This window comes from Bufo gargarizans, chromosome 2 (genome assembly GCF_014858855.1).
Source record: "Bufo gargarizans isolate SCDJY-AF-19 chromosome 2, ASM1485885v1, whole genome shotgun sequence".
Taxonomy (NCBI): Eukaryota; Metazoa; Chordata; class Amphibia; order Anura; family Bufonidae; genus Bufo; species Bufo gargarizans.
Window position 1 is genome coordinate 134,116,177 of NC_058081.1, and position 72,089 is coordinate 134,188,265.

The 72,089-nt window shown below is 45.3% G+C and overlaps 2 protein-coding genes across 2 annotated transcripts; one reads left to right on the plus strand and one right to left on the minus strand.

Moving 5' to 3' along the window:
• The first annotated feature begins 2,391 nt into the window (after window positions 1-2,391).
• ABHD2 (abhydrolase domain containing 2, acylglycerol lipase) lies at window positions 2,392-57,147 on the plus strand. The gene is made up of 11 exons (XM_044283209.1): window positions 2,392-2,517; window positions 21,576-21,638; window positions 23,321-23,519; window positions 24,484-24,659; window positions 36,512-36,679; window positions 50,147-50,330; window positions 52,309-52,401; window positions 54,295-54,396; window positions 56,561-56,630; window positions 56,718-56,802; window positions 56,936-57,147. Exons 3-11 carry the CDS (start codon window positions 23,326-23,328, stop codon window positions 57,130-57,132), a joined length of 1,269 nt encoding a protein of 422 aa, XP_044139144.1. The 5' UTR covers window positions 2,392-2,517; window positions 21,576-21,638; window positions 23,321-23,325; the 3' UTR covers window positions 57,133-57,147.
• LOC122925695 (DNA damage-regulated autophagy modulator protein 1-like) lies at window positions 14,515-18,223 on the minus strand. The gene is made up of 6 exons (XM_044277042.1): window positions 18,097-18,223; window positions 17,791-17,933; window positions 17,420-17,591; window positions 15,277-15,332; window positions 15,027-15,113; window positions 14,515-14,918 (listed from the first exon to the last, which is right to left on the minus strand). The coding sequence occupies exons 1-6, from the start codon at window positions 18,221-18,223 to the stop codon at window positions 14,838-14,840; spliced, it is 666 nt and encodes a 221-aa protein (XP_044132977.1). The 3' UTR covers window positions 14,515-14,837.
• Window positions 57,148-72,089: the final 14,942 nt, after the last annotated feature.

The following is a 72,089-nucleotide window of genomic DNA, read 5'->3' on the forward strand; positions in this document are numbered from 1 at the left end:
CCCCGTTTCCAATCACTGTGGTCTGAGGCGAGAGTCACCGATACCCATGGTAGGAGTAACCCTAATAGAATAGCCTTGCTCAGGGAGGAAACTGGAATCCTGGGAACCTGAGACCGAAGGGCCAGCAGTAGGGGTGGCCGCCACTGCGGTGGAAGGGGGGGAGCCAACCCCACTGAATGCAATGGTGGGAGACGTGGAGGATTTGCCTCCGGGTCCGGAGTTGGCAGACCTTAACGTATCCAGAGACAATTTTGGTACAGTACAGCACCAGGACCGACTCTATCTGGAGCTTGGGAAAGTGTGGTAGTAGTTGAGGGTGAGCAGCAACAATCGGGGGCCAAGTCTATGTTCCCCCGTTTTGTGGTTCAACAGGAGATGCTGTAATGGGTAAATCAAGTACGGGGTGAGCATATTGAACAGTTGGTGGTGCCCATGGCGTATCGCAAGCTCGTGTTGAAGTTTGCCCACCAGGTTCTTGGGGGACACCTGGACCAGCAGAAAACGCAGGACCGGATTCTACAGCGGTTTTACTGGCCCAGTGTGTTCAGAGAGGTGGAAGTGTATTGCAAGTCTTGCCCAACCTACCAGATAACCAGCCTCCAGCCACATTTCCGTAGTCCCCTGGTCCCTCTCCCGATTATTGAGGTTCCATTCAAGCGGATCGCTATGAATCTCATAGGTCCAGTACGGAAGTCCGCTAGAGGGCACCAACACATCTTGGTAGTCCTGGACTATGCCACTCGATACCCGTAGGCGGTGCTGCTGCGACATACCTCTGCCAATCTTATAGCCAAAGAGTTAATGGAGATGTTTTTCCGAGTGGGCCTACCTAAATAGATTCTGACCGACCAGGGGACCCCTTTTATGTCAAAAGTCATGAGGGAACTCAGTAAACTACTACAGATCAAACAGTTGTGGGCGTCCGTCTATCACCCGCACACGGACGGCCTGGTAGAGAGGTTTAATTAAACCTTGAAAAAAATGTTAAAGCGGGTGGTGTGTAAAGATGGGACGGATTGGGATCTTCTACTGCTCTATCTGCATTTTTTTATGCACGGGAAGCTACATTTTCTGCTCAAGTTAGCTGAAGGTCTATGGGAAACATAGAATGCAGGTCACAAAAGTTTTTTTTTTGCTACTGACGTTTTTCTTAATCAGGGAATGTTTTTGTCATCCCTAATTCTTATAAAAAATGCAGTTTTGGTGTATAACAGGCAGTGTTCATGATCACCTTCTCTAGAGGAGAAAAATGGCATGAAGAAAATGTTAGCAGTAAAACATGCTGGGGGTCATTTATCAATGGAGCTATGCCTGTTTTGGTTTAAAAAAAAAAGTTGCAAGGGTCTTTTTGAGACATTTTAAAAGCCCGTCACACGAGCGTTTCTGTGCGGCAATTGACACTTGGGAGCGTCAAGGAAGTGGTAAAGACTAGTACATCTGGCACAACAGATTTACCAACACTTAGTTTTAACTCATGGAGCACGGACTGCCGAGACCTATTGGGGGTCATTCACAAAGAACTGCTTCTTACGCCAGTCTTTGCTTCCCCTTTGCGCTGACGGAGGAAGCACCTAATTCATAACAAGGTGTGCGTCTGCGGCAGTCCCTGCGCCAGGAGTTAAATCTACTCCAGTCCCTGACTGTTGTAGTTTTTCACCAACATTTACACCTGTTTCCAGGAATAAATGTTAGTTAGGCCTCATGCACACGACCGCTGTTTTGTTCCGTTCCGCAAAATGGGGTTCCGTGATCCGTTTTTGTTTCCGTGTGTCTTCCTTTATTTTTGGAGGATCACCAGACATAAAGGAAAGTAAATTAAAAGTCTAAGACAGGTTTGCCATACAAATGATAGGAAAAAAACGGGCACGTTTTTTAGAGGTCCAATTGACTTGAATAGGTCCGCAAACCGTTTTCCGCGAAAATAATAGGACAGGTTATATTTTTTTTTACAGACTGGAACCACGGATGTGAACATGGCCTGTGTTGGGAATGAGGATTAGGTTGCGTAGCCCTATTATAGCAGCTATGGCCCTTGCCTACAGCATGTCTGACCATATGAATAAAATAATGAGGCTGGAAAGTTGTCTCATGTAATAAGAAAGCACCAGCCTCAAGGGCAGCGCTGGCCACACTCTTCACGTGCTTAGCGCCCAGCAGGGTTTACGTAAAGAGGTGACTGACAGCTCCGACAGCCAATCAGAGACCAGCGCTGGGTCTTACTCCTAATGACTCACGTGTAGCCGGCTCAGGAGCAGTGAGAAGAGCTCAGCCAATAGAAAGCGTCGCATCTATTGACCAACCACAGCCAGAAGCAAGTGATTGACGGGGATTTCCTCAAATCACGTGAAAGAGATAGCGGCAGCTGCGTTGTTAGGGAAGTAACTGTTGTCAGGGGACTGTGAGGTAGAAGGTGCTAGAGGGCTGTGGCAGCGGTAGCATCCGGGCCGTTGTGGATGTCATTTCCAGCTGAGCTGAGGTGCTTTGGGACTGCTCCTTATTGACTACGACACTCGTGAGGTGAGAGGCTCCTGCAGGGGACAGGCCTGGTATTTTGGGGACTGGCCTGACTGGATGTGATGTGTGTTATAAATAGCGTCTTTACTGTGACATGGATGTGACTCAACAGTTGCAGGACTGTGTAGTGCTCCAGTGCTGGTGGAGGGGCAGGCTGTACAGTGGAGATATGCATGGAGGAAGTGGCCTTACAGGGCCCTCTGTCTGCGGATGTGCTGAGTGCACTGGCTGGGTGCACTACAGCTCTGCACCCATGTATGTGACCCTCTGACATTGGGGGACGCCGGTGGTAACTGTCCACTACAGCTCAGCGCCCATGTATGTGACCCTCAGACATTGGGGGACGCCAGTGGTAACCGTCCACTACAGCTCTGCGCCTATGTATGTGACCCTCAGACATTGGGGGAACACCGGTGGTAACTGTCCACTACAGCTCAGCGCCCATGTATGTGCCCCTCAGACATTGGGGGACGCCAGTGGTAACCGTCCACTACAGCTCTGCGCCTATGTATGTGACCCTCAGACATTGGGGGACGCCAGTGGTAACCGTCCACTACAGCTCTGCGCCTATGTATGTGACCCTCAGACATTGGGGGAACACCGGTGGTAACCGTCCACTACAGCTCTGCGCCTATGTATGTGACCCTCAGACATTGGGGGGACGCCGGTGGTAACTGTCCACTACAGCTCAGCGCCCATGTATGTGACTCTCAGACATTGGGGGGACGCCGGTGGTAACTGTCCACTACAGCTATGCACCAGTGATGAGCGAACTTCTGTTTTAAGTTCGGCGTCTAAAGTTCGGCTTCCGGTTAGCGGAGAATCCCGATATGGTTCCCGATATGGATTCCGACTTCCGTTGTGGTCCGTGGTAGCGGAATCAATAATCGGCCATTATTGATTCCGCTACCACGGACCACAACGGTATTCGGAATCCATATCGGGATTCTCCGCTAACCGGAAGCCGAACTTTAGACGCCGAACTTAAAACAGAAGTTCGCTCATCACTACTCTGCACCCATGTATGTGACCATCAGACATTGGGGGACGCCAGTGGTAACTGTCCACTACAGCTCTGCACCCATGTATGTGACCCTCTGACATTGGGGGACGCCGGTGGTAACTGTCCACTACAGCTCTGCGCCCATGTATGTGACCCTCAGACATTGGGGGGACACCGGTGGTAACTGTCCACTACAGCTCTGCGCCCATGTATGTGACCCTCAGACATTGGGGGACGCCGGTGGTAACTGTCCACTACAGCTCAGCGCCCATGTATGTGACCCTCAGACATTGGGGATACACCGGTGGTAAACGTCCATCAAAGCTCAGCTCCCTGTATGTGACCATCAGACATTGGGGGACGCTGGTGGTAACTGTCCACTATAGCTCTGTAGTACCCATGTATGTGACCCTCAGACGTTGGGGGGACGCCGATGGTAACTGTCCAGATACCAGTGTGGAGAATGGCGTTTTTTTTTTTTGTGGCGATGATCTAACATCTAAGAAACAAAGAGTTAATCGGATTCTGCATCGTTCCTTATTGTGGACCATTCCAGAAACCTTAAAGGGGTTGTCCCCATGACAATGCCTTTAATAAGAGAGCAGCTGGCAAACCTCTGAAAGCAGCAGGTACAGCTGGTCCTGGCCCGTGTCCACCACAGCCGGCTGGTTGCCGTGGCTCATAGTAGGGTCGGCTTGTACTGATCTTATAGACGGGTTGCTCTAGGGAAGTCAGTGGAGGTTATGGATGGCCCCGCACTGATAGCGGCCAGGATTGCAGAGTAGCGGGGATCCAGTAGAAATTAATGGGATCGCAGGGCAAGTCGCAGAGAATCCAGCAGTTTGCTACTCGCCCTCCAACCCCATTCATGTTTATGAGGTCGCCGCTCCTGTGATCGTGGTCGGACCAGTGTCACTGTGTAGCCCTAGCCTAAAAGGAGCAATCAGGTTATATGTTCTGTAGTCTTTGCTTCAATTTTGATTTATTCATATTTATTTTTCTGGTTGTTTAAATGTAGCAAATGGTGTAGTGATTAGGATTTTATGAAGTCCTTCAGATGGTCTTCTGGGAATATATATGTGTATGTTTTGCTGATCTTAATGGACCCCAGCGGGAAGGGTCTGATGTTATATCTGCTCTTCTGTACCCACATGATGGATCTATAGGGATCTCCATTCCTTGTGGGTAGCGGTAGAGCAGGAATCCTCAGAGTCCATTTCTAAGGCCATAGGAAACTCCTCTGTCTTCTGAATGATGAGACAGGACATCCGTGGGCAGACCAGTTGTCCTCTAGGCTCCTTGGGTGTGGTTTACAAAGCCGGTTCCCCCCCCCCCGCGCTGGCTAAGGCCTCGTCATAAATTAGGTGCACCTCTGGCAGTCTGTGCACCTGGAGTAAGAACCACTCCAGTCTCTGTTTCCAGGTGTAAAAGATAGTGGGGGAGAGAGTGTTATCAGAACTGGCTTAGTTGCCCATAGCAACCAGTCAGAGTCCACCTTTCATGTTTTGCAGCTCCCTTGGAAAATGAAAGGTGGAATCTGATTGGTTGCTATGGGCAACTAAGTCAATTCTACTTTACTCCAGTTTGATAAATCTCCCCCAGTAAGGCTAGGGCGACACGGCGACGTGTCACGCGGCCAAAAGGGCACAACTACACCCCGACATTCATTGTAATAATAGTCTGTGGTGTCGCATTGCGATGCGACAGTCACACAGAAATCCAACTTGGGTGGATTTTTTACGACTGTCGTGTCGCAGTGTGACATCATTGACTATCATTATAAAAAAAAAATTGGCTTCACACCTGTCGCCGTGTTGACCCGGCCCCTGTCTCTCCCTCGCCAATCTCAAGTGGCGAGGACGACGCAACAACACCCATACAACAAAAAATGGTCTTGTGACAATTTCTACGCCTGGCATAAAAATATTCGTATATGGCATCTAAATACATGATTCTTGCATGGATCAGTGTTCAGTCCAGGTGCCATCCATTCTAAACTCGCACAGCACCCATGGAACATACGCCAAAAGTAGAGATGAGCGAACTTCTGTTTTAAGTTCGGCGTCTAAAGTTCGGCTTCCGGTTAGCGGAGAATCCCGATCTGGAACCGGATATGGATTCCGACTTCCGTTGTGGTCCGTGGTAGCGGAATCAATAATCGGCCATTATTGATTCCGCTACCACGGACCACAACGGAAGTCGGAATCCATATCCGGTTCCAGATCGGGATTCTCCGCTAACCCGCCCCCGAACTTTAGACGCCGAACTTAAAACAGAAGTTCGCTCATCTCTACTCAGGATGCGTGCTGTAATCAAGGGCAAGATGGCTGCCAGATATCAGCCCCGACTCTACGGTAATGTCTCCGGGTGGTTGAACTGACTTCTAGGTACACACAGCAGTGTTGGTTTTCTCTGTGAGTCATGTTTACCACGCCCGCGGCTCAGCCCTTCCCTCTACAGCCACAAAATAACCCCAAGTGCTGCACCTACGTGTTTACAAGGCCAGTACGCTGTACGTCAGGCGGGGTCTTCAGGATTGTAGACTCTGTGCTGCCCATGACAGATGTGGCAGATCTGCTATGCTCCTTTATTTTCTCCCCTTGACTCGTAACTAAGGCCTCTTGCACATGGCCGTTGTTTTGGTCCGCATCCGAGCCGCAGTTTTTGCGTCTTGGATGCGGACCCATTCACTTCAGTGGGGCTGCAAAAGATGCGGACAGCACTCCGTGTGCTGTCCGCATCCGTTGCTCCGTTCGGTGGTCTGCAAAAAAATAATAATATAACCTGTCCTATTCTTGTCCGTTTTGCGGCCAAGAATAGGCAGTTATATTAATGGCTGTCCGTGCTGTTCCGCAAATTGTGTAACGCACACGGATGCCATCCGTGTTTTGCGGGCCCGGTCGTGAACATATAGCCTAACTCAAATGTGACCAGTAGTGTGGAGACGTGTGGCAGAAGGGGATACTGGGACGCCCAGTCTGACATGAAGCTCCGGGCACGTTGTCTCAGGAGCTGTAGGGCCACGCCTGATGTCAGATTGGGCAGATGTACGGTACATGTTTATCAGCTACTATTGCATACACTTAACACCAGAAATTAAAAAAATAACTGTTGTAAAGAGGTTTTCTGGTTAAAACATTCGTGGGGCAAGTGCGAACAAGTCTCAGATGAGTTCACTGCAAGGAACGCACTAGTTTTGATAGGTCTCTTCACATCTGCAATTGCCTTTTCAAAGAACGCAAAGGACAGTTTCATCACATAACTGAGCCGAATGGAGCCTACAGACTATAATGGGACCCGTTAGGTTTCCATTCAGGGGATCAATTTTGGAGCAGAGACAAATGTCCTGCATGCAGATGTGGACTTAGCCTTAGTTGCCCATAGCAAGCAATCGGATTCAATTAAAAAAAAAAAAATTTTTTAGCTCTGAAAAATAAAAGGGGGATTCTGATTGGTTGCTATGGGCAACTTAGCCAGTTTTCCTTTACACCCATTTTGATAAATCTCCCCCGCCATGTGTGTGATCTCTCGTTCTGAACTCCGCTCCTCCTAATGACCTATACTGATGTGTAGAGAAGTATTGTGGAATCGCACACACCAGAACTTGTGGTCATCCGGAATGCAACAGCCTGCCTGGAGTCCAAGATCCATCAGGGCTCCTATATATGCAGTCCAATGAATAGAAATGGAGGCAGCATGTCCCTTTATTGGGAGCCACTTCAGTGAACAAACACGTGCAGAGGGTAGTTGCGTTTCGGCTGACCCACAGCCTTTATCAAACACTGATGTGTGTCACTGCCAGACCTGGGATCTACTGAATTAGGCCTCATGCATTCCGCCAAAACGGCGGCTCGGATGCGGACCCATTAATTTCAATGGAGCCGCAAAACATGTGGACAGCTATGAAAAATGAAAGCTGGAATCTGATTGGTTGCTAAGAGCACCTAAGGCTACTTTCACACTAGCGTTTTTTGCGGATCTGTCATGGATCAGCAAAAGTGATTCCGTGACAATAATACAACCACATGAACGGATCCAGTTTTATTATGTCTTCTATAGCGGGGACGGATCCGTTTTCTATCCATTCACTTACATTGTGTGCCAGGACGGATCCGTTTGGCTCAGTTTCATCAGACGGACACCAAAACGCTGCAGGCAGTGTTTTGGTGTCCGCCTCCATAGTGGAATGGAGACTGAACGGAGGCAAACTGATGCATTCTGAGCGGATCCTTTTCCATTCAGAATGCATTAGGGCAAAATTGATCCGTTTTGGACCGCTTGTGAGAGCCTTGAACGGATCTCGTAAACGGAAAGCCAAAACACCAGTGTGAAAGTAGCCTAATCCAGTTTTCCATTACACAATTTTAATAAATCCCCCCCCCCCCCCCCTCATGTATGGGGACAGCTGTAGCTACTGCCTAATTGGGGGAAAAAAAAAAAAACTATTTGAAATTAAAACACTGAAAAGTTCAATGTGCATCGTAATGAGCAATCGTCATCTCCTACAGAGGTCAAAGTCCGGTGTATCGTCATTTTCCTCAGATCCAGTGTGGGGTGTTGTGATTACTGTACCTAACGAACCATCCGTTACACGTATAATACTTAGGCTCCATAGACTTGTATGATGCCCTCTGTCTGCCTCTGATTTCACCCATGTGCCTGGTGAGGGTCCCCCGGGCTCTGCTCCCTATATTTAGCCCAGTACCTGCCCTGGTAAGACGTGTAATCAGCTTCTTGGCATGACTCTAGCGATGCACAATCCCATGACGTGTCCTCGAGGGATCTGGCAGCTTGTCCTGTCATTTGTTCCACAGGTGTAAAACGGAGACGCGAGAACGCGCATACCTTCCATCTGACTCCTCACAGCTCGTCCTGGTCGTTTTTAGGACAGCCACCCTCTACAGAATCTCCGGCTGCCCATTGTTAGCACTGCTTGCATTTCAGAGAGGTTTAATAAAGGGGTATTTTGGTATTAAAGAGAACGTGTTATCAGAAAATGACCTATTGTTTAAATCACATTTGTATGTCTAACATATTTTTGAAGAATTTCTGGTGATGTTATTTTTTAATTTTCCATGTCAACATCTATAGTTACACAAAAACATAAAATCCTGCAGTTTTCGCGCTGGCCACTAGGCCTGATAATTGGCACCACTTCTCTGTCTGTACAGATCACTTTACTGCAGTTATATATTATTCTAATCCTGCCTGTTATGGTATCACCTGTGGGTAAGGATAAGACAGGATCCTCCATTCACAATAGGTGATGGTCAGACATTATCTATTCTTTCCTTGTAAAATGACCCCTGCACAGGGCACACAGCATGCCCAGAAAACTCTCCCATAGAAGTCAGTGGGGTCCTCTCCTGACCATTGTGTCTATGTTCTACGGGGCTGCCGTAAAGCTTTTTTTTTTTTTTTTTTTTTTTAATGCTCTTAAGACAGATGAGCTCAGGCTCAAGATGGCCGCCCCCATAATCATGTTCAGAAAATAGAATAAAAAATCTGTGATCAGAAAATAAAATCAGATTAGAAAAAAAGGAGATGTGTTCCTGGTTTTAACTGGCAGATGACATTTTTGGTGACACATTTCTTTTAATGAGTACATTTTTTATTAGAATAGGATGTTGAACGAATTTCCAATATACATCCATTTAAATATTTGCTTGCAGACCTTTATGATATCCATACGGTAGCCTCTCCCTAAAGGAAAAAAAGCAGTACTGCTCATTTTGGTCCTGTAAAATGCATCTTTAGGAGAGCTAGATAGGACTAAACATGGTGTCAGTCATGTGACCTGTCTTTCAGTTAAAGGGGTTGTCTCATCATGGACAATTGGGGCATATCGCTAGGATATGCCCTCATTGTCTGATAGGTGTGGGTCCCTATATCGAGAACGGAGCCCCGCAAGGCGGTGGCTGGAGGACTCCGGTTCGGCCACCACCAAGCCGGCTCCCCATAGAAGTGAATGGGAGCATACCGCGCATGCATGGCCCCCGTTCCCATTCATTTCTACGGGGCCAACGGAAATAGCCGAGCCAGCGCTCGGCTATTTTAGCTGGCCCCATAGAAAATGAACGGAGGGCAGCTGCACATGCGCTTCAGGGGCTCCGTTCTTGAATAGGTGTGGGTCCCAGCGGTGTGACCTGCACCTATAAGACAATAGGGGCATTTTCTAGCGATATGCCCCCATTGTCCATGATGAGACAACCCCTTTAACTCCCCAGGTATCTAACATGTGAATAGTACTATATCAAGCAGAATTTTAAGATCACGTATATTAGAAAGTGTATGATTCCTATTTCATAAACAAATAAATAAAAATGAAATACCGTATTTTTCGCCCCATAAGTGGTCTTATGGGGCGAATACTAATGAGCGCTTCCATTATGGAAGCGCTCATTAGTACCGGAGGACCAGGAAGCGGTGAATGCGTTGTACTCGCCGCTTCCTGGTCCTCATCTGTCGGCTGTGCAGTGGCTGCGCACAGTGTGAGGGCGCTCTGTGACCTCACGCTGTGCGCGCCAGTTCACAGCACAGCCGACAGCAGGACGAAGAAGATCGTGGGTGGTGAGGAGCGGCGTCCAGGAGCAGGAGAGGTAATTTTTTTTTTTTTTTTTTTTTTATAATTTTATTTTATAAAGCTTGGGGTGATGACAGGCATGGGGCTCTGAGGTCTGATTGGGGGGTCATTTACATTGGGGTGTGATCTGAGGTCTTATTGGGGTTTTATTAACATTTTAGGGGTCTTATTGGGGCTGTCAGCTGAGGTCTGATTAAAATTGGGGGTCTGATTGGTGGTCTGACCTGAGGTGTAATGAAAAATACTTTTTTTCTTATTGTCTTTAAAACCTAGGTGCGTCTTATAGGGCGAAAAATACGGTACCCCTTTAAAGTTACTTGCACACCACAGTCCCCTGACTTATGTGGCAAACCTGTCTGAGGCTATAATGGGCCTGACTAATACCAGAAGAGTGTCCTAGCATACATTTAGACAACCTCCATCAGCAGACATTTTAGGTCACAGAACAGGAGAATATTTTCTTTCCACAAGGAATGTGTCCTACCTGCGAGCTATGCAATTATGACGTATGTCAATGCAATACGCCTAGAAATGTTTCCACCAATATACACCCAGGACACACAGTGGCATGGACGAAGCCTTACAAGAGTTTTCTAGGATTTTACTACTGAGCACCTGTCCTCTGTATAGGTCATCAGTATCTGATCAGTGGGGGGCTGGCACCTGAGTCCCACGCCGATCAGCTGTTTGAGAAGGCACCAGCGCTCACAGTAGCGTTGTAGCCTTCTCGCTGCTTTTCCTAGGCCGTGTTATGTCATATTCATCGGTCACATGGCCTAGGTGCAGGTCGGCCTCATTGAAGTGAATGGGGCTGACCTGCTATACCAAGCATTGCCGCTATACAATGTACGGCGCTGTGCTTGGTTAGCAGAGAGAAGGCTGCTGTGCCAGGTGTTGTCCAGAGGATAGGTCAACAGTTAAAAAAAAAATAATCGCAGAAATCCCCTTTGGTGCCCATAAACATCGGTAAAGTCGGCCAAACTCGCAGTAGTGTTAGTGGGACTGGTTGACTCTCTTAAAGGGGTTGTCCCATTGCAAAAACTCATCCTCTATCCACGTACGGCATAAGTGTACGACTACTGGGAGCTCATGTTTCCCAATTGACAGGACCAACACACACGCGTGCTTGTCTGCTGCTCCATTCTACTCTACACTCAAACTACATTTGCCACTCCAGTTGAATGAGGCACTTGTTCTCCTACCAATCAGACACTTGTTGTAATGGGACATCCCTTAAATTGTATGCTGTGTAAATCACGAGGGCACCAGAAAGTCCGGGCTGAAGAGCCTCCGGTGTAAATAGGAGCTAAGTAGCTGGTGGTGTGATAACGTGTTAGGAGCTGTGATCACACAACGTCTCACCTTCCAGACACAGATCGGAGGTTTCACTGTTACAGCCGGGGATACTGTGTCGCTCATTCCGGATGTGTTTTCCTCCTGATCCTTATCATGTACAGACATTAAGTAGTTGCTGGATTTTTTTTTTTTTTTTTTTTTTTTTTTTTTTTTTTTTTTTACATTTAAAAAAATGTTAGCTAATGGAGAGGAGATGTAAATTAAAGACCCTTGAAAAGCACTTTTTAGTGTGCCACTAAGTGTTTTGGAGTTGAAGCCACCATATACTGTACTCTGAAACACTAAACTTCCTCATGCTCGTTTGCATGGCTGTAGTATGAATCTATACTACCTCCAGGTTGTACAAAGCAGTATTATGACCCACATAGACTTCAATGGGATACTAACAGAAAATTCATTAGGAAGCTCCCCTCTGAGCCACATCTCACACACCTGATTCACCAGCCAGTGTCCTGCTCTGTGGTCATGAGGGGCAGGATCCACAAAAGGCTACTGTCAAAAGATAGGTTTTTGGTTTGGGTGATATGTGTTAATGAGGTTGTTTGGTTTCAGACAGTTACTTACCTAGCAGATCCCTCACCTCCGCTCCGGGCTTCGCTGCCGGGCTGTGTGGACCTGGCTGCAGTGGGGACATCACATTGACAACACATGAAGAAAAAACACAATCCAACAGCACTCTGCAAGCATAAATAACGTACAATAATGCCATAGAGAGAGAGAGAAAATATTTTGGTGCTAATGCTATGCTTATTTTGTAAATTTGAGGTTCCTAGCAAATACATTTTGTACAAAATTATTTGGGCCCGTCTGCCAAACATCAAGGCGATCTCTATAAGACGGGAAACTAACACTAACTACTACCTGGTGTTTTGTGCCATAATGGCATCCATAAAATTCAGAGAGTGCAGGTTCAACATGCATGCCGGGTCCACTCTGCCTTTTACCATTTTTGGTGCCATAATGGCCCCCATTATATCCATGGAATGCAAGTACCAACATGCATGCTGAGCACACTCTATACCTCCCCTGGTGCCAGACCTGCCTCCAATGAAGGTAAGGAGGACAGGCTACAGCTTTATAGTTGCACTAAGTAAAGTCAGCCTGTGGGGCAGACAGACTAGTCAGGGGTGCAAGACTAACAGGAATCAGCCACACCTCCAGCTCCAGTACAACTGATCACCCCCCCCCCACCTTTTTTTTTCCTTTCTCAATTGACAACACATGACCACTGCGACAATCACTGGCCTCTGCAGCACACTGCTTGAATGTGGTAAAAATAATACTTGTAATTAGGGGTGGGCGATATGGCCTAAAATCTATATTGCGATAGAATTTTAAGCATGTGCGATATATATCGCGATATATTGTTTTCTATGTTGGGGGGGGGGGGTTAAACTTTTTTTTTTTTTTTTTTTTTTTTTTTACTTTTTATTTAATAACTATTAGCCTCCTTAAGGGCTAGAACCCTTGTCATATTCACTCAGCAGGGAGCTGACCATGGCAGCCAGCCTCTGATCCGCCCCCCAGCCTCTCCCTCTTATCAGCCCCCTCCGGTAACTCAAACCCCCCCCCTCCCCAGTATTAATCATTGGTGGCAGTGGCCACAGGGTTCCCTTCCTCCCCCCATATCGGTTCCGATATCTGAGTCCCAGCAGTGTAATGGCGCTACTGAAGTCCTGGCTGCCATGCTATGTTAGTGAGCAGCATTATACTCACTTGCGCCATGGCCGCCGGGCACTCCTTCTCATAGGTCTGTGCGTGAGTATAATGCTGCTCACTAACATACCATGGCAGCCAGGACTTCAGTAGCGTGACTCCTGGCTGCCATGTTAACTGATCGGAGCCCCAGCATTACACTGCTGGGACTCCGATCGGAACTGCCCACTGCCACCAATGCAGAGACTGAAGAACATTCCTGGCACCCGACCTCTGACAGGACGCTGTGATCCGCGCGATTAACCCCTCAACTGAGGGCTTAATTGCGGCGGATCGCAGCGTGCAGTCATAGGGGCCGGGATATGGCCGACACATGAACGCTACGTTGGTATTCAGGCATTCATTGGTGGCGCAGTGGCCACAGTCCCTCCCCTCCTCCTCCTACTCTGTTCTTATTGGTGGCTAGTGGCAGCCGCGCACAGTGGGAAGGGAGGGACTCCCTCCTTCTCCACTGTGCCGGCTCAGGAGAACTTGGTGCTGGCCGAGAGCGCGATCATTCACTACTGCTCCATGGTCATATCGTGGTCCGGCGATATATGCACAAAATTCATATTGTGGCACAAATTTATATCGCATATCGCCCACCCCTAATATACACTGTGGCTAATTGACACCCTTTTAAATTCTTTCTAGTATCTGTGCCTGAGAGAACGTGGATTGTGAGCCTCCCTTAGGAAATTGACCATGGTCCGTGATATGTTCTGTGCACAGCACCGAGGATTAGTTTAGTCTAGATCTGCACCAGTTTGTTTCTCCTGTACACTCCAAAGGGCAAAACAGATCATTGGGGGTCTGACCTCTGGGACCACAACCAGTCACAAGAACAGGGCAGCCCGTATCCCCCGTTTGAAAGGAGAACTGGTTGAGTATATATGCACCACTGTTCCATTTATTGTCTTTAGGACATCCGGAGATGGAGTGCAGCACAGTTTTCTCTGGCAATTCTATAGAGTGAATGGAGCAGAGGTGCGCATGCTCGACCTGTGCATTCATTGTTCTCCTGACAGATGGGGGGGAAATTGTTCTAAGCAGAATGCCGCCTTTAGTGAATCACTTTTTATAATGCCCATAAAATGCCAACTACTATAGACATATGTGTCTATGGAAAATTCCAGCCCTGCCATTACCACCTTCCTCTGGTCCCTTCCAGAGCTTGGGTTTTGTGACCATGAAGTTCCCCAGTCTTTTAGGTAATATTAGTTACATTCCCTACAACCAAGAGGCTCAGACACATTGTTAGCTACCTCATTTATGGACTTATTTATTAACAGGCCAGTGGTTTTGAAATGGCCCTGATGATGGTGAACCCCCAACTCATCCTTCAACACTCAGGAGAGGAAAAACCCCCTAGTGGAGGAAACCTCCAGGGAACCATGGCTGAAGGACTGCCCTTCCCCTGGGCAAGGGGGGTAAAACCATCATTTGAGATGAGGTAGCTTAGGAAAGTCCGGGTAATTTGTCACATCCAGTATTCGGAAAGTCTGCTAGATGTTGAATCCAGAAAATCCGGTAATTGTCAAATCCAGTATTAGGAAAGTCCGGTAAAATGTCACATCCAGTATTGAGGACAGAGACCAAGCCTGGAATCTGCCTCTTGATACAGAAGATCATTGTCCAGCAATGTCATGATGGTTTCAGTTGTCTTGGCGCTCCACCCCTTGAATCTTATTGGGGGTTTTCAGGGTCCTGGGTCTTTTCTCTCAGGCCAATGGAGACACCTTCTCTGGACAACGTTAAAGACAAACGCTGAGAAAAAATGGAGAAAGACCATTAATCATAAACGACTCTATATAATATATTACTTCTCTGAAATGTTTCTGGAGCACATTAGACCTTCACACGGCATCTACTCACCTGGAAATCTGTATAGTTCATTAGTTGGTATATTATCAGGCCAACAAATCCAGTCCACTCGACCACCATGCCTGTCCTGGTGTAGATCTGCAGAAGACAGAGGGACAGAATGGAGGATTAGTGCCTTGCTCACCAGCAGCTATGGTATGGAGTGAGATGGGAGCATGACATGTCCCCCCCCAAGAGCTTCTATATTAATGTCACACAGGACATGGGTTACAGAAGATGGTGAAAAGTGATATGAACTCACCTGTTCACATCGGCCAGTACATAGCTGGAAGAAGCCAATGGTCATACACACAGAAACTGTAAAGATGTGTTAAGGACAAGTAACAGAATTCTATTACTATAATGTGTCCTATACTGTCATGTCTCATCTGTCCTACAAAAGAGTCAGAGATAGGGTTGTTGCGGGTATCGAAATTTCAATACCCAATCAATACTTTTGTCCCGGTATCGATACGATACCGGGATTTCCATTTTTTTCGATACAGGGCTGCGCTGCTGTGCAGTCTAGTATCACAGAACATGAGCACGCTGCTCTCAGCGTGCTCATGTTCCCTCATCAGCACAGGGGAGAAGGAAGCAGTGTCTCCCTCCCCCTGTGCTGCTGCTGCCACCAGTGAATGGATAGAGTAGCGCAGGATGGGCGGGCGCACTGCGCCACTAATGATAGGACTTTCTACACAGAGCGGCGCCCAGAGATGTCACAGCAGTTACTATTATTCCTGGTTCGCCCGCAGAGCCCCCATTACGGTCTCCTCTCCTGCTCTATATGCCAATTACTATCGGAGCAATGGGGAGGAGACATCAGCTTCCCTCAGCAGCACAGGGGAGAAGGAAGCAGTGTCTCCCTCACATGTGCTGCTGCTGCCACCAGTGAAAGGAGAGAGTGGTGGAGGAGGGGCGGGCACACTGCGCCACCAATGATAGGACTTTTTCTACACAGAGCGGCGCCCAGAGATGTCCCAGCACTTACTATTATTCCTGGTTCGCCCGCAGTGCCCCCATTACTGTCTCCTCTCCTGATCCATATGCTGTAGCAATGGGGAGGAGACATCAGCTTCTCTAGTGGGCGTTCCTTCTCCCTGGCTGTAGCGCTGTCCAATCGCAGCGCGGGGAGAAGGAACGCCCACTAGAGAAGCTGATGTCTCCTCCCCATTGCTCCGATAGTAATTGGCATATGGAGCAGGAGAGGAGACAGTAATGGGGGCACTGCGGGCGAACGGAGCGGCGCCCAGGAATAATGGTAAGTGCTGGGAAATCTCTGGGCGCCGCTCTATGTAGCCTAATACTTAGTCTGGACTCATAAAGAAGTATTTAACACATAATACAGGAGGGGGATGCCGGCAGCAGAATCGCATTGCCGGCACCCTGCCCCTGACAGCGGCACCTGAGGGGTTAACTGCAGCTGATCTGCTAGTACCCGCCTCCTGTATTAAGGATACTTAGCATTGGTGGCGCAGTGCGCCCCCCCCCCCACCCCTTTAAAATAATTGGCACAGTGCCCCCACCCCCCAGTATTAAAATCGGGGTCCTCTCCCCTCCTCCTCATTGGTGGTGCAGTGGCAGCTTCTGATCGGAGCCCCAGTAGTGTAAGCCTGGGCAGCCAGGACGCTACTGGTTACCATGGCAGCCAGGATGCTACTGAAGCCCTGGCTGCCATGGTAACATCCCTGATGCTGTGTGCACAGAGCAGCAGGGACAGTGTGAGGTCCTATTCACCCTAATAGAGATCTATCAGGGTGAATAGGACAAGGGATGAAAAAAATCCCAGTTTCTGGCCCCTAAGGGGGGAAATAGTTAGTTATTTAAATAAAAAGTGTAAAAAACTAAACAAAAAAAAAATAAGTATGAATCACCCCCTTTCCCAGTTTCACATATAAAATGTATAAACAATAAATAAGCATATTACATATCACCACGTCAGAAAAGTCCAAACTATTAAAATATATTTTAAAAAATATATGCGGTGAACGCCGGAACAGAAGAAATAAATAAAAACTGTGCGATTCGCCATTTTTTAAAATGCAGAATGCACGTGGCTTTTTTTTTGTTTATTTTTTTCGCATGATATCAAGTATCGCAATTCTTTTTTATTGTATCGAAACTGAATCAAAAATTTGGTATCACAACAACTCTAGTCAGAGGGAGCCGATATTCTCCTAGATGTCATAGACCAGAATTTGCCAGAATTGTCTTGAATTTTCAGACACTATGATGGCAAATTCAGGTTGTCCCAGGTCTCAAATAGATGGCTTAGGTATATCCTACCGGTATATGGGAGTCACTTGAATGTCCCAAATTTACCCACAGCAGTGTTGGTAAGTGTGTTATGTCCAGTGTATCCAGCAAACAACATGGCACTATACCAGTCAGCTATAAGAGGATACAGGTCAGCAGGGCCACAATGGTCACCAAGGTTAATGCCATTCTAATGTGGCATAGGCGGCGACTGCTGAAGGATTTCTTGTACAGGCATACAGCTTGACCTAGGTTGTTAATGGCACACAAGAAAAATGCCGGTCCTGCGGCGATCCTGTGGACTGTAGGACTGATCCTCATCTAGAAAAAAAAGCAGAGGAATAAAGGTCATCAATATGGACGTCATGAAGATCTGAGAATACAGGTGGTGTAATTATACAGGGGCAGTAATACATAAGAATAGTCACCAGGGCGCGTCATTGTATTTATACACATCTCTTGACTTCAAGCGATGTCCCCTCTGTATTACTAGTCCTGAGACCTCTGTATATAAACTTACCGAAACTATGGCGGTCACAACGGTCTCAATGCAGCCAATCCATGCAAAGGCATAGAGGATTCTCTGGCAGATGATATGTCGCCTCTCTGATTGTTCAGACCGGATGATCATGAACCGGTACATGATGGAAGCGTTGCCAGCTCCTGAAATGGACAATACATGGGATAACCTCCATGACTCAGTGATGATTATAATCTCCAGTGATGGCGGGCGCTCAGCAGTGAATAGTGATTAGGGAGATAACGTCATCCCTGAGCGCTGGAGCCGCTGATCTCCTCATGATGTTATCTCTCTAAATCCACTTACCTAGAATGGCAGATATTATGAAGACCACTGTAAAGACCACCGATTCGGGGAATATTGCTCCCGTGTCACTGAGAAAGAAAGCAAAATATTGGGAGTTATTTGGACGCAAACCAGAGAATTGTGTCATGTCTTCTAATAGCAGAGGAGACTTTATTTCCTTCCATTGTAATCATCCTCCATAATAATATGATCTAATGTCCAGACACCGTCCAGTGCATGAAATCTCAGTCTTGATAAAGTCCCCCCAATGTGATGTTTTCTGTGCTAACAATTAAGAGATGGCACTTATTAATAATCTACTAACAAAAATCATAACATTCCAGGAATGAACTGATAATACCATAATAACAGTAACGATACTACAGAGGAATCCCGCCCCGTCCCCTCTTACCTGATGTAAGGATATTTTACATGGCCTGGGATGACAGTCAAGGCAATCAGGGCACAGAGGCCCGATAGCGTCCATATGACCCAGAGGAAAGGCAAGAATGCCAAACCCCGGATCTCCATGGCGCAAAGTCAAATATTCGCTAAGCGAAAGCAAGGATTTGCTGAGCAAAAACACAAGCCTATCTGTCTCTCTCTATATCCAGAGATATTCTGACCAAGGTAATGTCAGGCAGTGGTTTTCCAAGTCTCAGAACTCGGTGATGTCACTGTCTTCTGTGACATCACACCTGCCGCAATCTGATTGGTCCTCGCAAGATTCTGTAATTTCATTGGTCCTCACCTCATTGTTAAATTATCACACATACTTGAATCTGATTGGTTCTTAGTAGCTTCTGTGATGTCATTGGTGTGCCCATCACCACACATGCCTGGATCTGATTGGTCCTCAGTATTTTCAATTGTTATACATATATTTCCAAGATGTTTTTGTCTTTTCAAGTCTTCTGAATAAATAAAAACTCTGCTTTATACACGTGCCACCACATGACAACAGAATGAGCAAAGCTGAGTGATGGACCCTGCTCCCATATCAGCCCCTACCCTCTATACAAGGAATGAAGGCGCCATGAAAGTTGTCTCTATTCTGCTGACAGTGCCAGGAGGGAAGGTGTCCCCTCTCGCTGCTCTGCGCCCCTATCTAAATTATTTCTGTTTGGGATTATGGTTATAGACCTTTCTTGGACAATTACCGATAACGCAATTCCATCTGGCTATGTATAAAGATGCAGTTGGCTTTCCCATAGCTGGAGCACCTGACGTGCATTATCTCCTTTTTTTTTTTTCCCCCCCTCTCTTGGTTTCTCCCAGTCATATTCTCCCTTTCTACTCAGCTTTAACCGAATATGAAGTTACGACTGCAGCCTGGTTTAGCTGAAGGTTTTTGCCTTCCGCCAGCAGTGATTGTCCCGACACTTAATGCCGTGTGTTCCTGTAACTTCAGACAAGGGGCAGCATCTAATGGAGATGGGAGAATTGGTTTGCCCATCACTAGTTGTTAAGGATACCAGTGCAGGCAATCCTCTCTGCTCGAACACCGCTATAGAGGGTACTAGGGGTGGGCGATATGGCCTAAAATCTATATTGCGATATAATTTTAAGCATGTGCGATATATATCGCAATAGATTGTTTTCTATATTTGGGGGGGGGGGGGGGGGGGGCGTGTTTAAACTTATTATTTTTTTCTTTTTTCTTTTTATTTAATAACTATTAGCGTCCTTAAGGGCTAGAACCCTTGTCATATTCACCCTAATAGAGCTCTATTCCTTTGTGCACACAACAGCAGGAAGCTGACCATGGCAGCAAGCTTCTGATCAGCCCCCCCCCCCCCCCCTCCCCAGTATTAATCATTGGTGGCAGTGGCCACAGGGTCCACCCCCCCCCCCCCCCAGCGTGACTCCTGGCTGCCATGGTAACCGATCGAAGCCCCAGCATTACACTGCTGGGACTCCCATCGGAACTGCCCACTGCCACCAATGCAGAGACTGAAGAACATTCCTGGCACCTGACCTCTGACAGGACGCTGTGATCCATGCGATTAATCCCTCAACTGAGGGGTTAATTGAGGCGGATCGCAGCGTGCAGTCATAGGGGCCGGGATATGTCCGGCACATGAACGCTACATTGGTATTCAGGCATTCATTGGTGGCGCAGTGGCAACAGTCCCTCCCCTCCTACTGTGTTCTTATTGGTGGCCAGCGGCAGCCGCGTACAGTGGGGAGGGAGGGACTCCCTCCTTCTCCACTGTGCCGGCTCAGGAGAACATGGTGCTGGCCGAGAGCGCGATCATTTACTACCGCTCCGTGGTCATATCGCCCACCCCTACTTGTAATAAATACTAGTAATGATAATTCTGCAGAAAATATTGTCAACAAAGGAATCCCATTACCATATCCATTCATATAAATCCTAGGGCTTGCTTCCTTCAGTAAGCTGATAACTAATGGGAATTGCCTAAAATTAAAAGGGCTCTTTGTTTTAGCTAAACTGTGGAAGGAAGAGATTTTCAGCAGGACTTACCCTTCGTTGTACTGCCACGATGTCGCCTGTGATCACATGACCGCCCCACTAGCTGCAGGCTCTTCTGATGAAGTCTGACCAAATGTGCTCCAGTTTTCTTCCTGTTCAGCTGCAGCTACATTATGTACCTGAACAGGAAGATACAGGAGCACATCTGCTTGGGTCCTCAGAGAAAGAGCCTGCAGCCCGTCTTAAGTTTTGTGTGTGTGTGTGTGTGTGTGTGTGTGTGTATATATTCTGCTTCACAGATCCTACTATATTATATAATCTGTGTAGTAATCTGACCATATTTATCTAGAATGCACACACTATTGTGTAATATTATGTTTGGGGCAATCATCTGTATATGGTATATACCAGCGTTGGTGAAGCTTTTAGAGGCCAAGTGCCCAAACTGCAACCCAGAACCCACTTATTTATCGCAAAGTGCCAACGGGCAATGTAACCTAAATACTACAGCCCAGTATAGTACATCTTCCATGTACTTTATCACTCAGCTATAACTGCCTGCCTACATTCAGTACACTGCCTGTGCTGTTCATAGTCCTCCCTGCACGGATGAATGGCAGGAAAAGTCTAAGGCAGGCATGCTCAACCTGCGACTCCCAGCATCCTCGGACAGCCTACAGCTATCAACCTACAGCAGGGCATGCTGGGAGTCGTAGTTTTACAACAGCTGGAGGGCCGCAGGTTGAGCATCCCTCGTCTAAGGCATATTGGTACACCATAGACTTTCTCCAGGGCATGGGTGCCCACAGAGAGGCCTCTGAGTGCTACCTCTGGCACCCGTGCCATCTGTTCGCCACCACTGGTCTATACCAACTGTCGCTGGGTAGCTCCTAAGTAAAGGAATGCATTAAGTCAACAGCATCTTAAAGCCAATGAAAGGTAAAGCTTCATTTTAATCCAAGATTTGTGTGTCCTGGTTGGACCTATTTGCTTAGTGCTTTGGGTCTACAGTTGTTCATAGTTTTATATGTTCTGATGTTTGTATCTTTTTCTTCTCTTATAGATTTAGATTGACCGCATCACTGTACGCATCTTAATTCTTACCGTAGAAGATCTTCCAAAATTGGTGAGATTGTCTCCTAGAATTATTATTATTATTATACATTTTTTATTTTTAAAGAAAGACAGCTCTAGAATGAAAAAAAAAAAACGTTGATGCACCTACTTCTGAGAGTGAGGCGTGTCCTGTCATAAATATTTCATTGATACATATTCATATCTGCATTGGATATTTGACTATTGGGTGGGTTGTGTACTGCGGTAATTTCAGGGTAAAAGAGCTATTGGTGCCTGCACCATTAGTAATGTAATGGAGCAGTAATTCTCAACCTGTGGCAGGTTAAGGGGGCACGCGGGAGGATTTCTTAACATTCAACTATTGGGCCACTATGCGGGGGGGGGGGGGGGGAGGGGTCATTATTATAAATTAGGTTGCACTTTGGGGACATTATTAATATTGGCTGCAGTATAAACTAAACATTTGTTTTCCTTATGGCACATATTGTAAGGGTCAATATTGTCTTATGGCACATATTAAAAGGGGGCATTAGTTCTACTGGGGGCATTGTTTTCTACTGGCAGTATTATAAGGAGGCATAAGTACTACTCAAGGCACTCTATGGGGTCATTTTATTTTGGTTTTCTACTGGGGGCAATAGTACTGCAGGTATCAGTCCCCCAGTGCCATCACCCCCCATGCCATCAATCATCTGTGACATCAGCTCCCCCAGGCCATCAGCTCTATGTGCTATCAGTCCCCCAGTGCCATCAACCCCCCCCCCCCCCCTCGTGTTATCAGTCCTCTGTGCCATCATCCCCTCCGACGCCAGCGTGCCCTCAGCTCTCCCAGTGCCACCATCTCCGCTCAGTCTCCAGCAGCCCTTTAATACTTACCTCTCCTGTAGTGGTGCCACTGCACAACTCCTCTGACTTCTTCTCCGCGTGCTGCACTGACGTCACGCAGCGTCAGGTCATAGCGCACGTGTGCGTGCGCTGTGTCCTGATGATGTGTCAGGATCCAGTGCAGCGCACGGGCCGGCGGGTGACCACTGAGCGGTGAGTAATAGCAAGCTCTTCTCTCCTGATCCGTGGTCACATGACACAAACAAATCCTTGATGCCAAAAATTTGCATCAAGGGTTTTTTTGTGTCGAATTACTCTATTCGATTGAGTAATCGTTTCAGCCCTAGCGGTCCGGTCCTAGATGAGGAAAGAACATAGATAATATCAGAGTCTGTCATTTTGACAGGAAGATTAGTGCTTCAGGCCAGGCTATTCTTTGTCAGATCTGAAGGAACTGCTGACAGGGCTTTAAAACAGAGCTATGACAGCGGAGTGCTACCTTTCATCACTGTTCTCTTCCTCGGGGGTACTCTGTTGCAAGGGTCACTTGGCACGAAAAGGTTGAGAGCCACTGTTCTAGAGGACCCTTCTGCAATTTCACAGTGTACGGTTGGTGTTTGTTACTTGACTGAAAGCAGCTGTAAAGCTCTGTACGAACTGCGTCTGAGTTCTGCATTTAGGGCATTTTTATTTATTTTAATTCTACAATTGAAGTCAGTGGGTGACACATGCCACAGTACACCTACAGTGGCATACGTCAGGGGTAAGTCGGGGAAGTCTTCCTGACGTATACCTCTGACAAAGGGTCTTAGATTAGTATTTTGTGACCAATCAAAATAGTAAAAATATTCATTGACTTGTGTTGGGAAAGTCTTAACGCAGTGGTGATTTTCTTTTTCTTTGCAGTCAAGATGAGTGTGATGTTGGAAACCCCAGAGATGCCCGCCGTCTTCGACGGGATGAAGCTGGCGGCTGTGGCCGCTGCCCTCTATGTCATTGTACGCTGCTTAAACTTAAAGAGTCCAACTGCTCAACCAGATCTCCTCTACCAAGACACGGCATTGAACCGCTTCCTATTAAAATCCTGCTCCTTGCTGACCAAAGAGTGAGTAACCAGCCATGCAGTCCCAGCTTTTCCTGTGCAGTGTTTGTACAGTTCCTGCCATTGTTAAAGGTTAATCATTTGCTTGGCAGAAACTAAGCATCAAGTAGAGTTAACCTATGTGGTGCTTGCCATTTCTTTGCATAGTGCATAAATTTCTAGAGGTTGTCCACTTTGCCATTTTGATAGAAGCGCCACCAGTAACTAGCAGGATTGGTGATAAATGGGATTATGGGACCTGCCACCGATTATGAGATCAGGGGTTCCATGTCTGCACACATCCCCCTCCTCTGCATGGAAGAGCTTGATCTGCCGCTCCATTCTGCGCTATGGGACTGACGCAGGTAGTCAGGCGCTGTATTTGGCTAATTTTGGCAGTCCCTTAGGCCATGAATGGATCAACAGAGTGCATGACTAACCACCACTTCATTCATGCTGCTCCCCACTGCAATGAGGAGGAAAGGGAGCACAGGATCCCTGATCTTGTGATAAATGTCAATAAAATATATATAATTTTATGAATTCAGAATTACCTGAAGGTCTTAGCCAGCCTCACCTATTGAATTTTTCATACTGACCTGCTCTATGCCATTCCTGTCCTACGAGCTGGCTGCAGTGTCATCTTCTGGTCCCCGGCTTTTTTATATCTGTGCGGGGCATGGACGTGGTCACTGGCACCACTAAAGCCGTTTAGCAGTGAGGCGTCACTTAGTGAAACAAAGTGACAGTTTCCTGAGAATTTAAAGATTGGAATCAGTATGGCTAAATGTGTCACTTCTGCAAAATTAGCTCCTTCAACTGAGTAAAAAATTTCTATGTTCTTAAAACATAATAACCAAACTTAGGCGACCGCTCTAACTTTGATTTGCTATTAGAAATCCACTTTAAATCACTGCTGAAACTTGGTGTGTTTTAATTACGTTGGCTGCCTAGTCCAGCAATTCATCTAATATTGACATTTTGTTAGGTACATTCCGCCACTAATCTGGGGAAAAAGTGGACATATCCAAACTGCACTATATGGAAAGATGGGACGAGTCAGCTCTCCGAATCCATACGGATTGCGCAAGTATCTAACAATGCCTGATGGAGCTACTTCAACATTTGATCTCTTTGAGCCTCTTGCTGAACATTGCACTGGAGGTAAGTGACGATATAATGGCTTTAAACAGACTGTAAGAGAGATTCATGTCTAGGCTATCCGGTATTGTAATACATTTGTGAGACTGATCCGCATCCGGATCAGTCTATAAATGCCATCTGTTTGCATGCAGATTGCCATATTGCGACGGAACTGCCTGCTGGAATCCAGTGACTCTAGTGTGAAAATAGCCTTAACCAGTCAGATGTTACCTATCCTTTTCTGAGGTCCAGTTTACCACATACAACCCCCCACCCTGTTTTCTCCAAGCCTCCTTCACTGGAGTGATTGGTTAATATAATGAAGCTGCCTGATTTCCGTTGCCATCTCTCATGCTTTCTGTTGCCTTAGTGGGACCTTAGGAGCATAACACCTTGTGGGATGGCAAGGCGATAAAACTTCCCACATCCCCTAGTAGTTGTAGGTCTGGTCATGTACCTTTTAGTTAAAAGGCTTCTTTACCTTTTTCTTACTGATAATCTATCCATTGGATAGGTCATCAGCATCTGATCGGTGGGGGTCCCGGGTGTAAAAGTTAAAGAACTCCTTTTAAGCTTGTGCAAGACCAAGCTCCACCTTTAGCGATTGACTGAATGTAATATAATATCTAATATTGCCCCTGCAGTCATTCCGACTGGGCTGTTTAATGTATCCCCTCTTATGCCACAATGGAAAACTTCCTCTGGTATGTTCACATTGACAACTATGCAGTATTATGATCTCCATGCTGGTGGTTTCAGAGGTGATTGTGATAGAGAAGGGCTTGTTGATTATGGACACCCCCTGCAACGTACTACCATGTATGGAGGTGCATTTTTTTTGGTAGAGCCTCCTTTTTGCAGTAGTTTTCCCTCTGGTTCATAGGACTCAACTCGGCACTAGTGGACTTAAAGGGGTTCTCCAGGATTTTGATCCTCAGGATAGGTCATCAGTATCAGATCAGTGGGGTCTGACTCCCGGCACCCCCGCAGAGCAGCTATATGAAGAGGCCACTGCACTCTGAACACTTAGGCCTCCTCCTAGACCTGTGTCGTCGCCATACATCGGTCACATGGCCTAGGCGCAGCGCGGTACCATTCGAGTGAATGGGCTGAGCTGTGATACCAAGCACAGCTATTTGAAAAAAACAAACCGGCGCTCACGTGCAGCCAATGACTTAAGAAGCGCGGACACAGTCTGGACTCTGCTGTTTGAACTGTAGAAGAAAAGGTTGTAGTCCAGCTTGAAAAAAAGTTGTCCTTTATTTCATGTGGTAAAAACTTCCAAACACAAGACTGGTATGCGGGCTACGTGTTTCGGACCTATGAATGACTGTCCTTACTCATGACAATGCTACTATAGACTCGTGGACCTTATGAGTCCCCATCCCGCCAATCCATCTGGAGTACGGAGTCATGTGACTCATGAGGAACAGGAGAAAACCTGGGATCAAATTCCCTTAAAATTAACACCTCATGTACCAAAAAAAATACAAAACTTTGGGATATCTGCCCATTATAAAAACAGTAAACTATAAAGACATGAAGCACATATCTCAAACCTTTTGAACATATCAATGGTATTCCAAGATTAGATCATACTTTTTATTGACTTCCTAGCTCAAACATCTAGTAAGCGTCTCGACTGAGAAGCTTACGTCTGTGATCGCCCCTTCTGACAAGTAGAGACACCCTTTCGATTCCCTGTACAGGAAGCGAAGAAGTGTTCCCTTGGTGCACTACGGCAAAGTGCAAACTCGCCGCAGAAACATTACAGGTTAGATGATGCGGCACATCCGATAGATGTTTCCGAACTCTGGTTTTAATAGAGTTTGTTGTGCAACCTTCATATTGCAAATGACAAGTGCAGGTGATCAGATATACTGCATGATTGGTATTGCAATTTAAATATTTCTTAATATTATAGTCTCTGTCATTTGCAAAAGAATGAAAGGTTTTACTGACTACCATGTGATTACAGCAGATACACTTCGTATGGCCACATTTATAGCTGCCTTTACATGTAATGCAAGAAAATTTAGACTAGAACGTTCAGAATCACAGGTGCATATCCATGAAGCAAACATAATCACAAAAAACAAAATGGCTGCACACAGTTATATATACAAACTATAGAACTAAGAAATGGGGGTCATTCTAGATAAGTGGTACAATACCGACTATAAATGAGTAATGGAAGCTCTTAGCGCACATACATGTCGGGCCCATCTACCAGGCGTCAAGGTGGCTTCCGCATATGGGTCCCTAACGCTAAATATACTGCCTCACTTTGGACTCATTTAAAGGGACACTGACAGGCCCAATAATCATATTTAGGTATATATATGACAGTACAGGTCTTCTAAAGTGTATTAAAATAATCTAAGTATCCCCCCTGTCCACCCTATAAATACAGTAAACTGAGGTTTTATAACCTGGTAGAAGTGTCTTCATTCATTCTGCCCAAGGGGCGGCGTTTCATCTCCACTTGCGCCCAGCCAGCCTCGCCCCAACTGCCGTTTTGAAGGGCCGCCCAGCTCATCAATATTCACTTCGCTGGGCGGCTACTACTGTCCCCGACTACACAAGATCCGGCACATGCCCAATACAATCCTATGGGCATCGGCCTCTAGTATTAACCCATTCTGAGGTGTAAGAGAGCAGCTCTCTGAAGCGCTGCTCTGAACAGTGCCCGGCACGTGCGGATACTGATGAGGCTGAAGCGGCCTCGAAGATGCTGACTGAACGCAGGCGCGATGTGATCCCGGCCAGTGAGGGTGCCGGGCGCATGCGCTGAAGATAAGACGGAGGTCGATGCCCATAGGATTGTATTGGGCATGTGCTGGATCTTGTGCAGTCGGGGACAGTAGTAGCCGCCCAGCGAAGTGAATATTGATGAGCTGGGCGGCGCTTCAAAAAGGCAGTTGGGGCGAGGCTGGCTGGGCGCAAGTGGAGATGAAACAACGCCCCTTGGGCAGAATGAAGACGCTTCTACCAGGTTATAAAACTTCAGTTTACTGTATTTATAGGGTGGACAGGGGGGATACTTGTATGATTTTAATACACTTTAGAAGACCTGTACTGTTATATATCTAAATATGATAATTGGGCCTGTCAGTGCCTACAATATTCAGGGCAGTGTAGGAACCAGCTACAAACGTACTTTGCTCAGAAGTATATGGAGGGTAGCACCTCTTTTAGACTGAACACGCCCATCTACCTGGGACTTCTGAGCAGAGTACATTTGTAGCTGGTTCCTACACTACCCTGAATATTGTAGGCTTAAGTAAGTCCAGAGTGAGGCAGTATATTTAGTGTTAGGGACTAGGGCTGCACGATATATCGAAAAAATAATCGAATCGCGATAATCGCCAAATGGGATATGCGATTTGGCCGATCCGAAAATGCCGCGATTATAATATGAAGGGCCCCGCGCACATAACTGGCTTTTTGTGTAAAGTATTTTACTACTGTGTGAAACAAGCTCTCTCTGACTCCTATTCATAAAATAGCCAGCCTCTGTACTCACTATTACGATGAATGCACTGCAGCGAACGGCAGCGAGGTGGGAGGAGCGTTACTAAGTGACGTCAGTCACGCGCCGGCCGGCCACCTCGCTGCAGTGCATTCATAGTACTGTGACAGTGAGTACAGATACAGACTACAGAGGCTGGCCATTTTATCAATAGGAGAGAGCTTGTTTCACACAGTAGTAAAATACTTCACACACAAAGCCAGTTATGTTTATTGCAGTTTAGGAAACATAGGGCAATGAGGGGGACCAGCATAAGACGCTATATGTGTGTCTTATGCTGGCCCCCCTCATGGAACTATGTGTCATAGCACACATCCCCTATAACAGTGCCATCCACAAGTCCCCCATAAGTGTCCCCCACAGATTCCCCCCCCCCCCCATCCCATAACGGCGTCCCCCACAGATCCCCCCCCCCCCCATAACAGCGTCCCCCACAGATTCCCCCCATAACGGCGCTCCTTCTTCTCATAGTCTGTGTGGCGCATTGCTAATGCTATAAGCATTAGCAATGCGCCGCACAGACAGAAGAAGGAGCGTTCGGTGGCCACGGCGCACGTGAGTATGATGCTGCTCACTAACATACCATGGCAGCCAGGACTTCAGTAGCGTGACTCCTGGCTGCTATGGTAACCAATCGGAGCCCCAGCATTAAACTGCTGGGACTATGATCGGAACTGCCCACTGCCACCAGTGCAGAGACTGAAGAACATTCCCAGCACCCGACCTCTGACAGGATGCTGTGATCCGCACGATTAACCCCTCAACTGAGGGGTTAATTGTGGCGGATCGCAGCGTGCAGTCATAGGGGCCGGGACATGGCCGGCACATGAACGCTACGTTGGTATTCAGGCATTCATTGGTGACGCAGTGGCCACAGTCCCTCCCCTCCTCTTCCTACTGTGTTCTTATTGGTGGCCAGCGGCAGCCGCGCACAGTGGGGAGGGAGGGAACATGGTGCTGGCCGAGAGCACGATCATTCACTACCGCTCCGTGGTCATATCGGGGTCGGCGATATATAGCCGATAGGCACAAAATTGTTTCTAGTATCTGTGCCTGAGAGAACGTGGATTGTGAGCCTCCCTTAGGAACTTTACCATGGTCCGTGATAAGTTCTGTGCACAGCGCCGAGGAATAGTTTGGTCTAGATCTCCACCAGTTTGTTTCTCCTGTTCACTCCAAAGGGCAAAACAGATCATTGGGGGTCTGACCTCTGGGACCACAACCAGTCACAAGAACAGGGCAGCCCATATCCCCAGTTTGAAAGGAGAACTGGTTGATATGCACCATTGTTCCATTTATTGTCTTTGGGACATCCAGAGATGCAGAGCAGCACAGTTTTCCCTGGCATCTGAGTGAATGGAGCAGAGGTGTGCATGCTCGACCTGTGCATTCATTGTTCTCCTGACAGATGGGGGGGAAATTGTTCTAAGCAGAATGCCGCCTTTAGTGAATCACTTTTTATAATGCCCATAAAATGCTAACTACTATAGACATGTGTCTATGGGAAATTCCAGCCCTGCCATTACCACCTTCCTCTGGTCCCTTCTAGAGCTTGGGTTTTGTGACCATGAAGTTCCCCGGTCTTTATTAGTTACATTCCCTACAACCAAGAGGCTCAGACACAATGTTAGCTACCTCATTTATGGACTTATTTATTAACAGGCCAGTGGTTTTGAAATGGCCCTGATGATGGTGAACCCCCAACTCATCCTTCAACACTCAGGAGAGGAAAAACCCCCTAGTGGAGGAAACCTCCAGGGAACCATGGCTGAAGGACTGCCCTTCCCCTGGGCAAGGGGGTAAAACCATCATTTGAGATGAGGTAGCTTAGGAAAGTCCGGGTAATTTGTCACATCCAGTATTCGGAAAGTCTGCTAGATGTTGAATCCAGAAAATCCGGTAATTGTCAAATCCAGTATTAGGAAAGTCCGGTAAAATGTCACATCCAGTATTGAGGACAGAGACCAAGCCTGGAATCTGCCTCTTGATACAGAAGATCATTGTCCAGCAATGTCATGATGGTTTCAGTTGTCTTGGCGCTCCACCCCTTGAATCTTATTGGGGATTTTCAGGGTCCTGGGTCTTTTCTCTCAGGCCAATGGAGACACCTTCTCTGGACAATGTTAAAGACAAACGCTGAGAATAAATGGAGAAAGACCATTAATCATAAACGGCTCTATATAATATATTACTTCTCTGAAATGTTTCTGGAGCACATTAGACCTTCACACTGCATCTACTCACCTGGAAATCTGTATAGTTCATTAGTTGGTATATTATAAGGCCAACAAATCCAGTCCACTCGACCACCATGCCTGTCCTGGTGTAGATCTGCAGAAGACAGAGGGACAGAATGGAGGATTAGTGCCTGGCTCACCAGCAGCTATGGTATGGAGTGAGATGGGAGCATGACATGTCCCCCAAGAGCTTCTATATTAATGTCACACAGGACATGGGTTACAGAAGATGGTGAAAAGTGATATGAACTCACCTGTTCACATCGGCCAGTACATAGCTGGAAGAAGCCAATGGTCATACACACAGAAACTGTAAAGATGTGTTAAGGACAAGTAACAGAATTCTATTACTATAATGTGTCCTATACTGTCATGTCTCATCTGTCCTACAAAGGAGTCAGAGGTAGGGTTGTTGTGGGTATCGAAATTTCGATACCCAATCGATAGTTTTGTCCCGGTATTGATTTCCATTTTTTCGATACTGGGCTGCGCAGTCTAGTATCACACAACATGAGCGCGCTTCACTCAGCGTGCTCATGTTCCCTCAACAGCACAGGGGAGAAGGAAGCAGTGTCTCCCTCACCATGTGCTGCTGCTGCCACCAGTGAAAGGATAGAGTGGCGCAGGAGGGGCGGGCTCACTGCGCCACCAATGATAGGACTTTTTCTACACAGAGCGGCACCCAGAGATGTCCCAGCACTTACTATTATTCCTGGTTCGCCCGCAGTGCCCCCATTAGTCTCCTCTCCTGATCCATATGCTGTAGTAATGGGGAGGAGACATCAGCTTCTCTAGTGGGCGTTCCTTCTCCCTGGCTGTAGCGCTGTCCAATCGCAGCGCAGGGAGAAGGAACGCCCACTAGAGAAGCTGATGTCTCCTCCCCATTGCTCCGATAGTAATTGGCATATGGAGCAGGAGAGGAGACCGTAATGGGGGCACTGCGGGCGAACGGAGCGGCGCCCAGGAATAATGGTAAGTGCTGGGACATCTCTGGGCGCTGCTCTATGCAGTCTAATACTTAGTCTGGACTCATAAAGAAGTATTTAACACATAATACAGGAGGGGGATGCCGGCAGCAGAATCGCATTGCCGGCACCCTGCCCCTGACGGGGAGCTGCGATCAGCTGCACCTGAGGGGTTAACTGCAGCTGATCTGCTAGTACCCGCCTCCTGTATTAAGGGTACTTGGCATTGGTGGCGCAGTGCGCCCTCCCCCCACCCCCCAGTATTAAAATCGGGGTCCTCTCCCCTCCTCCTCATTGGTGGTGCAGTGGCAGCTTCTGATCGGAGCCCCAGTAGTGTAAGCCTGGGGCTCCGATCGGTTACCATGGCAGCCAGGACGCTACTGAAGCCCTGGCTGCCATGGTAACATCCCTGATGCTGTGTGCACAGAGCAGCAGGGACAGTGTGAGGTTCTATTCACCCTAATAGAGATCTATCAGGGTGAATAGGACAAGGGATGAAAAAAAATCCCAGTTTCTGGCCCCTAAGGGGGGAAATAGTTATTTAACTAAAAAGTGTAAAGAGAAAAAAAAAAAAACCCGACCAAAATATTAAGTATGAATCGCCCCCTTTACCAATTTCACATATAAAATGTATAAACAATAATTAAACATATTACATATTGCCACGTCAGAAAAGTCTAAACTATTAAAATATATTTTAAAAAAATCTATGCGGTGAACGCCGGAACAGAAGAAAAAATAAAAACGTGCGATTCGCCATTTTTTTAAATGCGGAATGCACGTGGCTTTTTGTTTATTTTTTCGCATGGTATCGAGTATCGCAATGCTTTTTTATTGTATTGAAACTGAATCAAAAAAAATTGGTATCGCAACAACGCTAGTCAGAGGGAGCTGATATTCTCCTAGATGCCATAGACCAGAATTGTCTTGAATTTTCGGACACTATGATGGCAAATTCAGGTTGTCCCAGGTCTCAAATAGATGGCTTAGGTATATCCTACCAGTATATGGGAGTCACTTGAATGTCCCAAATTTACCCACAGCAGTGTTGGTAAGTGTGTTATGTCCAGTGTATCCAGCAAACAACATGGCACTATACCAGTCAGCTATAAGAGGATACAGGTCAGCAGGGCCACAATGGTCACCAAGGTTAATGCCATTCTAATGTGGCATAGGCGGCGACTGCTGAAGGATTTCTTGTACAGGCATACAGCTTGACCTAGGTTGTTAATGGCACACAAGAAAAATGCCGGTCCTGCGGCGATCCTGTGGACTGTAGGACTGATCCTCATCTAAAAAAAAAAGCAGAGGAATAAAGGTCATCAATATGGACGTCATGAAGATCTGAGAATACAGGTGGTGTAATTATACAGGGGCAGTAATACATAAGAATAGTCACCAGGGCGCGTCATTGTATTTATACACATCTCTTGACTTCAAGCGATGTCCCCTCTGTATTACTAGTCCTGAGACCTCTGTATATAAACTTACCGAAACTATGGCGGTCACAACGGTCTCAATGCAGCCAATCCATGCAAAGGCATAGAGGATTCTCTGGCAGATGATATGTCGCCTCTCTGATTGTTCAGACCGGATGATCATGAACCGGTACATGATGGAAGCGTTGCCAGCTCCTGAAATGGACAATACATGGGATAACCTCCAGGACTCAGTGATGATTATAATCTCCAGTGATGGCGGGCGCTCAGCAGTGAATAGTGATTAGGGAGATAACGTCATCCCTGAGCGCTGGAGCCGCTGATCTCCTCATGATGTTATCTCTCTAAATCCACTTACCTAGAATGGCAGATATTATGAAGACCACTGTAAAGACCACCGATTCGGGGAATATTGCTCCCGTGTCACTGAGAAAGAAAGCAAAATATTGGGAGTTATTTGGACGCAAACCAGAGAATTGTGTCATGTCTTCTAATAGCAGAGGAGACTTTATTTCCTTCCATTGTAATCATCCTCCATAATAATATGATCTAATGTCCAGACACCGTCCAGTGCATGAAATCTCAGTCTTGATAAAGTCCCCCCAATGTGATGTTTTCTGTGCTAACAATTAAGAGATGGCACTTATTAATAATCTACTAACAAAAATCATAACATTCCAGGAATGAACTGATAATACCATAATAACAGTAACGATACTACAGAGGAATCCCGCCCCGTCCCCTCTTACCTGATGTAAGGATATTTTACATGGCCTGGGATGACAGTCAAGGCAATCAGGGCACAGAGGCCCGATAGCGTCCATATGACCCAGAGGAAAGGCAAGAATGCCAAACCCCGGATCTCCATGGCGCAAAGTCAAATATTCGCTAAGCGAAAGCAAGGATTTGCTGAGCAAAAACACAAGCCTATCTGTCTCTCTCTATATCCAGAGATATTCTGACCAAGGTAATGTCAGGCAGTGGTTTTCCAAGTCTCAGAACTCGGTGATGTCACTATCTTCTGTGACATCACACCTGCCGCAATCTGATTGGTCCTCGCAAGATTCTGTAATTTCATTGGTCCTCACCTCATTGTTAAATGATCACACATACTTGAATCTGATTGGTTCTTAGTAGCTTCTGTGATGTCATTGGTGTGCCCATCACCACACATGCCTGGATCTGATTGGTCCTCAGTATTTTCAATTGTTATACATATATTTCCAAGATGTTTTTGTCTTTTCAAGTCTTCTGAATAAATAAAAACTCTGCTTTATACACGTGCCACCACATGACAACAGAATGAGCAAAGCTGAGTGATGGACCCTGCTCCCATATCAGCCCCTACCCTCTATACAAGGAATGAAGGCGCCATGAAAGTTGTCTCTATTCTGCTGACAGTACCAGGAGGGAAGGTGTCCCCTCTCGCTGCTCTGCGCCCCTATCTAAATTATTTCTGTTTGGGATTATGGTTATAGACCTTTCTTGGACAATTACCGATAACGCAATTCCATCTGGCTATGTATAAAGATGCAGTTGGCTTTCCCATAGCTGGAGCACCTGAGGTGCATTATCATTTTTTTTTTTTTTTTTTTTTTTTTTTCCTCTTGGTTTCTCCCAGTCATATTCTCCCTTTCTACTCAGCTTTAACCGAATATGAAGTTACGACTGCAGCCTGGTTTAGCTGAAGGTTTTTGCCTTCCGCCAGCAGTGATTGTCCCGACACTTAATGCCGTGTGTTCCTGTAACTTCAGACAAGGGGCAGCATCTAATGGAGATGGGAGAATTGGTTTGCCCATCACTAGTTGTTAAGGATACCAGTGCAGGCAATCCTCTCTGCTCGAACACCGCTATAGAGGGTACTAGGGGTGGGCGATATGGCCTAAAATCTATATTGCGATATAATTTTAAGCATGTGATTATATATTGTTTTCTATATTGGCATGTGCCCCCCAGCCTCTCCCTCTTATCAGCCCCCTCTGGTAACTCAAACCCCCCCCCCCCCTCCCTCCCCAGTATTAATCATTGGTGGCAGTGGCCACAGGGTCCCCCTCCTCCCCCCCCCCCCCCCCCCATAATTGGTGGCAGTGGGCAGTTCCAATAGGAGTCCCAGCAGTGTAATGCTGGGGCTCCGATCGGTTACCATGGCAGACAGGACACTACTGAAGTCCTGGCTGCCATGGTATGTTAGTGAGCAGCATTATACTCGCGCCATGGCGCCGGGCGCTCCTTCTCATAGGTCTGTGCGGCGCATTGCTAATGCTATAAGCATTAGCAATGCACCGCACAGACAGAAGAAGGAGCGATCGGCGGCCACGGCGCACGTGAGTATAATGCTGCTCACTAACATACCATGGCAGCCAGGACTTCAGTAGTGTCCTGTCTGCCATGGTAACCGATCGATCGGAACTGCCCACTGCCACCAATGCAGAGACTGAAGAACATTCCCGGCACCCGACCTCTGACGGGACGCTGTGATCTGCGCGATTAACCCCTCAATTGAGGGGTTAATTGTGGCGGATCGCAGTGTGCAGCCATAGGGGCCGGGATATGGCCGGCACATGAACGCTACGTTGGTATTCAGGCATTCATTGTGGCCACAGTCCCTCCCCTCCTCCTCCTACTCTGTTCTTTTTGGTGGCCAGCAGCAGCCGCGCACAGTGGGGAGGGAGGGACTCCTTCCTTCTCCACTGTGCCGGCTCAGGAGAACATGGTGTGCGCCGAGAGCGCGATCATTCAATACCGCTCTGTGGTCATATCGTGGTCCGGCGATATGCACAAAATTCATATTGTGGCACAAATTTATATTGCATATCACCTATATCTCCCACCCCTAAGGCAAATGGCGCTTTACTATTTTACAAATCTCTTGATATTCTACACTATATCTTGTAGTAAAGGTAACCTGCTTGCGTTTAGGTCTGACCGCTATGGCTTTCTTGTGTTTTAAACAAAACTTATCGGGGAATACTAAGGATTTCCTGTCTAGGGAGCAAGCCCATTTCTTAGCACCCTGTGCACACTGTGCAGCATAAGGTCTCGGGTGTAATCTGCTGCTAATTTGTTCTGATTCCTGCATGAAAGCTTCCATGCTGGAGCAGTTGCGTCTGGCTCTTACTAGTTCCCCTTTGGGTACATTATGAATAACATGTGACAGATGGCATGAAGTTGCCAATAATATGGTGTTCCCTGCTGTTTCTTTCATGTGCGTAGAGGTACACACTTGAGAAGCTAGCATGTCTCCCTCTAGCCTTAAATAAGAAAATAAATTAAAAAAAGATGGACCGCATATCGTGATGTAAGCTCCTTCAGCGGCAAATACAGTGTACGGTGCTGTGCCTGGTAAGCTGTAAGAAGGCCGAACTTCCTCAAACAGATGATTTTAGGGTTACTAAGAGTCGGACCCCCACAGACCTTATGTTGATGACCTATACTGAGGATAGGCCACCCATATGAAAATCCCGTATAACCCCTATTAAAGTGACCATAATTAAGAAAAAGTTGTGCATTCGTTAGGGCAGAGTGACTTAATACTGCACTTGTGGCTGCAGCCGGTTTCTCCCAGTGTAATCGCTAATAACTGGAGGTTGCAGAATCTGCCCCTACAGTGAGCAGGGGTTATCCACATGGGGCCTGCTATAGCTGAAAGTTGTGTACCTAACATATGCCACAAAAGATTATTTTCTTTATTCCTAAACAGAGATTGTTACCATGGTCATATGCCCGGGGATAGCCAATCACAGCGAAAAGCAGTATATTCGGACTTTTGTGGACTACGCCCAGAAAAATGGCTATAGATGTGCCGTGCTGAATCACCTTGGAGCTTTGCCAAACATTGAGTTAACGTCTCCACGCATGTTCACTTATGGTATGTACCTTTTCACTGTCTAGTGTCTATCTGTTATCTCTTTCATGTCTGATCCGTTTTAGACGCAGGTTTTAATAAATCCCATAGCTGGTGAAGGATCTGCTAAAGTTATGAAGAGGCGCTGGCCTCTCCATAACTTCTGCGTATCCAGCGCCAGTTCAAAATGTAAGACCGCTTCTGAGCGGTCTTACATTTTAGACCTTTTTTTCTTCGCCTAACAGGCATAGAAAATGGTGAATGAGACGGGCATGTCAGCCTGTTCGTTTCCCCACCCACAATTTTAGAACTGGCATGAACGGGGCGAAGACGCAGATAGCGGCGCAACGAACTGCCATCTGCGCCTGAAATACGCCTAATTTAGGCACATTTCGGCTTAGTAAATGACCCTCTAAATCTTTCATTTCAAGTAGCCCAGCGTTTAATTTTCTGTCGTGTATTCTAGGTTTAAAAGGGTTTTCCAGGATTTCATTTTTTTTTTTTTTTCTACTGACCTAGGATAGGTCCTCAGTATTTTTGATTGGTGGGGGGCCGACCCCTCCCCGGTGCTCCTGTGAGCGGCGTGGCCTTCTCCCTGCTATACATTGTATAACAGATATGCTTGGTATCACAGCTCAGCTCCATTCACTTCAATGGGGACTGAGCTGCTCCTAGGCCGCGTGATACAGAAACGTGACATCACTGGCCTAGGGAAAGCAGAGAGAAGGCCTGATAGTTCATCAGTAGAAAAAAAGAAAAGAAAACCCCTTTAAAAAAAAAAAAAATATATATATATATATATATATATATGTGTAGTTCATGTAATCTGGTTGCAGAGGCTAGTTCTGTGAGATGAGTGGTGCCTAGACTATAAGCATTTTCTTTTCCTTAAAGGGCTTATGCCATTAAAATTGAAAATCTAACATCATATAGTACTGTTTAACCCCTTAAGGACTCAGCCCTATTTCACCTTAAGGACTTGGCCATTTTTTGCAAATCTGACCAGTGTCCCTTTAAGTGCTCATAACTTTAAAACACTTTGACTTATCCAGGCCATTCTGAGATTGTTTTTTCGTCACATATTGTACTTCATGACACTGGTAAAATGAAGTCAAAAAATTTTTTTTTTTTGCATAAAAAAATACCTAATTTACAAAAAATTTGGAAAAATTTGCAAATTTCAAAGTTTCAGTTTCTCTACTTCTGTAATACATAGTAATACCCCCAAAAATTGTGATGACTTTACATTCCCCATATGTCTACTTCAGGTTGGAATTATTTTGGGAATGATATTTTATTTTTTGGGGATGTTACAAGGTTTAGAACTTTAGAAGCAAATATAGAAATTTTTCAGAAATTTACAAAAACCCAATTTTTAGGGACCACTACAGCTCTGAAGTCACTTTGCGAGGCTTACATAATAGAAACCACCCAAAAATGACCCCATTCTATAAACTACACCCCTCAAGGTATTCAAAACTGATTTTACAAACTTTGTTAACCCTTTAGGTGTTGCACAAGAGTTATTGGCAAATGGGGATGAAATTTGAGAATTTCATTTTTTTGCCTAATTTTCCATTTTAACCCATTTTTTTCCACTAACAAAGCAAGGATTAACAGCCAAACAAGACTGTATCTTTATTGCCCTGACTCTGCCGTTTACAGAAACACCCCATATGTGGCCGTAAACTACTGTACGGCCACACAGCGGGGCATAGAGTGAAAGGTGCGCCGTATGGTTTTTGGAAGGCAGATTTTGCTGGACTGGTTTTTTGACACCATGTCCCATTTGAAGCCCCCTGATGCACCCCTAGAGTAGAAACTCCCTAAAAGTGACCTCATCTAAGAAACTACACCCCTCAAGGTATTCAAAACTGATTTTAAAAACTTTGTTAACCCTTTAGGTGTTGCACAAGATATAATGGAAAATAGAGATACAATTTCAAAATTTCACTTTTTTGGCAGATTTTCCATTTTTATATATTTTTTTCAAGTAACAAAGCAAGGGTTAACAGCCAAACAAAACTCATTATTTATGGCCCTAATTCTGTAGTTTACAGAAACACCCCATATGTGGTCGTAAACTGCTGTACGGGCACACGGCAGGGCGCAGAAGGAAAGGAATGCCATACGGTTTTTGGAAGGCAGATTTTGCTGGACTGGTTTTTTGACACCATGTCCCATTTGAAGCCCCCTGATGCACCCCTAGAGTAGAAACTCCCTAAAAGTGACCTCATCTAAGAAACTACACCCCTCAAGGTATTCAAAACTGATTTTAAAAACGTTGTTAACCCTTTAGGTGTTGCACAAGATATAATAGAAAATAGAGATACAATTTCAAAATTTCACTTTTTTGGCAGATTTTCCATTTTAATATATTTTTTCAAGTAACAAAGCAAGGGTTAACAGCCAAACAAAACTCATTATTTATGGCCCTAATTCTGTAGTTTACAGAAACACCCCATATGTGGTCGTAAACTGCTGTACGGGCACATGGCAGGGCGCAGAAGGAAAGGAATGCCATACGGTTTTTGGAAGGCAGATTTTGCTGGACTGGTTTTTTTACACCATGTCCCATTTGAAGCCCCCCTGATGCACCCCTAGAGTAGAAACTCCAAAAAAGTGACCCCATTTTAGAAACTACGGGATAAGGTGGCAGTTTTCTTGGTACTAGTTTAGGGTACATATGATTTTTGGTTGCTCTATATTACACTTTTTGTGCGGCAAGGTAACAAGAAATAGCTTTTTTGGCACCGTTTTTTTTTTTTTTTTGTTATTTACAACATTCATCTGAAAGGTTAGATCATGTGGTAATTTTATAGAGCAGGTTGTCACGGACGCGGCGATACCTAATATGTATACTTTTTTTTATTTATGTAAGTTTTACACAATGATTTCATTGTTAAAACAAAAAAAGTTTTAGTTTCTCCATAGTCTAAGAGCCATAGTTTTTTCAGTTTTTGGGCGATTATCTTATGTAGGGTCTCATTTTTTGCGGGCTGAGATGGCTGTTTTATTGGCACTATTTTGGGGTGCATATGACTTTTTGATCGCTTGCTATTGCACTTTTTGTGACGTAAGATGACAAAAAATTGCTTTTTTTAAACCGTTTTTATTTTTATTTTTTTACGGTGGTCACCTGAGGGGTTAACTCATGTGATATTTTTATAGAGCCGGTCGATACGGACACGGCGATACCCAATATGTATACTTTTTTTAATTTATGTAAGTTTTACACAATGATTTAATTTTTGAAACAAAAAAAATTATGTTTTAGTGTTTCCATAGTCTAAGAGCCATAGTTTTTTCAGTTTTTGGGCGATAATCTTGGGTAGGGTCTTATTTTTTTTGCGGGATGAGATGCCGGTTTGATTGGCACTATTTTGGCGTACATGCGACTTTTTTGATCACTTTTATTACCTTTTTTGGGAAGTAAGGTGGGCAAAATTTAAATTTTCTCATAGTTTTTATTTTTTTATTTTTATGGCGTTCACCGTGCGGGGAAAGTAACATGACCGTTTTATAGATCAGGTCGTTACGGACGCGGCGATACCAAACATGTGTAGGGAATTTTATTTTTTTCATTTCTAATTAGTGATAAATGTGTTTTTTGATTTTCACTTTTTTTGCACTTTTTCTTACTTTTTTTTTGACCCAGACCCACTTGGTTCTTGAAGATCCAGTGGGTCTGGTGTCTGCATAATACAGTACAGAACCTATATAGGGTTCTGTACTGTATTTTACTTACACTGAACAGATCTATGCTTTCAGCACAGATCTGTTCAGCACCATGGACAGCAGGACGCCTGAGCAGGCGTCCTGTTGCCATGGGAACCTTCCCCGTCTGCCACAACTTCGGGGAAGGGTAAGGACTGGGGCTTCGGGGGGCTGTCTGGGGGCTCTCTCCCTCTCCCATCGGGGGGCTGCAAAGGCACAGCAGCCCCCCGATGGGAGAGGGAGGGAGCCGCATCTTACTGTTAACTCTTTCCATACAGCGGTCCGTACGGACCGCTGTATGGAAAGGGTTAAACGGCTGACATCCATTCACAGATGTCAGCCGTTTATACCAGGGTGCCAGCAATGTGCTGGCACCCTGGTATACCCACTAGAAGCCAACGATTATTCGGCGGGAGGCGGGCGGGGGATCGCGATCCCGCCTCCCGCACCGCCCACACCGCCCGCAACACCCCCCCCTGCACCTCCCACCAGGCTAAAATCATGCAGGGGTGCAGGGGGGGTGATCACTATATATTTGAGCCACACTAAAGTTTCTGATCGCCGCGGTCAGGGACCGCGGCGATCAGAAACAGCAGAAATAGCAACAAACCGCAGGTCTGAATTGACCTGCGGTTTGCTGCGATCGCCGATACGGGGGGGTCATATGACCCCCCCAGGCGTTGTGACAGGATGCCGGCTGAATGATTTCAGCCGGCATCCTGTGCGGATTAACCCCTGGGGCGCCACAATCTCAATTTAAACTCATGACGTACCGGTACGTCATGGGTCCTTAAGGACTCGGGAAACATGCCGTACCGGTACGTCATGGGTCCCTAAGGGGTTAAAAAAATAAATAAAAAAAATGTGGAACCGCCCTGTTCCGCACACACATGGATCCAGAGATCTGATCACTTATTGCCACAATTGCAGCTCAGGCGGTGTGCACTCTCTCAGGAGTGTGTCCTTTTTTCTGCGGCTGGTGGAAGTTGGAGGATGGAACTAAGCATGTATGACAACCTCGGTTAGGCCTCTTTCACACTTGCGTTGTCCGGATCCGGCGTGTACTCCACTTGCCGGAATTACACGCCGGATGCGGAAAAACGTAAGTGAACTGAAAGCATTTGAAGACGGATCCGTCTTCAAAATGCGTTCAGTGTTACTATGGCAGCCAGGACGCTATTAAAGTTCTGGTTGCCATAGTAGTAGTGGGGAGCGGGGGAGCAGTATACTTACCATCCGTGCGGCTCCCGGGGCGCTCCAGAATGACGTCAGAGCGCCCCATGTGCATGGATGACGTTTCCATGCGATCACGTCATCCATGCACGTGGGGCGCCCTGATGTCACTCTGGAGCGCCCCGGGAGCCGCACGGACGGTAAGTATACTGCTCCCCCGCTCCCCGCTACACTTTACCATGGCTGCCAGGACTTTAGCGTCCCGGCAGCCATGGTAACCATTCAGAAAAAGCTAAATGTCGGATCTGGCAATGCGCCGAAACTACGTTTAGCTTAAGGCCGGATCCAGATCAATGCCTTTCAATGGCATTAATTCCGGATCCGGCCTTGCGGCAAGTGTTCAGGATTTTTGGCCGGAGCAAAAAGCGCAGCATGCTGCGGTATTTTCTCCGGCCCAAAAACGTTCCGGTCCTGAACTGAAGACATCCTGATGCATCCTGAACGGATTTCTCTCCATTCAGAATGCATTGGGATAATCCTGATCAGGATTCTTCCGGCATAGAGCCCCGACGACGGAACTCTATGCCAGAAGAAAAGAACGCAAGTGTGAAAGAGCCCTCAGCTGGTCAGAGAATAAAAATAAAAAATAGGGGCAAACAGCAGGAGGCGCTATACAAGAAGATTTCAGTGAATAGCTTGGGCTATACTAAATATTTAATTACATTCAATTACAAAAGTATTAATTTTTGTGGGACAATCCCTTTAAGTTCTGAGATGCTGAGACTTAAGCTGCCCATACACATAAGGTAAAATTTGGCTAAGATGTGTGGTTGGCCATCATTTTACGTAAATGTGTATTCATGATGGCGATGGCAGACTACTTATCTGCTGAAAACATGATCTGCCATGTTGGAAGGTTTCACCCCTGGTGAGCTGAAACTGCTGGTGTTTGGCACGATTGGCTTAATGTGGCGATTTATTCCATGTGTCTGGCCAGTCTGATTCAATGTCCGAGCACATAGCAGCATCCGGGTCACTAGGGAACCCCTCATACGTTGAAATAAAGTCTAATTGACTTACAAGAAAATGGGTTGACCTTGAATAATAATATAGAGGGAATTGCAGGATGAAAAAGGTTTGCAACATGCCAGATCTGTTGTTTAAGTTTTGTACTGCAATGGCGATTACCTTATGCCAGCCTACATGGGAACATTGCCAGCGGGCATTCATGTTAAGTGGCCATGTCATTTTTACCACTTCACTCATTATTCATGCACACTCATAAATAGAAACACTTGATCATAAGATGGCCCAATATGATGCATTATGGAGTCCGTGTCAGTTGCCTTTCTGCATTCCCTGAAACAGAACCACATTTGAAAACAGAGTCTTTACATTTTAGTGATAAATTATTTATCAAGGTTTTCAGGAACAAGAATCCTTGAGATTTATGAAACAAATACATCTGTCTTGTAAGACCCTGTTCACAGATGTCTGATTTTGGTGGGTATTCTGAGAACAGTCTGCATCTCTCACACGTGAATTCCACAACCAGCTTCAGATGCTTCAGAAAATGTCTTAGTTGCGGATGGCGTGCAGACCGATTCATTTCTATGGGTTTATGTAATCTGTGTGCTGTCAGCATCTGTGCAGCCATTATATTATAGGACAAATTTTAGAACATATCCTATTCTTGTCCTGATGGGTAAGTGAAAATTGCAGAATGCACACGGCCGGTATCTGTATTTTTGGATCCGTGGTTTGCAGAGCGCAAAATGGATATGGATGGGCCTAATTTGCACAGAAATATTAAGAGTGATAGTGGGGCTAATCCTTGTGTGGATCCGCAGCCAAAATCCAAGTGTAAGGGCTCTCGCACACAAGCATGTGTGCCCCGTGCCTGTATTGCGGACCGCAATTGACTTGAATGGGTCTGCAATCCTCAAGATACGGAGCAGAGGCATGGATTGGAAGCACTACGGAGCACTTCCGTGAGATTTCAGGCAGTGCCTCTTCACCTCTTTTGCAGTGCGGACTATCTCTTGCGGATTGTGGACCCATTCAAGTCAGTGGGTCCGCATCTGCAACCAGCGTGCACACAGACGTTGTCCATGCATTGCGGACCGCGGTTTGCAGCACCAGAAACGCTGATTCAATCAAGCGACGATAGAGTTGTTATTCGAGTCGCTACGGTTCGTTTGACAACCCTTTACATGCGTATAATGGATCGTTGTCAGGCAGACTGTTGGGACCGTCTGTGCTGTAATCAATGCCTGTTTACACTTGTGTCTACATAATCTATCACTAGATCAACAAACGGAGCGATCGGTTCCACCGTTCCATGCTTTCACACTACTTGATACTTGATCACTTTCTCTCGATTTCACTATTTTTCAATTTATTGCCCACTCATTTGAAGGCGCCTTCCAATTTCTCCGGCAGAACTTGTAGTAATATGCACATCTTTTGAACATATAGGGGGTCGTTTATCAAACTGGTGTAAAGTAGAACTGGCTCAGTTGCCCATAGCAACCACTCAGATTCCACTCATTTCGTTTTCCAAAGGAGCTGTGAAAAATTAAAGGAGGAATCTACTTTACACCAATTTGATAAATGACCCCCATAATGCCTTTTCTGCAAGGACAACACTATTTCACTTGCTATCTGTATGACGTTAAGCAGTCAGGAGATGTCCCAGGACAGTGTACTTTGGCCGTCTGACAGCAACTTGTCTAATATCGATGTCCGCTTAACTTGGGAACATTATCAGAGAGACCTAAGTCCTATTAGTACATCAAAGAAGGTCACTTCATACTTCTGTGCAGTAAACAGCTGGCGTAATGGCAGATGAATAAGAAAAGGAATCACTAGCATTTACACAGAGCTGAAGAGATGCTGAACCAGAAGGGTCCCCAGTGTAGTGTGAGCCACCCCCCCAGGGTCATCACTAGACTGCCATTGTGCTGCAGGCTTTGCATTGCCCGGCACAAAACTATTGACCTTTTTTGAGATGCCCCTGTATAATTTCTGCTCGGATAGAGGGTACCTTAATAGTAATAAGCAATTCTATGACTCTCCATCATTCTCAGACAGACACAGCAGCACCAGGGCGTGTCTTGAAAGTGTTCTGCCTGATCATAGAGAGATCTGTGTGGAAGTTTAAAGCAGCACACACCTTTCTGGGGAGGGGAAGGGGAGCTAAATGCAATTGGCATAGAACATGGTGAATGGCTAGATCTAGGGGAGCTGAGGAAACCACCAGGGAATCAAATATTAAAGTGGTTATCAGGAAAATATATTGATGACTTATCTTCTGGATAGGTAATCAGTATTAGTTCTGTGGGGGGTGACATCAGCTGTTAGAAGAGCGCCACATGATCATCCTTCTAGGCCAGTGACATTCAAGTCAGCTGAGCTGCAGTACCAAGCACTGCCACTATAGATTGTATGGCGCTGTCCTTGGAAAGCTGCCGGGAGGCTGCATTGCTCACCTGAGTGCAGCGGCTCCCTGAAACAGCTGATAGTCAGGGGTGCCTGTGTAACGTCACATTACCCTACTTCCTGAGATTTCCCTACCTCCTAACTTCCGGTCGCATCGCTAATGACGTGAGGAGGCGTTCCTGAGTTTGATCTGCGCATGCACAAACGGACAGTTTAGGTAAAAATCTCACAGCGGAGTTCAGCTGCAGGGTCCCATTGCACCCGCGCGGAAAACTCGCTCGTGTAAAAGGGGCCTAAGGCTCTATCCATCTGTGGAGCTAGTGACGTTAGAACTACATTAAATTCCACTACCTAAGACCTTTAAGAAGGTCTCGGACTCTGTGCACTCAGATGCCTCAGACAGAAGGTCCTGATGTGCCGCTGCATAGCCAACAGTGGGGTGCATCACCCATTGGCCAGAGTGTTGCATGGTATGTGGTTTAGCAGTGGCCTATTGTATAAGAAAGCGCAGTCTCCTAGACAGTTAATAAGATATACTAATGTATCCCAGTCCGACTCTTTTAGCATCCGCCAGATGAAGGGACGCTGTGGATACGCGTGACTAGGATATGCCAGACAGAAGGCTTAAACGAAGTCTGAAATAGTTATTTATTTATTTATTTTTTTAAGACTTTTCTGTTGTCTAAACTTGGGTTCATCTTATATTCCATAAAATCTGGTCTATGATTAAAACCTTCCGCACACTTCTACCTGTTCCTGTTCATTACACCATGCGCTGGAGTGCTATGAAGTCGTACACAACCTATACAAAAGACATGAAAGCCATTCGGATTTAGTCCCTCTATTTGTAGATATATTTGTGGTCCTTAGAGAGGTATGCGGCCATCGCCCAAGCTAGGCAATTAAGAGAAATGTGTTTGTACTTATCCTAATCTCCAATGTTCTTTCCAGGATCTTGAAGATTGGCATTTGTGCTCACCCCATATGATGCCAACACTGTTGTTTTTTTGGTGCTGGTAATCCGCTTTCAGCATATTTCCTCTGGAGGTTTAGGAGCAGCTCTCTGTATACCCATTGTATCTACACTGGAGCTTACTTTAAACCTTTTCTACCCCTGAGAAAATACTTTGGCCCTCGATTCTTACCTCTTGTAGTAAATGGAAGCTACACAGAGTAGCAGGATAAGCAATGCTGCATCCACAGCTCCGGGGGCTACAGAAGCAATGCCGCTTGTTCTGCTAGGCAGCTTGGAGACCCCCATTCTGCTGTATTATAGGGACCCCCATCATCAGCCCTGATTTATCATGTCTTCACTCCAGAATTCTGGCTTCAGAAAGTCTCAAAATAGTGCTTTTGCAACTTTTTTGCACCACTCGCACACATTTTTTTGACTTTTGGGATTTTTACACCACTCACTTTGTAATATGGGTGGAAAAGTGGGTGTGGTTAGCTATGCTAATGAGTTTCACTCCAGATTTAGGCCAAATGCACACGGCCGTTTTTCACGGCCTTGAGCAGTCCGTGGAACCGCGGCCTGGATTCCTGCTGAGAGCAGGAGCGCATGGCGTCATTGGTTGCTATGACGCCGTGCGCTCCCTGCTGCCGCCGGGACAAAACTGAACTGAACGAAACGGAGTCACCAGAATGCATTCCGTTCAGTTTGGTTGCGCTCCCAGCGGGACAGAAAAACGCTGCAAGGAGCATTTTTCTGTCCACGATGTGGTGCGGAACAAGACAGATCAGTTTTCTCTGACACAATAGAAAACGGATCCGTCCCCTATTGACTTTCAATGGTGTTCATGACTGATCCGTCATGGCTATATCATAGAACCGGATCAGTTCATGACAGATGCATGCGTTGCAATATTTGTAACGGAGGCGTTCACTAATGTGAAAGTACCCTAAGCCAGTTCTACTTTACATCAGTTTGACTGTAATTAAGCAGATTCTTCAGAAGCAGAAACACTTGTAATAAAACATCATTTACGGTATATTTTACTCACTTGTATATTATATTATTTCAGTTATGATTGCAATCTATTAATCTTCATTATAGAAGCACCACGTAAATGAGGTGAGATGCAATTTGATCGGTTCCATGAATCGCTGGCAAGTTCTTTTTTTTTTTTTATTCTTTTCCATTTGGTAGCAGTGTATTTCCACCCCCTGGTCCAGTGTCCCTTTTGTAGTGATGCATACATCTCATGTTACAGCTTGGTGTACCAGTGATGGCCGTCATGCTTGCTTTTATTTATTTAGAGCAGGCTATTTCCAGGGGAAATCTGTGACCCGGGACTAGGAAAACATGTTTGCCTTTTTGCATTTGGTTCATGTCACTGACCCTTAATTCCTGTTATTAACATCTGCACTACAAATTGTACATTCATGAGGCTTCCAGGCAGAAGAAAATAATATCCATGAGTTTAAAGAACCTTTATGTGTATTACAGCAAGGACAAACAAGTCCCAAGAGCCAGGAGGTCACATTGTGCTGGAGCCTATGGTGTGACACTCCTTTTTGTTGAATTGGGGTCCATTCACATGTCCGTGCGTGTTTTGCGGATCCGTGGATCTGCAAAACATGGACATCGCCGGCAATTGCGGACAAGAATAGGACATGTTCTATTTTTTTCGGGAATGGAATTGCGGATCCGCAATTCCGGATCCGGGCAGCACATCATGCTGCCCCATAGAAATGAATGGGTCTGCAATTCCGTTCCGCATTTTTGCGGAAGTGTGAATGGATCCATAAATGTAGATGTGCTCCAGAGCTTTGTTACATTGCCCACTATACGTGGCCGAAATGCTGAATCGGAAGAAATATATTTAAGAGTGGTTTAACTTTTGTTAATACATTGACTTCTAATAGATATATACTGCAGCTCAAATAGCCCACATCTTACCCAGAGAAGACTTTCAACTGGAATGACTTCTTCCTGGGACTAGGAGAGCATTAGTAATAGAGCTTGTCCCAAATCTAACATCAGCTGAATGCTAGCACTGAGAACAATCATTCCATCAACGAGCTAGAAGACTGTCTTCATTAGGTCACCAGGTCTTCATTAGGTCACCAGTCACCATTTCACTTCCTATGGTTGACTGTGCACATAGGCTAGCTGTCAGTCAAACGCTTATTTAATTGGAGATTTTCATAGAGCTTCCCGACAGGAGGCGGGACTTCACTGATGTGCTCTTTGCAATCAGCTGCTTCACAGCCCCTCCTTTCTGCTGTGACTGACAGCTATAGCATCCAACCAGGAGACCATTACAGCTCACTTAGCAGAGGGGTGAGGCTGTGAAACAGCTCGATACAGTAAGCAAAGGGCACTTCTCAGTGAAGCTCCACCTCCTGGGCAATTGCAGTAACAAAATCGACAAAACTTAGTATTCACACTACTCCTGATTACAAAAGCTCACCAAAAGGCATGTTTGTCCTGCTCTCCTCTGCCTACAGTTGGAAAGCAGTTTAGCATCATCTGAGCTGGTGACAAATCTCCTTCAACTAACAGCTACCCTCCTATAAGCATCCACATTCCGCATGTTTTATTTCTGTGGGGCCTGGGAGACCAGCTGCTGCCAGACAGCTTCTTATCTTTGTGCTGAACAAAAATGAAACCTCACATCCCCAGTCTTTCTTTCTTTCCCCAGACTGTAGGGATGTCTCATGCATATTAGATCAGCAGTTCCCAGCGACATTGATCTAAGTCCACTTTCACACTAGTGTTTTCGCTTTCCGTTTGTGAGATCCGTTCAGGGCTCTCACAAGCGGTCCAAAACGGATCAGTTTTGCCCTAATGCATTCTGAACGGAAAAGGATCCGCTCAAAATGCATCAGTTTGCCTCCGATCAGTCACCATTCCACTCTGGAGGTGGACACCAAGACGCTGCCTGCCGTGTTTTGCTGTTCGCCTGAAGAAGCGGAGCCAAACGGATCCGTCCTGGCACATAATCTAAGTCAATGGGGACGGATCCGTCATGGCTATAGAAGACATAATACAACTGGATCTGTTCATGACTGATGCATGCGGTTGTATTATTGTAAAGGAAGCAGATTCATGACGGAGCCGCCAAAAACGCTAGTGAGAAAGTAGCCTAATGTGTGTGATCAGCTTAAAGGGGTTGAACTTTACATATACCATTGTGATGGTGATTGCATTGATCCCATGGATGATCATTGTACTCTGTTCATGCCAGCAAAGCAAATTTATAGAGCAGATATTGGTCTTTGCTTTGTAGATGACAGAAAAGGTGTTTTCCATGGAAGGTTCTGTACATTGGTTAACCTTGAAGTACTGTGGACAAAAAATGTTGATTAAATTGTCATTTAAAGGGGTGGTCTAAAATCCAGTGCAGTTCTCGGCTCCACTGGGCCCATCTGCCGCTGGGGACCATGATTGTCTGCATTAGTCACGTGCTGTACACCTGCATGTCACTGTCAGAGTGATTGGCTGCAGGGGTGATTTGCTGTAGACCTGCAGATCACTGACCGCTGAGGACAGCAATTGGCTGCAGCAGTCACTTTCTGTGTACCGGGATGTCACGGGATGTTTTTATTTTGGATATTTCTAATTATCTTGGACAAACCCTTTAATGTTTCACATGAGACTGACTTTATAGGGTGAGACTGATATTGGTGTTCCATTGGTTTAGGGCAGTGATGGCTGACCTCCGGCGCTCCAGCTGTGGTGAAACTACGACTCCCAGCATGCTCCATTCATATCTGTGCAGTTCTGAGAACAGCCAAGCAAGGAGGCATCTTGAGAGTCATAGTTGGAGTGCATGAGGTTAGCCATCACAGGCCTAGGGTACGGCCACACATTCAGGTCTCCGGAGGCAGTTTTAGAAGTCAAAATCGGGAGTGTATTAAAAAACCGAGGAGAAGTTGTATCTGTTCTTTTATAGTTACTCTCTTTATCATCCACTACTGATATTGGCTTCCAAAACTGCATGCAGAAATCTGACTGTGTGGCCGTGCAATCACCGGTCACCATTGTCCTTATTCTCTGCATCATTCAATGTGCCTTAAGTAGGAATCCTCATTTGATGTCACATATTTAGGTTTGTGCTGTAGGTGATCTTATCTTATATTCCATGGATCACGTGATACCGTGAATAGATCTGTCTGGCATTCTTAGAAAAACTTCTTCTCCTTTTACTCCAGGCTGCACTTGGGAATTTGGAGCCATGGTGAGCTACATCAGGAAGACCTTTCCACAGAGCAAACTGATAGTTGTAGGATTTAGCCTCGGAGGGAACATCGTCTGTAAATACCTGGGTGAAGCGGCAGCCAATCAGGAGCGCGTCTTGTGTTGCGTCAGTGTGTGCCAGGGGTACAATGCATCCCGGTAAGTAACGTGCCATATTCACCACTTGGTGGCTCACGTTTAAAGGGAAATGTGGATATTTGATTATAATCTAACTAATTATATACAATCATTAACTACTAAAAAGTACCTTAGATGTATTCACTTACTGGTGTGACAGATGGTTACCTCATAATATACACACAAAGATGCCGCATGCTAATGAGCTGATTTGAGGCCAGCGTGATGTCATTGAGTCCAGCGTATATTTTAATTCAGAGCTGTAGTCACTCCCCTGCCCAGTGGCTCTCCCCAGCGAGAGTCAGGAGCTCATGAATATTCATGACTCATTATTATATTATCTGCTGGAGCTTTTCAATACAAGATGTTGGCAGATTGACTGGGTCAATTAAAGAAAGTGACTCAGCATTTTGCTAAGAGAATCAGTCACTTATTTATGTTGCCCTTAGTTAGGACACCATAAAACTGGTGACAGGTCCCCTTTAAGATTGACAAAAGCCATAAATTCATTGAGTCAACCGATAATCTACTGGAACCGCCGAACACTGCAGCAAAAATCATGTTGTGTCACTTAAAAACGTTTAAAGGGAACCTATCCCCATGAAAACGCAGTGCACTCCCAGTGCCGGATGTGTGACTGGAGCATCTGAGCAGATTACATACAGTTTTTGAAAATCTCATCCACTTAGCTGGTACTGTATTACAATGCAGATTTTCCACCCGATAATCTGCACTGCATAATACACGTTGTGTGCGTAAACCCTATTTCTCTTTTGTATGTACATATTCTTTCCGCTTTTGTTTTACTTTTGTCATTATGAGTTACATTCTACTTTACAAAAATAAAATAAAAATTATACTCTGTATAATCTATTTACTTAATCCGCGCTCCCAGATACTTGCCCTTTTTCATATTTCTGCATGTATTTTGATGTTTGACTGCCAGTATGAATGAGGTTTATAACTAGGAGATGCACCCGTTCTTCATCCTGGTGGCTCATCTGCTCCCTCTAGTGGTCCCCTCTAGGATTTGGTAGACATTTCATATGTCGATTGTCAGCCTATGTATTTTAGTCCTGTAACTACGAGGTCTGATTTTCTACTATGTGAACTTACAAAGTGCAGTACTAATGTTTATCAGCTGTCCTTTATCTTGTGTAGCGGGGCTCCTTCATTGATGAGCGTAGTGTGTCTCCATGTGGCAGGGCACAGAGCCATATCACAATCTAGTATATCAGTCATTTTCTGAAGAACAGATACATTTACTGTATAAAGGTGGCCGTGCACATTAGATGGAGGCATGTTGATGATTGAACAGCAGTTGGACAAGAAACACCCGGTGAACGATCATTTCCCACACACAGCCATACACCTTTTATGTTTTACGTATATAGCACTGACGCATTCCGCAGTTCTTTACAGATATATCATCGCCCGTTGTCCCACAGTGAAGTTCCCTATCAGTATGGTAGTATGGGAGGAAACTGGAGTGCTCGGAGAATACCCACCAAACACGGGGCGGACATACTAACTCCATGCAGGTGTTGTCCTTGGTTGGATTCGAACCTAGGACCCCATTGCTAACCAGACCTATTACACTGCCCATTTCAGTCCGTTCCCTTTGTTCAAACTGTCCATACATATTGAGAGAAACGGGACAATGGACAAACAATCTTTCTGGGAGCATTCTTTCAAAGTAAGATCTTTCGTCCGACTATCGGACAAAAATTTCAAAGGCTGACGACTTTTTTTCAGATGGTGATGGCGAGTCATCAGCCACCTAACACTTAACACTTTAATTAGTTGTTAAATTTAACTTATCGGCTGATCTTTTTGGTTGAAATCTGCTTTGATCCACTTTAGACTAATGTGTACCTCAAAGTATGCCTTCTGTGAAGAATGGCCTCCTCATCCTGCATTGCCTGGTTTCCCATCAGTGTTTTTCCTTTTGGTATTGTAATTGGCCAATGCCTGATGTGTGACCCTTGGGATTTTGCAGCATACAGGACACCTTTCAGCAGTGGGATCAGTTCCGAAGGTTTTACAACTTCCTCATGGCTGACAACATGAAGAAAATCATTTTGTCTCACAGGTATGACTATTATTAATGATACCATTTGTAAATGCAATACCATGTCACCTCATATACAGTAAGTAGTGTTGTAGAATTGTCCTTTTAGGTGATCAAATAGCTGATGAGGGTATCGCAGCATTTTCTTTATTTCTACCTTTATTTTTATTCCTTACATAAAAAAACAGTTCTAGTATTTGTAAGTAAAACCAATGTAAGGCTTGGTTCATATCTGCCTGTGCCACAGATTCCTTCTCTATTTTGTCTAGTAAAGATGCCAACCTCCCTGATGGAAATACAATAGACCCCATTATAGCTAACAGTCCATTGGGTGCAATTCATGTTCAAGGCATGCAGCTGATACCGAACTTCTGTTAGATTTTCACCTAGTATAAAGCAGCAAAGCAATTAAAATAGGAGCAAGATGTGAACATAGCCTAATGAATCAAGGCAGCATTGCACTGTCCAACCCCTCTGTGTGTGCAGTTTGTCCTTAGAACTTATGGACTCTAGCAATTACATCTTCGGCCCATTTCCCAACATGTGTTTTTGGGCAACAGATATTTGCTATACATATGCTATTGGGCTTTGTTCACATCTGCACCTGGCTTTTGTTTCTGACATATCCTTTTTTTGTGAGTTATCCCCTCTCTTCTGATTCGCAGCTGTGTCATGTGAAGAGCACTCTGACTTTCCAAATAACACAGCATCTTATGTGTGGACAGGAAGTTAGTTTCTCTATGTATTCCTATGGGAGCCTCAATGTCTGTCTCCTAGAAATGAACAGAGACGTAACTGACTTCCTGTCCTGTGTCATTGGGAGATCAGAGTGCTGGTCACATGACACAGCTGAGGATCAGAAGGGAGGTTATTATTCACAAATACATCACTGGTAAGAAGATTACCTTCACTACAGTTTACATCTTTACATGTACCTTTGTAACAGGCCAGGGAATACAAATGTTTGTGCGAGTGCTTTTTTAAGGACCAGGCCAATTTTGGCAGCAACATTTTAGTTTTTTTCATCCCCGCCTTCAAAGAATAAAACAATTCCATCAACGTAAGGCTTGTTATTTGCAAGACAAGCTATATATTTTTTTAATGGAACTATTTAAAGAAGCACCGCTTTTTTTTTTAAAGGGGTTTCCGGGATTTTAATATTGATTGCCTATCCTCAGGATAGGTCATCAACTGATTAGCACCTCATAATGACATTGAAGTTGGTGACTGGAGGACAGGGCAGTTAAACTTCAGGAATCAACACTGCTGACACTCACGGTGTATGGATCAGGCCCGGCTCCTGAGTTTTCTCCATACATTCCTCGTCTGTGACCAATGATGTACATGGGGTTTTCCAGTAGTTCGATATTAGTGGCCTTTCCTCAGGAGAGCTGATCAGTATCTGATCAGGGGGGATCTGGCACCCGGGCAGTCAGTTTACAGAAGCTGCTTTGCTCTGGTGAACGCTGCAGCCTCCTCACAGGTTACCATGCAATTTGTCATACATTGTATAGCAGCCCAGGTCCTTTCACTTGGACGGGACTAAGTTGCTCATAGACCATGTGACCGTTGAGAATGACATCACCGGCCTAAGAAGAGTGAGTGCCGCAGTAGATCAGGGGGTTGCCAGGAGTTGGACCCCCACTGATCAGATATGAATGACCTATGCTAAGGATTGGTCATCAATTACTTTTAATAAGATGTGACATTTCAGCCGCAGGCTTAACTGAAGCTGACTGTAAAGACCTAGGCAGATGAGAAATGGGCCTTACAGAATTTGCTTCTTAGATGTATACTCTACATACCTGATAGAAGTACATTGCTCCTGACAGGTTTTCTACAAAAAAATAAATGGCTGTGACTTGTATACTGATTTTGACAGATTCTTCTCCACCTTGTTTTTCCGTCTTCTAGACATGCCCTATTTGCGGACAGCAGAAAAATATTTGAAGATTCGGTTCTCAGTAGACTGTATACAGCCACGTCTCTCATGCAGATTGACGATACTGTCATGAGGTAAGCGCAGTATATCATTCATCTTATTTATGGCCAATAGCAACTCCAAGTGACAGCTTTTCATGATCAGTATTAGACTTTTCCATTAGTATAATAATCGGTTGGTCAGGTAAAAAGTTTAATAGATTACAAAAAAAAAAAGAAGTTAGGCAGAAATACTCTTAAGTGAACAAATCCTTATAATGGTGATATTCTGTGCATAATGGATGCATCTGGTTCGGAGGTACATATCTGATTAGGAGTATTCTTATGGGTCCATTCACACATCCGTAGTGCATTGCGGATCTGCAATACACCCGTCCGGCACCCCCTATAGAAATGCCTATTCTTGTCCACAATTGCGGACAAGAATAGAACATGTTCCTTTTAGAGACAGAGTGCCCAAACTGCAACCCAAAACCCACATATTTATCGCAAAGTGCCAACGCAGCAATGTAACCTGAATACTACAGTCCACTATAGTATATCTTCCATATACTTTATCATTTAGCTAACATAGCTTGCCCACATTCAGTGCGCTGCCTGTGCTGTCCATAGTGCGCCCTGCGCTGATGAAGGGCAGGAAGCGTCTAACGCATATTGGTACACCATAGACTGTTTCCAGGGTGTTGGAGCCCACAGAGAGGGCTCTGAGTGCCGCCTCTGGCACCCTTGCCATAGGTTCGCCACCACTGACCTATACTCTGGATATGTCATCAGTATCTGATCGGTGAGGGTCTGACACCTGGGACCCCGCCGATCAGCTGTTTGAGAAGCACTGGCGCTCCAGTGAGTGCCACGTCCTTCTTGCAGCTTGCCAAGCACAGCGCGATAGCGGCTGTGCTTGTTCTGTGGTGCTGAGCTGTACCTCGACCATGTAACCGATGAATGTGTTGTCGCTGGCCTAGGAAAAGCTGCTGCTACTGCAAGTGCCGCTGCCTTCTCAAACATCTGATTGTCTGGGGTCCTGGGTATCTGACCCCCACTGATCAGATACTGATGACCTAACCTGAAGATTGGTCATCAGTATTAAAATCTCAGTAAACCTCTTTAAACCGAGCATGTGCGACCACCTATTTTTAATAACTCAGTGACTATACTAATGTTTTAATTACTTACATTTACTAACAATTACAAAAGTATTCAGATGCAGGTGCTAGTTTGAAAAATTTTGAATATTTTTTGTGGGACAACACCTTTTATGAGGGTTGCCCAGCCACTTTGATGACATATCGTCAGGATAGGTGATCAATATCTGATCGGTGGGGGTATGACATCTGGAACCTTTGGTGATCTGTTGTTTGAAGAGGTGTCTGTGCTCCATGCGAGCACTGCTTTCTCTTCATTACACTGCTCGTCGTCTCCGAAGTTACGGAGGTGCAGTGTAACGACAAGTACTCGCTCCACTCACTTGAATAGAGCTAGTACTTGGAATTTCACTACGCCACAGCTCCAGAGGAGACGCCATGTGATCGCTGCTGATCAGATATTGATTACCTATCCTGATGATCAGTATAGATTGCAGGGCAGCCCCTTTAAAGGGAACCTGTCATGTGGATATTTGATTATAATCTAACTAATTATATACAATCATTAACTACTAAAAAGTACCTTTAGATGTATTCACTTACTGGTGTGATAGATGTTACCTCATAATATACACACAAAGATGTCGCATGCCAATGCCACTCCCCTGCCTAGCTGCGGCTGGTTCATATGGAAACAAACTGTCATTCAGCAGCAGGTGGGCGGGGAGAGTCAGGAGCTCATGAATATTCATGACTCATCATTATCAGCTGGAGCTTTTCAATACAAGATGTTGGCAGATTGACTGGGTCAATTAAAGAAAGTGACCCAGCATTTTGCTAAGAGAATCAGTCACTTATTTATGTTGCCCTTAGTTAGGACACCATAAAACTGGTGACAGGTTCCCTTTAAGTTGGTGCCGGAACTACACCTCATGGTATAGTGAACAGAAGTGGTACAGTAACTGCAGCGCTGCTCCCATTCATTTCCCTGTACTCTGAAACAGCTGATTGGCGGAGGTACAAGATGTCAGACCTCCGCTGATCTGGTAATGATGGCCTGTTCTCAGGCTAGGCCATAAGTATAAAAAATCTGGAGACCCATTTAACATGTCTTCTCTGTTACCATTTAATTGTTTTTGTTTTGTGTCTTCTATCAGAAAGTTCCATGGCTACAAGTCTCTTAAGGAGTACTACGAAGCAGAAAGCTGCGTCCGTTATCTGCACAATGTAAGCAGTGGTTTACTGTGCTTTCACGTCATGTTGCTTTTTTTTGTGTGTGTGCACTTCTGAGGTCAATCTTTTGTTTCATTCCAGATTCATGTGCCACTCATGTTGGTTAATTCTGTGGATGACCCTCTAGTCCATGAAAGCTTACTGTCCATTCCAAAGTCTCTGGCAGGTAAGTGTCTGGCTGTGCTGTGAACACTTTGATGGGTGATCGATACGGGTAGCTTCTTTTGGTTTGGATATTGGTTCAGTCTAGCCTGTACCTATCCCACTAACCTCCTGTTTTGTGCTTGATTTCTGTGTAGACAAGAAGGAGACCGTCATGGTGGTTTTGCCACTTCACGGGGGACATCTTGGCTTCTTTGAAGGTGCAGTACTCTTCCCAGAGCCTCTGACTTGGATGGATAAACTTCTGGTGCAGTACTCCAATGCCATCTGTCAGTGGGAGCGAAATAAATCCCAGTGCTCTGACAAGGAACCTGCGCAGTCTGAACACCTTTAAACGCAGCACTTCAGTCACCTTCCCAAAAACCTGCCTACCAATTTAGTTTTTTATCCATTTATAATTCCTTACTAACTGTTACTGTCTTTTTATTTTTTTTGCGCAGCTGCCCACCATTACATGGGTCTGTCAAGATAATCTTTGCAGTAAAACTAGAAGGGAAGAGGCCATGACTCCACTGTGAGCCTACAGACCTTCTGCACTCCCATTCTGGTTAGCTGCTGCAGTGCTTTATGTAGGATATATATTCTATTTATTGCTGTTTAGTACAGCAAGGCCATTGTATTTCTATCAATATATTGTGTGCTGAAGTAGATATTTGTCTACCCTGCAAACACCTGGTCTGGACTATTGATATTTTTCAATGCTGAACGTGCATTCCACTTTATGGAAGTCAAGTTGACACCTATGTGAGTCATTGCATTGGTTCAGTATAACTTAGACTTTTGCTACAAAGCAAGACTGGACACTTGAAGGGAGCTAACTTATCTTAAAATGTACTATTGGGGTCTGTTGTTTTTAGAGGTACACATTTTTTGAGGGACACAGCACTTAAATGATGACAGTCTGTCTTGTGGATTTGTCTTATTTCAGAGTAATGCAGTCTGTTTGTAGTACGTATGCCAAGTAATGTCCCATCATAAGAAGAAACACAGGACAGAATTATGACACTGACTAAAAGAAAAACTGTCTTGGTTGCCTTGGGCCATTTTTAAATGGTTTCCAAAATCTTCTCTGTCTGGAGAAGGTTAGAAGTTGAATCAATGTCATAGTTACGCTGCATTTTAAAATGTGGAGGAAAGAAATTTGTAAGAAAGACCAATATGCATCCTGTAGTTTCACCAGGAACTTATAATAGGATGATGCCTCATGTCCCTGTCATGCCAATATTGGGGTATATATATAGGAACTAATTTGTGGCCTTTAGCGTCTCTGAAAACCATCATAGACTTCATTGTTCTACATCCATTGCTTATTCATATTTACCTCATGAGCAATATTTGGGCCTGCATAATTCAGCTTTGTGGGCCAAATGTTTTATTGACTTGAACAAGCCAAGACAGTTGGGTGTCATTGTCTAAAAGAAAAACTCTTTGTTGCCCATACCAATCACAGAGCCGATTTCATTTTACCAGGGCAGTTTTAAACCATGAAAGCTGGGAATTGGTTGCTTGCTCTGGGCAACAATGGTTTTCATGTAGACCGTTTTGATAAATGAGGCAGAATTGTGCTGAAGCCTTAGGTAAAAAATAACTGTTTTACTTTAAAGGGTTTCTCTGGGAATGGTTTAAAAATGGCCTAAGACTGTGACAAGGGCGGGTTGCCTCCACTTGTAATGCTGGTGAAGGGGCACGGGGCCTCATTACCCTTCTTTGCATTCACTGTACACTGCTGAGATTTGTTATCGGGCTGGTGAGCCTGACAACATATCTCATGCACAATTGCACCATTACTATCTATTGTAGAGAAGGAACTCTGCTCTACAATAGATAGTAATGATGGGATTCTGTGTGCAATATGTGTCATGGTTGAACAGCCTGACAGTAGTGGGGAGCAAGATTGCATCACCATTGTCTATTGCAGAGCAATCCTGTCCCCTGTTCCTGTCAGACTACTCAGCCACGAGCATATTGCCCACAGGATCACATCATTACCATCTCTTATACAGCAGGGTTGCACAGCATTACAGTGGATAGTGATGGAGTAATCGTACATGAGAGATGCTGTCAGGCTGAGCAGCCTAACAGCAGGTCTCTGCTTTGTGAAGTGAATGCTGCGCTAGAGTGCACTGTACAGAGGCCTCTATCCCACTAAGCAGCTCTACAAGTTACATTCTAGGATGGGTTGCTGGAGGCAATTTTTATACCGTTCCTGGAGAACCCCCTTAAAATGGACTCCTGGTGAACTGATGGGTGCATTCTCATGTAAGTTTATTTGTGAGGTATGAACTTTAATCATTTAAAGAGGACCTTTCACTTGTATAAACTATGTGAACTGAGTATGCTGCCATATAGAGCGGCGCCCGGGGATCTCACTGCACTTACTATTATCCCCGGGCGCCGCTCCCTTCTCCCGTTATAGGCTCCGGTACCTTTGCTCCTTAAGTTATAGTAGGCGGGTCTTCCCTTGTCCTGTGGGCGTCTCCTTCTCCTAGGCTGCAGTGCTGGCCAATCGCAGCGCACAGCTCACAGCCTGGGAGAAAAAACCTAATAGTAAGTGCAGTGAGATCCCCGGGCGCAGCTCTTTATGGCAGCATACTCAGTTCACATAGTTTATACAAGTGAAAGGTCCTCTTTAAGGTTACACTGACCTAGGGAACAAGCGGGGTTATTGTCTTGTATAAACTAGTACATTTGCATTTTTGCATTTTCTGTGTTTTGAATTGCACATTATTAGTTTTGTTTTTACCAAAGTTGTAAGCTTAGAGTTAAAGAACAGCCATTGGCCAGGTATTTAATGGGATATTGTTAGTTTTGCTTTAGATTACAGCATAACAGTGTAGTCCACATAGCCATAAAGCAGTTGCTGACTGCTGTAGATCTAGGAAGTAATTTTATGTTCTTTCCTCTCTGATCAGCACTTTACAGCTTCTTGGAAAACAGGGTCTTTACTTACAGGGCTTGGAAAGCTGGCATCTTCTCTGTGTTTTTCTATACCTGGATTCTTAGCTATCAGTTTTGCAGTGAGATTATTTTTGTGAATGTGTGTGTGGTATATATGTTTGTTGGTCTGAGAACATCCTATCTGTTATGTTGTGTCTCTCTTGTGGTACAGTTTGTGGATATGCTTCTTTATCACGCTGATGAACTTTCCATTCATGGTCATGTTTATGGGTAAATAGGAGAAGATGCTGTTTTCTTTGTGTGTTGTAGGTTTCTTCTGGCTTTTCCAAAGAAGACATCTAGACAGATTGTATTTCTTACAGATCAGTCTCCAGTTTGAAAGGGACCCTTGAGTCATGTATTTAAAGAGCCCAATTTTGGCGAGTAAAACAGCCAGACACATTAGACAAATGTCAGACAAACTTGTCAATTTCTACGGGACCAGCTGGCCATCTTACCTGTATGGGGTGGCTCAACTTTCCCCCACTGGCAGATTTGGGGTGAAATAAGTGTTGAACTTCAACATGCCTGATCTCTTTAGTTATCGAAGGATATAAGCCGCTGCTGGCAGAGGCGTCATACTGCAGTGACCACAATAATCTGCATGCCAGGAGAAAGGAACCCTACTGGTAGCACTTTTTTCCTTTTAAGGGGTTGTGCCACAAAAAATATATTAGTCATTTACTATAACCACTGAGCTATTCAATAAAATGTATGTGATTAGCGCCACCTGCTGTTTGTTTATTTCTTTATTTCTCCCTCTGCCCACCTCACTGAGGTGGTCACTCACGTTCAGTTTAAATCTTCAACTGCTACCAGTCATGTCTTCTGTTAGAAGCTGTGGCAGTTACAAGGAAAGAGCTACAGCAGAAATGACACACTCCCTGAAAAAGGACATGCCCCCTGAGCTGCCAACCTGAAATAAATGTAGCAGAAGAATTGGAGCAATGAATGGGGAAATCTCCGATTCCATGTGAGTTACAGGGCTGGTTCTAGCTTCTTTTCTTTAAAAAAAAAAAGGTATTGTCATGTACCATATGATATCTTATTTTCATTTTTGACATCAATCATGGCATAACCCCTTTAAGGAAATACAGACATGAGAGGATACATTGAAGTATAGGACTGTGTGGCCACTTCTGGAAGGCTGTCTGATGGTTTCTTATGAGCGTTCCCCTGTGGTTTTTTTTTGTTTTTGTTTTTTAGAATATGATAAATTTGTATTCTTTTTAGTGCTGCTGATCTATGGTAGTGTGTGTGTTTATCTTTTTTTTTTGTGTCCTGAATTTGAGCAGTTACGTTTTAGGCATCAGTATTGTTGGGTATACTTGAGTCTCGCTTTTATTATTGTTTTGGGTATTTTGTTTTTCTGTGGTTTAACACTCAGGGACATAGCTACTGCCACACCAAAGTGTTTTAAGTTGGAAGTAAGGGAATTCTGATGACAGTAGTCAATATGCAAGAAGATGAAGATGGCGGCATAATTTATTTTGCTACACATCACATTTGCTGACATTGATGTATCTGGAGGGTTTAATTTCTGCTCCATTGGTTATACTGGTTTTGGGTCACTTAGTTTCTTTTCCAATTTTGCATCCACAGAAAGATCAGCATTGCCTTTTCATTAGGCATTTTAAAACATTTTGTATGGCCTTTCAGAAAGAATCCACTGTATCTGTAAAATATGCTTTGCATGTTCTTGTTCAGGTCTTGCTAAAGGGGACCTTTTGTGTCGTTTGTACCCCTGTGGAGAAACGGAGGCCTAGACGTCTAGTGACCTCCCTGGGGGCTCGCTACTTGATGGCTGCTCAGAAAATAGGAAGTGGCAGTAGTTGTTCAGCACCTAATGTGACCTTCCAGTCCAGAACAACAACAAAATCCCATTAACTGGGGAATGGACAGAACACTTACATGGCTCCCTTATTTTTATCTTTTGAGCTTCAGATCCACCAATTCCAGGTCCCATCTCTGCCATTCTAGATGGCCACTTCTCTTTTCTGACACACTGTGCTTTGGTAGTCCCAGACACCACCTGCTTGTCCTGGCTCTCTACTTGGTCATGTGAGCAGGAAGTGTTTTGGACTACTAACACACAATGTGTTGGGTGATCTGAGAAGGGACAAGGCCTTCTTGATGGCAAAATACGGGATCGGGAATCTGCAGATCTATGGCTTAAAAGATGAAAAGGCGGTTAATAGGACTTTTTCTCCAGTTAATGGGATATTTTGGTCTTGAACTATAGGGTTGCTTTAACACAGATGTGCTTGTGTTAGTTGTCTTGGCACTTACAGTAGTATCCAGTTATAACCAGCATATACTTTACTCAGGTTGGGCAGTGAATCTACTTCTCTAAATTATGTCATCCATGGAATCCATCGGCTGATTACTTGCCGAACCACTGCTGTATGTTGTTGATAAGCAGTCTATTAAACTATGACCTGAGGGTCTCCAACTTGCACCAGGTTTCCCATGTGCTAAGTGGTTAGGACTTTACAGACATTTCTAGACATTTGGAGATGTTTCTAGAAAGTTTATTGCCAGTGTAAGTCAGCATATTACTGGAAAGTCTGAGAAAGGCGTAGTAGACACATGGAGTCTTAATTGTCTAGGTACTTCCAGTGCTTTCAGAGAAGATACGATGTTGTGTCCAGTATGTCGTCTTTATTCCACCTATTTCAGGACCTTCATTTTGCAGAGTCTTTTCCATGTTAACATCTGCCTCTGTAATGTAAGTTTTTAGGTGATAATTCCTCACCTTTGAAGACGTTTAGCTTGGAGTTAGTTAGAAGCTTGTGTCATCTACATGTCTAGATTTGATTCCTCCTCTCTAAGTAAAATAAAGGCTTTTTAGACTGGTGACTATAAATGGGTGCCACACACCCTGTGTTACTTGTGATATACATTTGTAAAAACTCTTCCAGTTACATCATATCATGTTGTTTGCAAGTTTTGTTCCATCTTGAGAAGTGTCATCAGAAATATTTCTATGGATCAGTGTCTCGGAATGCGTTGCAAAGATGGTTTATTAAAGGTGATGTTACATGAGGTTGATTAAATGGTGCCACTGTTGTACATGGCTTTCTCAGGTATTGCAGCTTAGGGCTGAGCTACAAAACAGACACAAGCCATGAACAAAAGAAGAGCAGTTTCTGATTATTATTTTTTTTAAAAAGAAAAATAAATTCCCGATGTGTCTGATTGTAACTGCTGTATGTGTGTTAGCCAAATATGTCTGTTATGGGATTTAACAACAAATTCCTGAATTATTAGCATAATACGGACTTCTGTTTTGTATTACTCATGTCTGTTACAGCTTTACCGTGAGTTTAACTAAACCGAACTCTCAGCATCATGGGGATCTATGATGCAGAGAGTTCGGGTTAGTTAAAGGGGGATATCCAACCCCTGAAATGCCCCCCCATATGCCCGGGCCCCTCACACACAATGAACTTTGAAGCCTGCATGTGCAACGGGGAGGTGCAGTGGTGGCTGTTCCAGCATCAGAAGCGACGTGGGTGCCGGGGAGCGAGGTAAGTACATTGTGTGTCAGGGCCCCTGGCATATGGTGGGGTATTTCAGGGGTTGGATAACCCCTTTAAGCCCTCTATCAGGGCATAACATACAGAAGTAATACAGACTGGAAAAAAAAACAACGTATTATGCTCATGTGAATCCGCCTCCAAAATAATCTCAATGTTTGCTTTGAGTTTCCAGTTGATCTGCATTGTCTACAGTGCCTAGAAAGCAGACAGCCATTTTGTACAGTGAACACAGGCGATAAATGCCATTAAATTAATGAAGTGTCTCATAGCAGAATGTAGTCTGTGGTTGCTAGTGAACTGTCTTGAATATCAAATAGCTGCCTCCATCACATTGCCTATGCGGTTCGGTCAGTGCAAAAAGTTTTAGGTAAATTCTAGCTCTATTGTCTAAACTATGCTATTTCTTTTGTTTGCTGGTTAAGGGCTGTTTCACACGAGCGGATGCTGAATGACAGCCAAGACCCGATGCGGACAGCAGAAGCACGGAGCATTAACATGACTGATAATGCTCCGTGCCTCTCTGTGATCTCTTTACTACGAAATCAGGCACGGAGCATTAACATGCCTGATAATGCTCCGTGCCTCTCTGTGATCTCTTTACTACGAAATCGGGCACGGAGCATTAACATGACTGATAATGCTCCGTGCCTCTCTGTGATCTCTTTACTACAAAATCACAGTGAGATAAAGTTGTCACTGTGATTTCGTAGTAAAGAGATCACAGAGAGGCACAGAGCATCATCAGTCATGTTAATGCTCCGTGCCTCTGCAGTCTGCATCGGATCTTGGCACTCTTCCACGGAGCGGATGCCCCGCACGGCATCCGCTCGTGTGAAACAGCCCTAACTCAAATCGCAATCATTTTCAATAGGGCAGCATTTATGGCAGTTACCATTCACAAAACACTGAGCCGTTTTAGTCTTCTGTCAGTCCTGCTTGGCATTCAGTAGTCATGGCACCATTACAAGAGAATGGTCTGGAAGGTCCCTGGATGTGAAGGACATATGCTCAGTTCCAGTTACACAGCAGACACTGTGTGTAGACGCCTCTTCTTGTACTTATGCCTTTTAGCCTTTATACTGCATGCACAATATTTTTTTTTTTAAAGAACTAATTAGGAAAAAACAAGAATGAACAAGTAGTAACAAAAGCCTTCTGGAGCAAGCCATATGTCTACAGAATATAGTTTCTGTTCAGGTGATGACTATCTTTTCTATCACATATTAATTAACCTGTTCAAGGAATGTACATCAAGTTTTTTCTAAAATTTTCTATCACATATTAATTAACCTGTTCAAGGAATGTACATCAAGTTTTTTCTAAAGCAGTGCTCAAAATTTGGGGAGTCTTTCTATCAGTCTCTTTATTTTTGGAATGTTTTTGTTGCTGAGATTACCAATCTGCTTGTGTTGTGTCCTTGTCCCCAACACATCTGCCTTAATCAGCAGGGAAAGTGCTAGCGTGTGCACATCGTAGAGATTTCACTGTATTCTTCAGTTACGTTGGCTTGCTCCTAAGATTTAGGCTGGCTTCACACCCACAGCATTTTTCAGAAAAATGCAACTTAAGTTTTTGTTGCAGCCAACATGAGAAGTGGATCCAGAGGGAAGAAATAGAAGTACTTTATTCTTATTTCCTATTCCTTTTGAATGTACTTCTGGCTTTGGCTCGAAAAACTGCATCAGAAACTGTAGTTTGTAATGTTTTTAATAAATAAAAAACTGCTGTGCGTGAAACCCTTATGGCGGTTTTATTTTAGAACTTTTTAAATGCTGCCCTAAAATGGTTTGGTCCACAAGCTAGCAATCGGTGACTGGTCAGGTGGCTCTCCAGTCACAAGAGTGGTTTAACCAGATTTGATAGTAGTTTCTGTTAGTCTATAATTAAGATTGGCCCCAGGTTGCCAACACCTTGGTTGTGTTTAAAGGGGTTTTGCCATTACACACAATGGGGGCATATCGCTGGGGACCTGCACATACAATGAGAACAGAGTGGGGAAATGAACGGAGGGTGCACTGCGCATGCGCAGCCGCCCTCTATTCATTTCTATGGGGCCACCGTAAATGGCCGAGCACTGGCTCGGCTATTTCCATCTGCCCAATAGAAATGAATGGGAGCAGGGGCCGCGCATGCGTGGTGCACTCCCATTCACTTCTATGGGAGCAGCGCTTGGTGGTGGAGATGGACGGACCCCGGGAAATCTGGGGTCCACCAGCCACAACTCTCCCCGCCCCGTTTCGTTCTCGTTGTAGGTGCGGGTCCCAGATGTAGTCCTAGCAATATGCCTCCATTGTATGTGATGGGAATACCCCTTTAAGGTTCAGCTCTTAGCCTAGAACGGACTGCAGCTTTACGTAACATGGGCCCCATCACTTCTAGAGATACGATTTGCAACTAGCAATGCAATTTTCTATACACATACTTTATCTTAAAAACGTACTTTTTTTTTCTTGCATTTTTCTTATTTTCATTTTATTATGCGATGTATGATGATTCACTGCAATCTGAACTTTTTGTTAATTTTTGGATTTAATGGAACTGAATATAATAAAATAAAGATTGTTTAATTCATACGAGTCATTTTGTTTCAAATGAGTGATATTTTATGTGAGATAAACATTAATAAAACAAGATGTTACATCATACAATACCTGCACCAGTGTGTAAACTACAGCTCTGGATTACATTTTAGAATCTACTTTTTTGGGGAAGTACAATATAAAGTACAGTATATCTAAGAGCCAAAATAAAACCATGGGTCACCCGAACCCATTGTCTAGTACTGGGCCTCTGCTGCCAGTGTACATATCCTGTATTTTTCCCTCCCCCACGACAGCACCTTAGAGAGATGGCTCCGCCCCAGGACAGGAAACCTGCAGCATAAAAAAGGTGGAGCCGCTCTCCCACCTCAGTGAGGTTTCCTGTCCTGGTACGGGAGCCTGCAGTGTCGTCCTGACCTGGAAGTCCCGGTAGAAGCCGGAGGGTTAGGGCGGCGTGTGGTACCTGTCCAACCATTCCCCACAGGTGTTGGGGGCGAAGTTCCGGTGTCCAGATCCCGGATCACAGGGCAGAAGGTGCCGGTCCCTCAGGCGAGGAGGACAGCACCAGCGGCTGGAAGGGGGCCAGAAGGCCTCGGTAGTTCTGCAGACTAGCCGGGACGCCGCCGGATGTAGACGCGGCTGGAGGCGTCTGAAACAGGAAGTGCCATGCGTTCCACGGCCGTGCTCTTCCGGTCAGGTGACCGGAAGTTCGACACCCCGGCAATTTTAAACCGGCTCCAGGCAGGTATGAGGCGCTGGGGTGTTCTGGACGCCGGTATCTGAAATTCAGAGGCCAGAAAGTGGACCACGGGGTTCCAGTACTATCTTGGCGTGGTGGGTCTGCAGGAGCTGTGTATCTCTCAGGTGAGAGGAATTCTTGGTGGCAGTATATAACGTGGGCATTGTTTGTATCAGTGCAGGTTTTTTGCCCTCACTATGGACGAAGAGAGGAGGTCTGAAAGTGTGGATGTTGAGATCCTGCCGCCGGTATTGAGTCCTATTCTCGGTCCTTAGAGGGTCTAGGCTGTTCCTCAGATTTGGGTATGTTACTTTTTTCTTAGACTGTGCCTAAGAATGTGGCTGCAAAGAAAAAGAAGAATGCCCTATATGCAAGTGCCCGCTGTCTTCTTCTTCCGCTAAAAAGCTCTGTCAGCAGTGCATTGAGAAGACGGTGGCTGAGGAGACTCGTTTAAAGACCTTAAGTCTATACCCTGAGAAGTAGGAAAAGAAGAACAGTAAGGCAGGAGTCCGACGTGGAATTGGATGATATCGATTCTCTCTCCGGGGATGAGGACTCTAATGATTCCTTTTCTTCTGAAGATAACGTAAGAGAAGGAAAGTTCCTATTTCCAGCGGAAGATACGGACAAATTGTTAAAAGTTATCCGATCTACCTTGGAGTTGGAGGATACCAGAGAGGATAGATCGGTAGAGCATGTCGTGTTTGAGGGACTTAGGGAAAGAAAGCGTAGGCGTTTCCCTGTCCATAGGTCTATTTCAGCGGTGATAGAAAAAGAATGGAAAAAACGGATAAAAAGCCGTTCATTTCTAAGACCTTTAAATGGAAGTATCCATTTGAGGAAGAGGCGTCTACATCTTGGGACAAGGCCCCAAAATTGGATGTAGCCATCTCCAAGATTTCTAAAAAAATCCTTGCTGCCCTTTGAGGACATGGGATTCTTAAAGGACCCCTTAGATAAAAGAATAGATTCCTCCCTTAAGAATGCGTGGGAGTCTTCTGCGGCTGCTTTCAGGCCTAGTATAGCTGCCACTGTTGTTGCAAGATCTATGTCACTGTGGTTGGAGAGGCTAGAGGGGCAGATTAGGGACAAATGCCCTAGGGAGCAGTTATTAGCTTCTATACTGACCTTCCAGAAAGCCGCAGATTTTATTGCGGATGCCGCGGTGGACACGGTGAGGCTGGAAGCAAGAACCGCATCCCTTTCCAATTCTGCGCGACGTGCTTTGTGGCTTAATTGGAAAGGGGGAGATTTGCCGTCCAAGCTGAGGCTATGTAGCATTCCCTGTGATGGCCAGTTTCTTTTCGGGTCGGAACTTGACTCCTTACTCGAGAAAGCGGCAGATAGGAAGAAGAAGTTTCCCCAGGAATCTTTTACACAATTCAGGCAATATAAACTGCCCTTTCGGAACCCGACAAGGTTCCAGAATAAGAAGCAGACGGGGGACAGAGAGCAGGGAGCAAGGCCTAGATCAGGAAGTAAGGGCTTTTTGTTTGGATCAGCCACAACTCGTGCGGGAAAACAAGGAAAGCAATGACTCCATGATCCCAGTAGGAGGAAGATTAAAGTTCTTTCTTCCTGCTTGGGAAAAGATGGCAGGGAAATGGTTCATAGGTCTTCTGCGGGAGGGTTTAAGATTGGAGTTCTTGAGTTGCCCCGCAGAAAGATTTGTGATTTCGAGGTTTTCTCTCATCATGCTGCAAGAAATAAAAAAACTGATAAGCAAGAAGGTGTTGATTCCTGTCCCAGAGTCAGAGCTAGGGAAGGGTTTTTATTCCACCCTGTTTTTAGTGAAGAAACTGGATGGGTCGTACCGGACTATAATAAATCTCAGATATCTAAACAAATTCCTGAAAGCCAGAAAATTCAAGATGGAAACCATCAGGTCAGCGATATATCTTTTGTCTCCAGGCTGCCATATGGCGGTCCTGGATTTAAAAGATGCTTGCCATCATATTCCGATTCATCCAGATCACCAGAGATTCCTCCGGGTGGCGGTGAGAACCGAGGTGGGACTTCTTCACTATCAGTTCCAGGCTCTTCCCTTTGGCCTCTCCATGGCACCTCGGCTCTTTACCAAGGTAGTGGCAGAGATGGCTTCCTTCATCAGAAGGGAGAACATCACGTTTTTGCCTTACCTGGACGACTTTCTGGTGGCCCAGTCTCAGGAAGAGTGTGCCAAGTCTCTGAATCGGGTTATGGAGGTTCTTCAGTCTTTGGGGTGGCTGTTGAATATCCAAAAGTCCAGGTTGGAGCCGTCAACGAGCCAGGTTTTTCTGGGTCTGGTTTTAAATTCCAGGCTGGAAAGAACCTTTCTCACAGAGGAAAAGGTAGCCGGGGTTCAGGGAGTAGTTCAGAGGGTTCAGTTAGAACAGACCCTGTCTATAAGAAAAGCTATGTCCCTGTTAGGAGTTCTAACTTCCTGCATGCCAGCAGTCCAGTGGGCTCAACGACATTCCCGCCAGTTACAGGGAGAGATCTTGACTGCCACAAGACTGGCAGGGGCATCCCTGGAGTCAGTGATAAGATTATCAGAAGTGACTCTTTCATCCCTAGATTGGTGGAAGGAAGTGGAGAATCTGAACCAGGGACTTCCCTGGTCCTTTCTGGAACCGGTGGTTGTTACTACGGACGCCAGCCCCTGGGGTTGGGGGGCTCACGTGGAGGATCAGATCTTTCAGGGAGAGTGGTCCCAGGGTCAGAGACTGTTTTCGTCAAATCGAAAGGAGCTGAGGGCGGTTTTGCTGGCCTTGAGAGCAGTTCTTCCTATGATCCAGAACAGACATGTGAGAGTGATGTCTGACAATCGGACCGTGGTCTCATATCTCAATCACCAGGGAGGAACCAGGTCAGATTCTTTACTGAAGGAGACTAGATGGATTTTCGAGGAGATAGAAGGGAGAGTGCTTCATCTCTCGGCCATTCATATCAGAGGGGTCGAGAATTCTCGAGCGGACTTCCTGAGTCGCCACAGATTACGTCAGGGAGAGTGGTCTCTGAATCCAGAAATTTTCTCCCAGATAGTAAGACTATGGGGTTTGCCTTCAGTAGACATGTTCGCCACAAGAGAAAACGGGTTCAGAATTTTTTTCTCCCTCAGTCCAGAGGAGTGCCCATCTGGGGTGGACGCCTTCCTCCAGAGATGGGATTTTCCGCTAGGCTATGCCTTTCCCCCCGCTTCAGTTGATTCCACTGGTAATAAGGAAGATCAGGTACGAAGGGGCAAGGGTAATCCTGATAGCCCCCTTCTGGCCGAAGAGGGCATGGTTCTCCCTGTTGAGAGCAATGTCAGTTTCGGATCCGTGGATCCTGCCAGGAATTCCAGACCTATTATCTCGGGGTCCAGTGTTCCATCCGGAAGTAGGGTCTCTACATCTTTCGGCATGGAATTTGAGAGGTCATTTTTTAGCTAGTCAGGGATTCTCTGAGGAGGTCATTTCCACTTTGATGAAAAGTAGGAAGGAGGTGACGAATGTTATTTATGCACGAGTATGGAGAAAGTTCCTGTCCTTTATAGGCGCAGATGGGGTTTCCTGGCCGTTAGATTTTTCTGTAGTTCAGGTGTTGGATTTTTTACAGAGGGGATTGTCTCTCGGGTTGGCAAAAAGTACGCTAAAAGTGCAGGTGTCAGCTTTATCGGTTTTGGGGAGAAGTTTAGCCATGGACCCTTGGGTGGTTAGGTTTTTTAAGGCAGTGGATAGGATTACGCCAGTAGCTGGCCCTAGATTTCCTCCCTGGGACCTTAACTTAGTGCTTAACGCCCTTACCAGACATTCATTTGAACCTCTAGCCTCTTGCTCGGTTAAAGTACTTTCCCTTAAGCTAGTTTTGCTGGTAGCTTTAACATCAGCCAGAAGGGTTGGGGAGATTCAGGCCCTCTCTATTAACCCCCCTTTTATGTCCATCAGAGACGACAGAGTGGTTCTCAGACCAGATCCTGGTTTTATGCCAAAGGTTCCTTCTAGGATTAATAGGGCTCAGGAGGTAGTTCTCCCAGCTTTCTTATCAGAACCAAAAGATGACAGAGAGAAGGAGCTGCATTCCCTGGATGTCAGGAGGTGTATTTTGCAGTACCTGGAGGTGACTAAAGACTAGAGGAAGTCTTCTGCCTTATTTGTTCTGTTCGGTGGGGCTAGGAAAGGTAATACTGCCTCTAAGGCTTCTATTGCCCGGTGGATCAGAGAAGCTATATCCTTGGCGTATTCAGTGTCCGGGGTGTCTCCCCCTATTTCTGTGAGGGCTCACTCCACGAGGGCGGTGTCCACTTCTTGGGCAGAGAGGGCCAGCGTATCTATTGAACAGATCTGTCGGGCTGCCACCTGGTCTTCTCCGTCCACCTTTTATAAGCACTATAGGCTTCAGCTTGACTCTATTTCTGACCTTCTCTTTGGCACTAAGGTCTTGAGTTCTGTCACCCACCCTGAGGATGATCTCTGAAATCTCTCTCTAAGGTGCTGTCGTGGGGGAGGTGAAAAATGATTATTACACTTACCAGTAATCGGATTTTCCTGACCCCACGACAGCACCTCTTTATTCCCACCCTATTGGTGTAAGTCTGTGTGTTCACGGGTGTTGCAAAAAAAAAAAAAAAAAAAAAAAAATATATATATATATATATATATATATATATATATATATATATATATATATATATATATAGTATGTAAAAATTAAACTAACGTAAGGGGGAGTCCCTCTCATGCTCTGGAAACTCACTGAGGTGGGAGAGCGGCTCCACCTTTTTTATGCTGCAGGTTTCCTGTCCTGGGGCGGAGCCATCTCTCTAAGGTGCTGTCGTGGGGTCAGGAAAATCCGATTACCGGTAAGTGTAATCATCATTTTCACCTGCAGGCCTCAAGTAATGTTGCCAGTTGAGTGCTTAATCATGTTGCACAACTGTCTAGCACAGGGTTCAGCAGCCTTCGGCACTCCAACTGCTGTAAAACTACAACTCCCAGCATGCACACTTGGCTGTTCTTGTAACTTCCATAGAAGTAAAAGGAGGTTTCTGGGAGTTGTAGTTTCAGAACAGATGGAGTGCCAGTGGTTGCTGATCCTCTGCCTAGCAGATGGTGGAATGGTTGATTGAATTCCAGTTTAGGCGTTGGAAACACTTTGTAATGAAAAAGCATAAGACTGGATCTACACACATGGATTTACTTAAAGGGGCAATATGTCCAGTGAAACTCTTCAACAGTAAGGTACGTTTGCATGGTAAAAATACATGTCAGAAAAATTTGATGTGTATTTGCTATGGAAAACTTTGGCTGTAATACCAGTACAAACACATGATGCACCAGCACTCTGCAAACCTTGAATGTATAGATTGTATTAATACTATATTCTGTTCTTTTAATGAGCTTATCCATTTCTACAAGGAGACCTCTTGCAGATATGACCCTATACAAATTTTCTGCCAAAAATGTAATCTGTCAAATTTTGATTATTCTTATTTATTTTTTCCAGCTGTTATTGGCTGAAACTACACGTGTATAACTGGTGATTGGCTTGTTGGTAAGCCCACTATGCTAAT

Coding starts and splice junctions, on each gene's coding strand:
- LOC122925695 (XM_044277042.1), bottom strand. CDS start 18,223: ATGACACAATTCTCTGGTTTGCGTCCAAATAACTCCCAATATTTTGCT. Junction 17,934..18,096: donor CATAATATCTGCCATTCTAG/GTAAGTGGATTT, acceptor TGTCCATTTCAG/GAGCTGGCAACGCTTCCATC. Junction 15,333..17,419: donor CATTGTGGCCCTGCTGACCT/GTATCCTCTTAT, acceptor ACATCTTTACAG/TTTCTGTGTGTATGACCATT.
- ABHD2 (XM_044283209.1), top strand. CDS start 23,326: ATGAGTGTGATGTTGGAAACCCCAGAGATGCCCGCCGTCTTCGACGGG. Junction 36,680..50,146: donor TCCACGCATGTTCACTTATG/GTATGTACCTTT, acceptor CTTTTACTCCAG/GCTGCACTTGGGAATTTGGA. Junction 54,397..56,560: donor ATTGACGATACTGTCATGAG/GTAAGCGCAGTA, acceptor GTCTTCTATCAG/AAAGTTCCATGGCTACAAGT.